The sequence below is a fragment of the Diabrotica virgifera genome, chromosome 6 (assembly GCF_917563875.1).
Source record: "Diabrotica virgifera virgifera chromosome 6, PGI_DIABVI_V3a".
In the NCBI taxonomy this organism is placed as follows: Eukaryota; Metazoa; Arthropoda; class Insecta; order Coleoptera; family Chrysomelidae; genus Diabrotica; species Diabrotica virgifera.
In genome coordinates, this window is record NC_065448.1 from 195,157,159 (window position 1) to 195,229,247 (window position 72,089).

The following is a 72,089-nucleotide window of genomic DNA, read 5'->3' on the forward strand; positions in this document are numbered from 1 at the left end:
ATGCTGTTTCCAGTTAGCATCTCTAGCCTCTCCTACTCAATTCCTATCCTCACCTCCACGAAGTTTGGCTTAGGCTGCACGGGTGAACCCCGGAGAACCTGAGCAACCCTGCTGGAGATTGGGTAACCAACCCCAGTGGAAGGCAGGGTCAGCGCTGACGAGGAAGGGAGAAATGGTCCTCCGAAAAGGGGGTTTTGCTATGGACCAGCAACCCATACAAGGAAAAAGAAAGACTCTACGAATCGAATACTATTGCCTCGGAATAGATATGAAACACGGATTAGACCCAAGCTACGAAATAAGGACATTCTTTTAGGTACATGGAACGTACTAAGCTGGTTCAGGCCCGGAATTGCAACACATGCTATAAAACAGCTTCAAAAATATAAGATGGACGTAACAGCGATCCAGGAAATGAGATGGACAGGATCGGGAAGCCTGCAAATGGAAAATTCCCTGGTTTTCTGGTCAGGAGAAGAGGAAAGGCACGAATTTGGATGTGGGTTTGTAGTTAACGGAAAACTCAAGTCTGCCATAATTGATTTCAAACCAATCAACAAGCGCATGTGTTCTCTAAGGTTTAAAGGAAAATGGTTTAACCTAACCCTCTTCTCAACCCACGCATCAACTGAAGAAGCAAATGAAGACGACAAGGAGGAATTTTATGAAATTCTAGAACAACAGTACAGAATGGCACCCAGACACGACGTCAAAATCATACTGGGTGACTTCAATGCCAAACTAGGTAAAGAGGACCATCTTAGAGCGGTGATCGGTACACATAGCTTACACGATAACACCAATGATAACGGATCAAGATTGGCAGAGTTCGCTGTAGCCAACAATATGGTAGTGAAAACTACACAGTTCCAAAGGAAAAATATACATAAAGTAACCTGGGTGTCAAATGACGGAATCACACGAAACCAGTAGACCACGTGCTCATCTACGGAAGACACTCTAGCAATATCATCGGCGCACACAGTTTAAGGGGAGCAGAAAGTGACTCTGACCACTTCCTGGTCAGAATAAAAATGAAAACAAGGCTAAACACGAGACATCCAAAGCAACGCCAACAAGGAAACAGATGGGACATTTCAAGGCTCGATCTACCTGATAATGAACGCCAATATCAGTCACTGATTCAAAATAAATTGCAGACAATGGAAGAAGAAGAGACATCAACACCAGAATTGACCATAGACCAGAAATTGCAAAATACAACAAACGCCATAGAAAGCGCCGCAGCGGAAACGATAGGGAAACAAAAGAATAACAAGAAGAAAAACCAGTGGTTTGACCAGGAGTGCGAACAAAGCTTACAGCAGAAAGCAATCAAGAGGCTGGAGCTACTAACGCGACCTACAGAAGAGAACAGGGAAGACTACAACAGAGTAAGAACTCAAACGAGAAGACTTTTGAGAAGAAAAAAGAAACTACCTAGAAGCACGAATACAGCAACTCGAGGAGGAACATAGAACCGGTCAGTCTAGACAGTTTTATAGGGACATAAAAACAATGACGGGCAACACGATCAACAGCCCAAGATTTATAAAAGACGATGCAGGACAATTGCTCACTGACGACGAAGAGATAAGCCGCCAATGGATGAAGTATTTTGAGCAACTCTTAAATACAGAAAACCCCACAACGACAGGGCAACAAAGACAGTACCAGTTAGCCGAACCTGAAATACCAGGGCCCACACTAGCTGAAGTAAAGTCCGCAATTTCGTCCCTAAAAAACCATAAAGCCCCAGGCCCAGACGGCATACAGGCAGAACTAATAAAAAAAGGGGGAGACAAACTACATCTTGAGATATATCATCTTATAAGAGAAGTCTGGGAAAGAGAAGAAATACCGAAACACTGGCATGAAAGCCATATAATACCTATTCACAAGAAGGGAGACAAACAAATATGTCGGAACTATAGAGGAATATCGTTAATTAATACAACATACAAGATTATATCCATAATACTGTTTAGAAGATTAACTCCATACGCAGAGGAAATAATAGGCGACTACCAAAGCGGATCCAGACCGGGAAGGTCGACTATAGACCAGATCTTCGTCCTACGCCAGGTGTGGAAAAAAACTGGGAATTCAACCGCGATGTACACAAAATCTTCGTGGACTTCAAACAAGCTTACGATTCTGTTAGCAGAGAAGCATTGTGGGAGACTATGGTAGAAATGGGAGTACCTGGAAAACTGGTACGATTAGCAAAGGTGAGCACGGAGAACGCTTCCGCACGAATCAGAGTTGGCAGCAACACGTCGGAGGAATTCCTCATTGACACCGGACTTAGACAAGGAGATCCTCTCGCCCCCCTGCTGTTTAACTTCGCACTGGAACATGCAGTAAGGAAAGCTCAGCCACAACTGACAAACGGATTTGCCGCCCAAGGATCAAAAATACTATTAGCCTTTGCGGATGACGTGGACACAATTGCACAATCCACCAGAGATGCAAAAGAAGTTTTCACCCTATTCGAGAACGGAGCCAAGGAAGTTGGTCTTAAGGTCAACGAGGACAAGACCAAGTACATGGTGGTTACGAAGAACTTAAGACCAAGGGTTAGACAAAACGTAACAATTAATAAATACAATTTTGAAGTCATCAAAGAATTTAAGTACTTGGGAGCGATCATAACATCTGAAAATAACTATGAAAAGGACGTGGCAGCCAGGATTATTGCAGGAAACAGGGCATATTACTCGTTAAGGACCCTACTTAAATCAAAAATACTCTCAAGACAAGCAAAAATAAGAGTACATAAGACAATAATTCGTCCCACAATAACGTATGGAAGCGAAACCTGGACTCTGAATCAGCGGGAAACAACAAAATTACTGGTACTTGAAAGAAAGATACTGCGGACTATCTATGGGCCTTGCAGAGAAGAGACAACAGGAGAATGGAGAAGAAGACACAATGATGAACTCCAGACAATATACGGAGATGAAAACATAGTACGCTACATTAAATCAAACAGAATACGATGGGCGGGTCACGTACTAAGATCAAGTGACGAAAGACTTCTAAACGCCACATTCTGGGAAAGGCCCGATGGAAAAAGGTCAGTTGGTCGCCCAAGAAAGAGATAGAAGGACGCAGTAGCCAGCGATCTACGCAAAATGGGAGTACAGCAATGGGAAATAGCTGCTCAGGACCGACAACAATGGAGGGAAATAGTAAACGCGGCCAAGACTCACATAGAGTTGTAGAGCCAAATGATGATGATGATGATGATGATATACTTAAAATTCATATTCTATAAGTTAATTATTATATAAATATACCATTTTAAACAACCGTGGTATTATAAAATTTACTTACTTTTTTATACTAGTGTAATTTTTGGAATTATAATTTTAACAGTTAACGCACCTACTAAAAATTCATATTTTATTCTTTCGAAACATGTTGTGTCCTGTATAAGTATAACAAAACCGTGTTATTATAAAAAGTACTTTTTTATTATAGTGTAATTTTTGGAATTTTAAATATTTTATATCGTCAAATTATTTTATATTCTCTCCTATAAATAATAAAAATATTTTATTATAAAAAAGTTATTTTTTATAAAAGTGTAATTATTTATTTTTGCTGAGGTAATTAGAAAAATATACCTATAGTATCTGGGTACCACACGATCAAAAGTTATCTTTCATACAGTATTTGATTTGATTTATGATATACTTATGTTCTGATCTAGTCACTACGTTGCTCAGATTTTCTCCTAGCGTATGATAATTTTATTTTCGCTTCCCCTTTTATAGCGATGTGCGGTGGACCAGTAGAGCCTCCATAGATACTGTTGGTGTGCCCCTTAGACTCCTAGTAATTCCACGACAAACCAGCCTTGGCACCGTCGTTAATTTTAGAATGGCACTTTTTTCTGCAGTTTGAGTCACCATATTCTTAATGTAATTTTTGGCTTTATTACCAAGTTACAAATCATATAACATGTGCCGTTTTAAACCCCACATTTTCCATGAGTGTGATTGGTGACTATTACCAGCCTCTTGGTTATTCGTTTTATTAGTTAATTCCAAGTAAGCCATGAGTCTAATATTTCCCCAAGGTAGTGTACACCTCCTTCTGTAATTTAATGACTTTAGACTTCTTGTAACTTATTTGAACTCTTACGTTTGTAATCCATTATGTAACTCCAATCAGAGCCTGTTGCATTCTAATTATGTTTGTTCAATTTAATTTTCTGTAGACTAAGTTGACCAAGTCATTTAGGACATTATGTTTGTCGTTACTGAGTTTGGCTACCGTTCTATTCATGACCAGATTTGACCAGAGAGGGGGCAAGACTCTTGTTGCTGAAGCCTATTCCTATCTGTGCTGATACTGCATTTCATAGTAACTTTATGTACACTACTCCTCATACAGTCTAGGCATGTGCAGTTTCTTTCGCATATTTGACGTACCATTTTAATAAAAAGGTTATTCCTAACACCATCCTCTAGCTTCCCGTAATGCTTGGATCCTAACTTCTGGCTTCTTCATCTTTTTCTTATAGTGCCGACTCCACTAACGAAGGTTAGCTATAATGCTATACTCATTACAGATTCATCTCTATCTTCTGATTTTTTTAAAATCGTCGGTGTGTTTAACCCGGTCCAGTCGCGAATGTTTTTCAGTCAGGATATTTGTCGTCTACCGACCCCCTTTCCTTAGATTTTACCCTTAATAATCAGCTGTAACAATTCTACTTATCATTTTAAAATATTTTTTTCTTCTACGGCACCACAGCCCAAATTGAACCTTAGCTTCCTTTATTTTTTGCCTCCACCCTTGCTTGTCTGTGGCTGCTCTTCTCCATACACGGACTCCTAAATATGCTTGTGCGTCGCTGTTTACTGTGTCTTCCCAGCGCTTTCTGGGCTTTCCAACCGGTCTCTTTCCCTGCATTCTAGCATTCAGTGCTCTTTTTAATAGCCTATCCTCTCCCATTCTTATCACATGTCCGGCCCATTGCAATCTTTGTATTCTAATGAAGTCTGACAGGGGTGCTTCCTTATAAAGTTGATACAGTTCGTTGTTGTATCGACTTCTGAAGATTCCGTTTTCCCTCACAGGTCCTAGTATTCTCCTCAGTACTTTCCTTTCGAATGTGTCGAGTTTGTTTTTGGATGTTTCTTTTAGGACCCAGGCTTCACTGCCATAGCATGTTATTGGTCGAATTAAAGTTTTATAGATTCTCATCTTTGTATTTTGGTGAACACTTTTAGACCGAAATATATGGTAGGGGGCAAAATAAGCTCTGTTTGCATGCGTTATTCTCTTCCGTATTTCTCTGTCTTCTGATCCGTCAGCATATATTTCTATTCCCAGGTATATAAACTTTCCAACCATTTCAATGTCATCTTCATGTATAATGTTTTGTGGGACTATATTTCTTCTCGTCGGAGTCATTATTTTTGTTTTCTCTGTGTTAATTTCCAGACCTAGCATTTTTGTATGTGTTTTTAACTCTACGTATGTTTCCTGTGCTCCTGTTGATGTTCTACTCATAATATTAATAACATCGGCATAAGCGGCCAGTTGAACCGATCGGTTGGTCAGTAGGTTTCCTCGTCCAGTTTGCATTTGCCTAACCGCATACTCCAGTGCCAGGTTAAATAATGTTGGGGCCAGCCCATCTCCCTGCTTTAGTCCCTGCGAAATTTTGAAAAAGTCTGTCCGGTGGTTTTGTATTCGTACACATGCCTGAGTTCCATCCATTGTAGCTTTAATGAGTCTTATTAGCTTGTGTAGTATTGCCAACTCAGCCAATATATAGTACAGTTTGTTTCTTTTGACTAAGTCGTATGCCTGTTTGAAGTCTATAAACACGTTGTGAACATCAATATCGTGTTCCCATAATTTGCTCAAGATCTGCTTGACTGTAAATATTTGATCCAGTGTCGATCTTCCCCGTCGAAAGCCCGTCTGATACTCTCCAATAATATTTTCTGCTAGTGGTTGGAGCCACTGGTTTATAATATACATGAGGACTTTATATGGTGTACATAGTAGAGAGATTCTACGGTAGCTTTTGCACTGGAGTTTGTCTTCTTTTTTAGAGATCGGGCATACTATACTTTTCTTCCAATCGTCGGGTATTTTCTGTTCTTGCCATATGTCTTTGATTAGCGCGTGGATGTGACTTACTCGGTGGTCGCCACCTACCTTATACAGTTCTGCTGGTATTTCGTCAACTCCCGGAGCTTTATTGTTTTTCTGGGCCTTAATAGCTTCGAGAACTTCCTCTATAGTTGGAGCTTCTACTCCATTACCTACTTCATTATCTTCTACGTAGTTTATACCCATTTCATCTTCCATGTCTACTTGTTTTCCAAGTAGGGTCTGAAAATACTGCTTCCAGGTTTCTGTGACTTTCTGTTGGTCACTGATTATTTGCCCACTTTCATCTTTACATTGACTTGTTTGAGGTTTGTACCCACTGCTTATCTTTTTTAGGTATTCTCAAGCCCCTCTAATTTCGTTGTTTTTGAAAATTTCTTCCATTTTAAATGTGTGCCCTAATTATGCTGTTGTCTCCTTTTAATGGTGGTCAAAAGTTCTCTGTCTCTTCTCATTCTGTGCAACACCATTTCGTTCGTAATATAGGATCGGTCCATGGTATTTTCAAAATTCGCCTAAAGAGCCACATCTCAAACGCTTCCAGCTTTCTCATTAGGTTTACATTAAAGACACTATAAAGAAGAATAGAGTGGATATAACATTTTACCATCCTATATCGGATTTGCAGATTGAGTCTTTGGTTACTCAGAAATTTGCTCATCTTCAAAAAGGCTGCTCTTAATTGCTCTGTTCTTGGTATATTGTTGATAATACTAATAATAAAGGTAATATTCATAATAAATTATGTAATATGAAAGAACTTATTATACATTTAATACTCAAGTATGCAAATAATTTCTTACCTAAAAAAACAAAAATATGGATATTAAAATATTATTTATAAAATTGTATTGTACATCGAACCATCATATACATTGTACAAAGCTATAAAGAAATTAAATGATGGTAACTTGGTATATAATGGTAACCTGCAGGAACGTATATTGACCACAGAGCAATCCATTCTCCGAAGCAAAATTGGGTTAGCTCGGGTGAGGAAATGATGGAAATAGCAGTTAAACCGCTTATTAACATTCACAGGCGTCTAGTTTAAATAACGTGCTATAGTCAGCTCGTAAATCCGCCGTTTCAATCAGTGTAATATGGTGATTAAAAATTGAAAGCAATAATGCAAAACGACCATCCGGAATCCTGTACGATAGCAAGTTAAGTCGCAAAATTTAAAAGTTGATTATGAACAAAATCCACAAGGAAAAGAAAAAGTTTTCCTGTAGTTGGCTGTATACCATCAATCACAAAATTGGAAAGAAATCCTTTGTAAAAGGTATAAAATTTTTTATTAAAAATCCCTTAAAAGGTCTACATCACAACAAAACGTTTTCGATTTTTATAAAAAATCATCATCAGTGTTCGATCTAAAAATAAGTATAACCGATTTAATTAATATAAAGTTAGTATTTAAATTTTGACAAAGGTTAGAGCAAGTTGGTTATACTTACAAACTGGATGCTAGCTGAGCCACAAAAGAAAAATATCTGGGTAAAAACCCTTTACATAAAATATAGATGCCTTAAAAGTGCATACTTCAATAAAAAGGCCTGTGATGGTCACATGGCAAACAGGATAATGCCCTAAGGTAAAATATACAGGTTTCCCAACACGTGGGATCCAAATTGAGTTGATCACATTTCAATGACTTAATGGCAACTGAATGCGAAATGAGTGATGTTTCTGAAAGGTGTCAAAAGACAGATTGACAACGTGACGTGGAATTTACCCTGTATTGCGACAGCCAACTAATTGTTAGTAAAATATTTAATGAAAATTTACATAGTAATAACAAACATCAACAAAGTTGTGGCTATAATTACATTTAAGTAAGTACCTTGAATATGTAAGATGAACGTGGAGTATGAAATGATTTTTATAATGTAAATAGAGAATTAACCAGAATCTATGCAGCCACCTATACATAATTCAAAGGTTGATGAATGCGGTTCCTATTCAAATTGAAGTAAGTCCAACTGTGCTATTGAAAATTTAATTTACTATGAATTAAAAGGAGTGTTTGGTTTAATTGTACTAATGGCAGAGATTATGAACGATTTGACAATGAACCTTTTTTTTAGATTTGCAAGCACGAATGGGCACCAAAAACAAAGATAGAATAATAATAATAATTGTCACTGAAAATGTACAATATTATGGAAAAAGCTTGCAAAGAGTCAGAGAAAAAAAAACAATAGCAAATACAATTTATTGGAATTATACAGGTACCTAAATAATTATTGTGAATATTACAAAATCAATGATAATGTAACAAAATAAAAACAATTTATTATAGTCCAATAAATAAAGCTTAAAATAGGACAGATCCTTGCAATTTTTACAGAATAGAGCGATTGGCATAAAAATTTGGGATTAAGTTCAACTTACCCTCTACTTTAAAATCTATATTGTGCCGACGCGACGGGCTCTTTTGATTTTTTAAGGGTGAGAACTACCCCTTATTGCCAAAATCAATAAAAAAATAAAAAGAGTAATATTTGTTCAAATGAACAAAAAAATCTCCAAGCCACTGCTGGACCTGAAGGTAAGTCCTTTTTGAGTGCTTATCTAAATCAGTTACATCTTCGTATTCGTATGTGTTCTATTGTTCCATGAGTCGAGTATGAATCAAAGTATGTGTGTATATGTACAAGTTTTAAACGTACAGAATACATGAACTAACTAAGTTAGTAAGCTTCTAACTTACATTAGTATGCTTCAAATTGGACTTCTCTATGTTTAAAAATAATATTAGGTGTTTAACCATAACTTTTTTATGTTTTACCTTAGAAAGTTCTGTAAAAAAGAATTTTGTAGGTTTTTACAAACGCTATAAGGCTATTGACATTAAATCCTTTTAAAACTCCCAGTTCCAAAAAGGAAAGCCTTTGAAAGGACTGGTAAAGGTAGTTTTTGCATGCTAGTACAAGTTTTAATACTTCTCACTCAATGTTTGCCTCACAAAAAATTTTCACAAACCAAATTCTTGAAAATTAAAAAAATTCAATTTTATATAAAAACTTTTTTTCGTATCTCTGATGCTAATCTTTCTATTTTGAAGAAAAAGGAATTTTCATCAGACTAGAAAAATTTGTTCTTCGCTTTTAACCCAATTGTTTTTAAACTGATCATTCTAAGCCGGTCACACTTTTACAATATATTATAAATGCTGAAATAAGCAAGAAAGAAGAATTAATAGAGAAAGAAGATGAAGTAATAAAGAAGACTGAATAAGACCAACCATTAATTTTAAATAGGGTGGTAATTAGGGGGTTGTTTCCGCTCACTTTACCGCTGAAAAAGATAGCGACTGACTTTCTTTTCATCAAAAGTCACTCAATTTTTGAGCTAGATACTTTTTTATTTATAAAGTTAAATCTTGTTAAATACATTAAATCAGTTTCTACAAGTCTTCGAAAAATGCATAGTTTTCCCGTCTTTTGACTTTAAAACTCCAAAATTCAGCATTTGACGAATAGGAGCTAACCTATAATAAAGTATAGCTCGGTTATTATTAGTCTGAAAAAAAAAATTAAAACTACCATTTTGTTTATTTTTTCAAATAATGCGTTTTTATTAGAGTCGTTTTGATAAAACGAATAATTTTTGAGTTATATGAAAAAAATTTTTAAGAAACGCTTTTCTTTAGTTACGAGTGACTAAAATTAAACATATAAAAAAAATCAACTAAAAAGCAAAAAATAAAAAATATTGAAAAAATCTAACACATTCGTCAAAGAAAAGCGTGGCGCGTCTTCATCGAATAAACGGTTTTCGCCCCACGCTTTTCTTTAACGAATGTGTTAGATTTTTTCAATTTTTTTTATTTTTTGCTTTTTAGTTGATTTTTTTTTTATATTTTTAATTTTAGTCACTCGTAACTAAAGAAAAGCGTTGCTTAAATTTTTTTTTTATATTTTTTTATTTTTAACTTTTTAGTCTTACACTTTTCAAACATTAAAATATATCGTCATGTTTCTTAAAATATGTATAAAACATATGATGTACTAACAAGAAAAGTAGTCGGAATCGGCAACAAATTTGAAATTTTATTGTTTATTTATGAAGCATAACGTAAACAATTAACGTAAAAAGTGAAATTATGTATAGTTCATATTATTAGCTAAAACACGTAAAAGTTTCAAGTTTTTTCATTGTAAAAAACAAGAGAATTTAAGCATTTTCCATTAAAATCGTTTTTTTTTATTTAAGCAATTAATAAAAATAAAATTTTTTTTATTGATTATTCGTGTATTGTTCCCGCGTGTATTGTTTATTGTTTGTCTGCAAATTTCCATTCATTTGCGTTGGAGAAAAGGCACTCAAATTAACGTCTAAAGATTTGACGCAAACTATTGGACTAAATAAAAGCGTTTAAAAACTGATTCAAAATAGGGATGGGAAAACCTACCGGTTTAAACCTAAAACCGTTTTTTTTTACTTCGCAATAACCGGTTTTACCGGTTGTTTTTTGTCCCGGTAAAAACCGTTTTTTTTCTTTTTAAAGTAAAAACCGGTTATTAGGTTTTTACAGTGATTAGAATTAGGTTAGGTATTATTTCGGATCCCAATCATAATTATTATTCTCAAGTAATTATTCCAAACAATACCATAATTCAAATTTTATTTTATTTTATAAAACACAGAAGCAAACTGAAAGTGCAATCTCACATCAGCCAGAAACAATTATAAAGTTTTATTATAATATTTCCTTGAAAAGGTATTTGTAATCATAATATTTACATAAGAAGTGATCTGTTGAATTAGACGCAAACATCATCTATTTTTCACACTTAACTCTTGGCATTGAAAGTGGTTGAATGACTTTTTCTGATTACCAAAAATAATGCTCTGACTAGGAATATCGAATTACTGATTACGAATACGAATCTCCAAGAATTTCGATAAGTTTTCAAAACGATACACTCATACAGGAAGTATTAAATAAATTAAAATGTACCTATTCTACAAATATACAAACGTGTTAAAAGTAATACAATGTTCCTTCGACAGTATATTACTAATTTTGATATCGAGTCGAATGGAGTATCGCAAACTAAAGTGTATTTATTGTAAATGTAACTTTGTAACTATTGGATTAAAAAAACCGAAAACCGGTTTTTCCAAAAACCGTTTTTTTTTTGACTGGTTATAACCGCCACGTTAAACCGTAAGCAAAAAAAAACCGGTATAACCGAAAACCGGTGTTTTGTCAAAAACCGCCATCCCTAATTCAAAACATTGAATTTTTTCGATATAACTATAACTAACAGATTCGATAGCGAATAAATCGAAGAGTATCAATTTTATCAATAAAATATGTAGAACATTTTTTGCTTAGAATTAATTGCTTTACCAATTTTTGTAGTCAAAATATAATAAAAAAATTTCCAACCCCGAGATGGGGTGGTATATACCCCCCCGCATCATATTATAGATTTTCATCCTTGGACTATTCACTACTTATCCCTCAAATTTTCAAGCAAATCGATGTATTCTGTAAAAATTGCGAGGTGAAAACCTTCGATTCCTGGACTATTGCAAAATTTAAATAAATCGCAAATTGCTTAATACAAAGTTAGAAACTATTAAGTTTCAGTTGCTGCATATGTCACCCAAATATGTATAGATAAAAATATTTGGATTTAGATTTCGTTGCAATCCGTGACTGCACGCCGGGGTTTGTTTTGGTTGGATCAGAGAGAGCATCATATGTGCCTCCTGATGAGAGACTAATAAGTTTCGAAACCGGTAGAGGTGCTTCCTACACTCTCTGATTGGACTAGAATATGATGCGGCTGTATTTTCGTTTTGCAACGAAATTGAAAATTTCTATTCATTTTTGATAGATAAAAATACTTTAGTTTCGTTTAGTTACATAATGTTCATAATAGGTCTGGATCCCGCGTATGAAAAAAAAGTTGACTAAGCAAGCTGAAAATTTGTTAATAGCTTAAGGGTGTTTAGTCGGATAAACTTTGATATATGAGAATACTGGAACAGGGGCAGTTTTAATTGTGGAACAGGTTAAAAATTTGGAACGGTCAGACCACGAAAACGGTACATTTATTTTGTCCTACAGAACAGACTTAAACTCTCCGAACAGAGACTAAACTTCTTCTTCTTCTTCTTCTTCTTCGCGCGACTAGGATTACTCCTGTTTGTCTGCCTCTTATTCCGTTTCAGTTGTTGTTGACTGTACATTGTATTTCCACCTTTTCGGCGGCCTTCCAACGGGTCTTCTACTATACGGCTTGTTGTTTTTACAGATGTCGCTAATCTATCTGGTTCCATTCGATTTACATGTTCGTTCCAGTTTTTCTTTCTTGTTTTTATCCACCTGTTAATATTTTGAATTTTGCAACGTTCTCGTATACTTCTGTTGCTTTGTCTGTCTCTTAATGATATGCCCGCTATTGATCTTAATACTTTCATTTCGATATTGTTGATTTGTTGTTTCGTCTTTCTTGTATCGGTCCTTGTCTCCGCTGCATATATTAGGAGAGGTCTTACTGTTGTCTTGTATACTTTTATTTTGCTTTCCGTGGTCAGATATTTGTTTCTCCATATGGTTTCTCGAAGGCAACCACTTACTCTTGCCGCTTTTGTCGCTTGTGTTGTGGTCTCTGTTCTTATATTCCTGTCACTAGTGATCTCTACTCCTAGGTAATTGAATTTCATTACTTGTTCTACAATTTTGCCGTCTATTTCTAACTTGTATCTACCCGGCTCTTTACTTATCACTATACATTTAGTTTTTTCTACCGATATTCTCATATTAAATTTATTTGCTGTGAGATTGAAAGTGTGGAGCTGCCTTTGTAGGTCATCCTCGTTATCAGCAATTAGTACTGTCGTTTTCTGACTTCGTGAATTATTTGATTCATCATCGTATTGAATAACAATGGGCTGAGCGAGTCTCCTTGGCGGATTCCTCCTTTTAGTTCTATGCGTTCTGTTTCTCCTGTTGACATTATAACTCTGGTCTTGTTGTTCTTGTTAATTTCCTTAATTAGCCTTATTATCTGGTGGTCTATTTGTTCAGCTTGTAATAAATTTAAGATATCATTTCGCCTCACCCTGTCAAAAGCACTTTTTAAATCTACAAAGCATACATGTGCTGGTTTTCCATATTCAATAGACTTTTCTACTATTTGCCTGATAATAAAAATTGCATCTATTGCGCCGCGGTTCTTCCGGAAGCCTTGCTGTTCATCTGCAAAATGCAGATGAACTAAAATGCAGGAGACTAAACTCTCATGCAAAAATCAGACTGCTATTTATCACCAAATAAGCATTTTAATGAGTGGAACATATAGAATATGTCAAATGACAGGAATTATGACAGGTGATAAATAGCAGTCTGATTTTTGCATTAGAGTTTAATCTCTGTTCGGAGAGTTTAAGTCTGTTCTGTCGGACAAAATAAATGTGCCGTTTTCGTGTTCTGACCGTTCCAAATTTTTAACCTGTTCCACAATTAAAACTTCCCCTGTTCCAGTGTTCCCATATATCAAAGTTTGTCCGACTAGGCACCCTTAAGCTATTAACAAATTTTCAGCTTGCTATTAATCAACTTTTTTTTCATACGCGGGATCCAGACCTATAAAGGTACTGTAATTATTTACCTATTCATTAACAAACTCTTCTACTGAATAATATGGTCTTTCAGATAGATAGGCTTTGGTCAATTTACGGAACTTAGGGAAATATGTTGCAGATTTAAGTTGTAAAGGGTAGACAGTAGACGGGATCGGTAAATAGACACGATCTAGTAATAGGCTATTGATTATGTACTATAGAAAGGAACTACAACGTTAACGGGGTTTTATTATTTCATATGGTCAACGAATCTCTATATATGAAAAAACCACGGAGTGCTACCATTTAAAGGGGTGCGTTTTTGAGAAATAGGTGAATTAGTCCCTGGGCACAGGTTACATTAGGGTGAGTTCTATGCACTTTTGGTACAAACACGTCTACATAAAAATTATTCCTGGTTAAATTTCCTATCTAAATATTACTTTTTAAAGTCAAAGATACTTTTTTTTACAAAAATATATTCAAAAGAAAAAGCACAAAGAAACCCAAAAGAAAGAAATTTTGTTTTTTGTCCCATAACTTTTGTCCACGGGGATATAAGTATAGACATTGCTTCACAGAAAAAAAAACTTACATATTTGCTCTTTAAAATGGTGTTTGGTAGAGGTCCTTAGGATTTACAGTTTTCGAAATATGATTTTTCAAATTTCGCCACTCACAGCAATTTTGGGTAATTTTCCTTCTTATTTCGCAAATATTGTACTGTAACTTTTTTCTACGTAACTTTAGGTAGATGCAATGGTACATGTAAGAGGAATAGAAATAAATTACCTTTAAAATGGTCTACTGCATATTGTTGTACGACTTCTTTTAAATAGTCTGTAAGAGGAATAGAAATCAATTACCTTTAAAATGGTCTACTGTATATTGTTGTACGACTTCTTTTAAAGAGTCTATCTTTTTAAAGATCATACTTTTAACGAGTTTTTATATTTTTTACGATTATTTCTTAAATGTCCCATTATAACTTTTTTTCTATATGGTATATATTATATAATAAAAAAGAAAGCTTATTCTGTTTACTTTAAAATGGTGTATTATAAAAAATTCTAGGGTTATTTTTGAATAAGATATGCTTTTTCAAATTGTAATAAGTACTTGCAACGATTTTTGATTTTAGGATTATTTTTTAAATAATTCCTCATTATAACTTTTTTATGTGATTGTGTGTTATGATTGGATCTTATTTTTTATAGGTAATACTTTGGATCCACTTGACTCGGCCGGGTAAACTTCAAAATATGGATTAATTCCAATATTTACTGTCAAAGCTCCTGCACCACAAGTTTTGCTTGAAAAAATAGCATGTAAATGTACCGAAGGATGTACAAAAAACTGCGATTGTCGGAAGATAGGAATTAGTTGTTCAATATTCTGCAAAGGGTGCATGTGCATGGGTACTAATTGTGGGAACTCTGAGATAACTGAGGTGTCAGAGGAAGATATTGAAGCTAATGCTAACGAAGAGATGGACTTGATTTTGAAAATTTTTTAAATGTCAACGTTTAATTAATTTTAGCTAAAATGATATTTTTTAAGACTAATGTTTATGTAATTTTTGTAAAAGAAATAATTTTAAATAATACAGGTAAAAAAGTATCAAAGAATAACTCGGTTTCCATTATGTATTTAAATATAGATGATACACCATTTTAAAGAACAGAAAGTAAGCCCTCTTTGTTGCGCAATATATAGATAGTATATTCATGTACAAGAAAAAAAAAAGTTATAATGAAAAATTTCAAAAATAGTCGTAAAAAATGTAAAAAATAATATTTTTTTTATATTAGATATTATATAATATATAATATATTATATAATATATAATATATTATATAATAATTTTGTTTTATTTTTCTATTATATTATAAAAAAATCGTTAAAAGTATAAAACCTTGAAAAACCATAATCTCTTTAAAAAGGTCGTACAACGTTATACAGTAGACCATTTTAAAGGTAATTGATTTCTATTCCTATTACGTGTACCATAGTATATACCTAAAGTTACGTAGAAAAAAGTTACGGAACAATATTTGCGAAATAACAAGGAAAATTGCCCAAAATTGCTGTGAGTGGCGAACTTTGAAAAATCATATTTCGAAAATTTTAAACCCTAATGACCTATACCAAACATCGTTTTAAAGAGAAAATATGTAAGTTTTTTTCTGTGAAGCAATGTCTATACCTATATCCCCGTGGACAAATGTTATGAGACAAAAAACAAAATTTCTTTCTTTTGGGTTTCTTTGTGCTTTTTCTTTTGAATATATTTTTGTAAAAAAAAGTATCTTTGACTTTAAAAAGTTATATTTAGATAGGAAATTTAACCAGGAACAATTTTTATGTAGACGTATTTGTACCAAAATTGCATAGAACTCACCCTAATGTAACCTGTGCCCAGGGACTAATTCACCCATTTCTCAAAAGCGCACCCCTTCAAATAGTAGCACTCCGCGGTTTTTTCATATATAGATGTCCATTGACCATATCAAATAATAAAACCCCGTTAACGTTGCAGTTCCTTTTAGCTATCTTATTTTGAATATAATCAATAGCCTATAAAGAATTGGAAGATTTATATGGAACCCAATAAACCAAGCCTGACAAAAGCAAAGAAATACAAAAGCACAGAGATGCAACAAAGGCCCGATAACGAAAACAAAACATGAACAAAATACAATCAGCTTGATTAAAACTTGAATTTAGGTTTTGTTTCAGCTTTGTTTCTGTTTTTCAAATATTTCAAATCTCAAATTTTCTTTCTGTTTGTGTTTTGTTTTTGGAGGAAAGCATTTCGCAATAGCAACCCCCACAGCTCTTTAACGGGACCCCTCAGAAGATCGCGACCCATACTTTGGAAAGCACTGGTTTAGACGGTATTATTCTCTTAAGAATATTGAATACGTTTTTACCAAAAAATAGATTTTTATAATTATGGTTAATGTAGAAGATAGTTAAAATTTTTTTTTAAGAAATATACGACTATGCAAAAAATTTCGCATAAAAGTAAAGCATTTAAATAAAATTTAAGCTGCTGCCTCAGCTGGCAGTTTTGAAAAGACGTAATGTCGGCATTACAAAGCTGCCTTAAGCTTTAAAAAACTGAGTTAATTGAATTATTCATTAACATCGACGTCAAAGCGGGTGAATCCAGACATGATTTAAATATTTTACCCTTGAAATATTATACAGTGGTTTATGAGGCAAATGTCTTTAAGTACTATTTTTAAATTGGTCAGGGGGTTTAAATTTTGGATCATATGTAAATGTAAAGAGGAAATAAAATGACAAAGAGGTAATAAGAAAGATTATAAATTTCAAATTAGTATCTTTTGATTCCATTTATTTTTAAATTGAAATTAAGTTTAATTTAACTTTTATATTCACGACCACCAAAAATCTCTAACTTTTAAATTAAATCAGCACTGTTCTGAATATTCCGCAGAAATTCTTGCAATATATGAAGCTTTAGAAAGAGTTAGGTACAGAAATATTGGAATATTGAGTTTTATCCTTCTTACAATCGAAGCAATAATCTGTATAGTAAAACAAGAATAAATAACCGCTAAACGCCGTAAAAATAAGGGGGGCATACAATATTCCAGCTACAAAAGGTCTGATATGAATATTAGGTGGCGCGAAAATGTATTTTCATTTTGATGCAAAACAAAATTCTACTTTTATTTTAAAAGATTTTTTCATAATATTTGCCCAATTTGAAGTAAAACGCGCCACAAAAGAGTAACTTTGATACAGTTTGAATTTTGAAACTCTTTTGTGGCGCGTGTACTTCAAATTTAGCAAATATTTTGAAAAAATCTTTTAAAATAAAACTAGAATTTTGTTTTGCATCAAAATGAAAATGCATTTTCGCGCCACCTAATATTCATATATGATCTTTTGTAGCTGGAATATTGTATGCGCCACTCATTTTTACGGCATTTAGCGGTTTTTATTCTTGTATCAGGAGTTTTTCAAAGTTATTTATAAATTAAATGTATAAAGTTGAATGCAATGTTTCTCGATTACACGTTAAGCTTTATAAATGTTCGCCTTTGTCGCATTATCTGCCAGATGATCTAGTGTCCATCGAATGTACACTAGATTTTTTTCTATTCGAAATAGATTGAAAAAAATATTGGGATGGCCGGTAAATGAACTCGGATTGCCCGTTGCCAGATCAAATTAGCGACGTAACTACTACAACTACATAAACATTTAGGGAATAATCGTTAATTGGATTAAACTTTTGTAGCTTAATAACTTCTAAACGGCTTAACCGATTTTGTTCACTAAACATGAGTTTGAAACGTATTGACAAGTAGTATCTTATGCATCTAAGGTCAAGTATGATAACTGAAGCTATTACAGGAATTATTGAGCTTGAAAAACCGTTTTTCCCATAAGAAATAGATTTGATCATATTTATGAAGCCTATAACTTAAAAATTCGAATTTTCCTGGATATAAGATATACACCGTTAGATTCGTCTAGAGTCCTTCTACAAACGCTCAGTTATTGGCGTAATTCGTAGGTTGAAATTTTGAATAATTGCCGAAAAACCAAAATTTTCAAAGTGTCGTTTTTCAGTTTTTCGGCTATACTGAGCCGTGTGTATGTCTGATCCTGACAGCTTAAACACCATTTAAAAGCTTAACTGAACGCTATTGATTTGGTGTATTTACTGTTCTCGTGTCTCTTCTTGAACCGAAGATATAAACCGCTAAAAAATATGCCGTTTTGTACCTACCAACTCCTATAGCTGGCTTATGGGTAGTCAAAACTCACAAACTACACCGGTTCTGAATCGGCTCTCACCCCCTCTTTAAACACAGAAAAAAAATTCAGATTGGTTTAACTTTTCCACACACATACATACATACATACATACATACAAATGTACGTATCGTATTGTACGTATCCACAAACATTTTCCCTTTTTTAAATAAAAATTGACTCATATTTCTGAGCTCGGTAACTTTTGAAAGGTATAACCGATTTTCAAAATTAGACATGCGTTGGAAAAGTAATGATCGCTTCTATTAGAAGCCGCAAAAGTCGGAGTTAAATTTTCGAAGTTTTTGGGAGTTTTGGCGACGAGAACGAACAAGAGACCCTAAATAGGAAGGGTCGTAAAATCCACACCCTTGGACCAAAATGGATGGTTGATATATGAATGGGTGAGTCTTTTCCTGAACTTTAAGATGGGAATTTGCCCAATTTTCAATTCAGTCAGATTTAGAAAATCGAAAATTTCGTGTATATATAGTGTCGCGTGTAGGGGTGTAGGTGTGCGCCATTGGCGAGAACTACCGTTCTCTGGTAATTCATCCTGTTTTATCTCTTTATGGAAAAAGTTACCCCAATCAGAAAAATCGATTCCGTGTTCGTTAGATGTCTTTTTGACCATGTCAAATGGGGCCATGGCCAAAACTGTTAAAGGGTCACTAGCGATCCAAATCGAAAAAGGAAAAAATTGTTGAAACAAGAAATTTATTAACTGACAAGAAACTTTCTACAGACAGACAAATTCAACCCAGTTAACTTGACCGTTAGGAAAATTAAGGGAGCTTATTGCACATGTTATTACCTATGTCTTTTATTTAGTTTGGGTTTATCTTTTTTATATGTCTTTTAGTTGGTGCATTGGAAGTCCCCTCCACTCAAGGGAAAATGTCTAGATTCGCCACTGATAATGAAGCACCTTTAGAAAACTGAGGAACAACCATAGTAAGTGCTGCTAGAGCCGAACGAGACTTGTCACGTTTTCACGTATGCATCGATGTAGTATTGGTAGGTCCATCAAAATAAGCAGGCTGCGGTAGTTAGCCCACTTAGAGAGAATAAAGGAGATGGAGCCATCCAAACACATTTATAACTAAAGACCGGATGCAGTAAGAAAAATAGGCAGACCCAGAGCATCATTTACGGACCAGGTGGAAGACGAGTTAATGGTGTTAAGAGTACGAAATTGGAAAATCAAGGCGAAGGATAGGAAGGAATGGAAGCTGATTCTAGAGCAGGCCGAGGTCCACCAGGGGTTCTAAGAAAATTATGATGACGAACTATTTAATACAAAGTATTGTGGAGAATATTGCTGTGGGGCTACTTTTAGAACTATAATATTCATATTTTCCCTCGTTATTTACTATGGAATCTATAACGCGAGAATTTTACTGTCATCGTTGCATTTGGTTGTCTTTTTAAAGACAGATCACATGCTATGTTTTTTTGTGATGGATATTCTTGAGTTGAGATTGATTTCATGTAATCGAATGAACTATCTTTTAGTAAAGTCGTCCCAGGAACGCAACTCATAAACATTGGCGATATCATTTTAAAATCTTCTACTTTAAAATGTATAATATACGTCTGAATTGCCAATATAAATGAGTCAGATTAAATAAATTATTAGAAGAATTTTTTTACTTAGCAGCAAAATTTTTGTTTATTTTAGTAGTATTTTATATTCTTACAACGAAACCCGATTTGGGCTTTGAAACGTTAATAAAATAATTTTTTCAATTTAATTCTGGCTTATTTCCCACCTAAATAGTTAATCATAAAAATGCCACAAGGAAATAGCTTCAGAACAACATTCATATCTATAATGATAATAGACTTTACTCTCTGTATTTTTTTAAACAAACAAAAATGAAATATGCTTCGTCATTTCGTCTCTTTATTTAAATAATTAGGTATAATAGTCATACTCATATTATACTCACTTGCAATAGGCAAATACAACGCTACATCTTCAAGAGATACTAGTGTATGCAATGCACCAACCAAAAGACATAAAAAAGATAAACCTAAACTACATAAAAGACATATAGTCCAGTCGGGTTAGACGAATAACAGGCCTAACCTTGCATTAGGAGCTGCCCCAAATTTTATTTTTTTAATCTTTAAGGGGGGTCAATAGTAGTGTAAATATAAAATCTCGACTGAATTCCGCCATTGCGTTAGCCGCCATCTTGATTTTAAACGAGAACCGTTTTTGCTCAATATCTCCGCCATTTTCAACTTTTCGGCAAAAAGTATAACAACCAAAATTGTTATAAATGTAATTTTCTATCATTTATTTTGTTACAATTTTTTCGTGCCATCGATATTTTCCGAGTTATAGCGGAAAATAGTGACAGTTATATATTATATAAATAGAGCATAATTATTGAATTATCTCGTTTATTGTTAGTTTTACGACAAAAATGTTCCCATACAAAAATAGAGATAATCGAATTCTACACAATTTTAGTTTGTTTTACACAAGGTAGTATGTATGCGATAATGGCGCGAGCGTAAGACCTGATTGATTTTGTAGGAATTGTTTTTGTTCAATATCTACGCCATTTTCAACTTAAATTGTTCCAAATATGATTTCTTACAATTTGCGGTTGATATTTTCCGAGTTAAGTGGGAAAATAGTAAAAAGTGGTGGGGGAGCATAATTACTGAATTGAATCTTTTTTTCGAGCTGCCCAAAATTTTATAATTTTATCATTTAGGAGAGATCAATAGTAGTGCAAATTTAAAATCTCGACTGAATTCCGCGGTTGCATTAGCCGCCTTATTGATTTTAAAGGAGAACGGTTGTTGCTTAATATCTCCGCCATTTTCAACTTTTCGACACAAACGGTAGGAACTAAAATTGTTGGAAATGCAATTTCCTACAATTTCTTTTCCACAATTTCTTTATGCGATGAATATTCTCCGAGTTAAGGAGGAAGATAGTGGAAGCGGAGGGGAAGCATAATCATTGAATTGTCTCATTTATTATTAATTTTACGACATAATTGTACATAAACAAAAATAAAGAGAATTATATTTTATACAATTTTGAAACTTCCAATGAAACACCAACCAAACTAACTACATAATAGACATAAATAATAACTTATATGCATAAGTTCACTTAATTTTATTAACTAGCGGGTTTTATTGGTTTAATTTGTCTGTCGATAATTAAGTTTCATGTCAATTAAGTTTCATGTCAGCTAACATATTTTAATATTTCAACAATTTTTTTTAAATTTTGGACCCCGTTGAGGGGAATTTTCCCATTTCCCCCCTCTTAGACCAGCCACTGGTTCTCTCGAGAAATTGTAGTAAATCGTAATTGCAACAATTTCAGTCCTTACACTTTTTGTCGAAAAGTTGAAAATGGGGAAGATATTGAACAAAAACAATTGCTTTAAAATCAATCGGGTCTTACGCTCGCGCCTTTTCCGCATACGTACTACCTTAAATATTGATTTTATCGAAAAAATGAAAGAGATCAAAATTGTACAAAATTTAATTCTCTTCATTTTTGTATGGGTTAAAATTTGTTGTAAAAGTAATAATAAACGAGATAATTCAATAAATCAATAATTATGCTTTAACTGTCACTGTTTTTTTCCCCATAACTCGGAAAATATAGACCGCACGAAAAAAATTATAAAAAACGAAATTATAGAAGATCGTATTTTCAACAATTTCAGTTTGTATATTTTTTGTCGAAAAGTTGAAAATGGCGGAGATATTGAGCAAAAACGGTTCTTTAAAATATATAAAAATATAATAAACGAAATTATAGAAAATCGTATTTTCAACAATTTCAGTTTCTATATTTTTTGTCGAAAAGTTGAAAATGGTGGAGATATTGAGCAAAAACGGTTCTCGTTTAAAATCAAGATGGCGGCTAACGCAACGGTCAAATTCAGTCGAGATTTTAAATTTTTACTACTATTGACCCCCCTAAAGATTAGAAAAATAAAATTTGGGGCAGCTTCTAATGCAAGGTCAAATGGGATCCCGACTGGGCTAATAGGTAAATATGCAATAAGTTTTCTTAATTTTCCTAACTGTCGAATTAATTGGGTTGAATTTGTCTGCCTGTAGTAAGTTTCATGTCAAATGTTGCAACAATTTTTCTTTTATTTTGCACCGTGTTACGGTGGAATTTCCCTAGTCCCCTTCTAGATCCGCTACTGTTCATTAATTTTCTAAAGATAAGGCGGAACTGCAGCTATGCTGGTATTGGATAAGTGTGAAGAATTCATGAAAACATGATAATTCTTATGTCACTCCAGCAGCACATTTTTTATTGCACTTCTTCAGTTTTCTGAAACTTTTCGGAGGTTTTCTGAAGACTAAAATAGGATGCATCTATTTTTGACCACGAATTCATATGCAAGATGCAAATATGCATGAAGAAAATGAGTCTCCCTTCTTTCAATAACAGGCATTTCATTCGCTTGACCGTGAATTAGTGCACTTAACATAAACCGAGTACCTGAATTCAAGAACTTCAGAAGGCTGTAGCTCGAGAATAATTGTTTTTCAGACCTAGGTGCCATATACTTTTTTAATCTACTCACTGAAAACTATCATTGACCGTTTTCTCGTATAAATAATAAAAACGTGGTATTATCAAAAAATAACTATTTTTCAAAATAAAATGTCAATTTTAAAAACAAAAAAAAAATCAACGACAGGAATTAAACCCGGGTCGCCTGAGTGAAAGCTAAGAACCAAGTATTCTAGGCCCTAGGCCATTAACCTTCGGATGACCAAGCGGGGGAAATTGTGACCCCAGCGTATGTTTTTCTTTAATAAATTCAAAAGTATTTTCAATTTTTAACTCATTATTTTTTTATTTGACTTTAATATCATTCTATATATCCTCATATTTTGAAATAAAAAAAATTCCCTATATTTTACGAATAAAAAATATATTCTGAAGTTGATGTTTAGTAAAATAACGTCTATTATGTGTAATTCCAAGTAGTGTTACGCTAATGACGTCGACTTTGCAAAGTAACAAGACACTTACTCAACATACACACTACACTAATGTGACTGGCTGAATGTTGTGACTGGCTGAATGACATAAAGTCTATGCCATAAAAAAAATTAAAAAAATAAAATAAAAAAAAATTTCATTTTTTTGTTAACTGTCATTTTTGACATTTTTGACCTGGGGTCATTTTCCCCCCTTGGTCATCCGTGTAACAAAAAAAGGTTGGTCATCGGAAGGTTAATAGATGTAAGTCAAGGAGATAAAATATTTGACATATAAGTTGTAGCGTTTTTCCATCAAGTTTCATATTTTACCTTTTCTTGCCTAAAATCCCCGGTTTCGGGCCAGCTGACATATTATTTGTTAATAAGCTTTGGAACACCTAACTAAATAAAAAGAAAACAGCCATGCTAAAATTCTCCGGTCAAATTTCACACTACCTCTCGGACTAAAAAGTTTTCTCTCAGTATGTTGATAGTACTTACAGGTTTTCTTTTATTTTATTTCATTAAAAACGAAAAATTTGTTCTCAATTCTGTTGGTAGTCAAATAGATATTTATGTAGTTTATTTTGTACCAAGTAAAGAGTTGTGGGTGTCTGCAGGCGTATCAAATAATTAAGACCCACACAGAAGAATTTTTACTGAAGCAAATAACTCACAAACAAATAATTATTATATTGACTAGTTATCGTATTATGAAATATAATATGTTGCCGTAGGACCTAGAAATGAAAATACTCCTTCGAGATTAATTTAAAATGTAGGTAGGTTATAGGTGCTTTAATTAAATTGACAAATAAACATGTGTTTGCATAAACACGTGTTTATACAAACATTTTGAAATAAACATGTTTTAGACATCTATGATGTCTAAAATAACAAGAAAAATTTTTACAATGTTTTAACTAATCATACTGCCTTAACCGTCGAAAAGTATCACCTGACATTATCAACAGAGAAAACCCAATCGATGGTAATGTCCAAGAACCCAATTAGATGTAAATTAGTAGTGGATGACCATAATATAATCGAACATATTATAATGGATTGTACCGGGTGTCCCAATAAGAATGGCTCTCGGCCATATCTCAGTAACCGTTTATAGTAGAGCTTTGGGGAAAAAAATTATAACAAAAGTTGCCTCGAGAAAAGCCTGAAAATTATTTTCATAATTGTGAATCCACCGCTAGAGGGCGTAACTAAATATAATAAATTAATATTTAAAGGTAAAATATCATAAGGCATTAATTTATTTTAAAGTTTTTACAACTTGTGATATTTAAAGAAACATTGCTCGGGATGAAGTCCTACATTACATTGAATGCACCGATATTAGGTGCACTTGCCACATTTGCCACACCTTCATTATTTTTCAATTTTATCCACCAAATGACCCATATTATCCAAGCGAATTTCCTCACCAACATGTTTTGAGGAGTTTTGACGTACACCAGGTGGCGTTGGAATATATGATCTTAAGCTGTCAGCAGGGCCTCCACAATTCTCTGGGAAAATTCTAATAAATAAATTGCCTTATTTTGCCATATGTTCAGTATTGCCCCATCCAAACAAAATCTGAATGTCGCCCAATATATTTTTTATATTGAATGCAAATACTATACAAAGCTCTTAACTTATCGAATAAATCTACACCACCCATTCCCTTGTTATATATTTGCCAGGGCCGCCGCTACAATGTGTGCAAAGTGTGCATCGCACACGGGTGGCCAACAATAGGGGCGGCCAAAAGCAGGCCACTGATGATAACACTTTTTTTTTAAACGAAAATAAATTCAAATAATTAAATAGTACCTAATGATTCAGATAATTCTAATTCTAAACTCTAATACTGAAAACAATAATTATTATTACCTGTTAATACTAAAATGCGTTTCATTTATCATTTATAGTGCTTTTTTTCGCGAATCTAAATATGTTTCTATTATATTAGATTGTAGCCCAAATATAACGCAAGTAGAACAAATAACAATTATTGTAATAAGATGTGTTTAACTTCAACGCCAGTTCGGATATTTAAATACTTCTTAGACTTTTCGCCTGTAACTGACGTAACTGGACAAGGTCTCTTTGAATTTATAGAGAATAAACTTGAAGGATTAAATATAAATATGGATAAGTTGCGTGAACAGCATTACGATAATGGAGCCAATATGCGTGGTAGACACACTGGATTGCAGAAAAAAATCTAGAGAAATATTCTCGAGCATTCTTTATTCCCTGTTCTGCACATATTATTATGTAGTTTAAATCTGGTGGTGAATGATGCAATAAACATAAGTTTTAAGTTGGTGGAATTTTTTAATACTGTAGGTACAGGAACAATATGTAGTTTTTTCTTCTTCGAATATTAGATGGAACATTTTTTTAAAGCACCTTCCAAAGTTGACATTAAAAGCATTGTCGGACGTCGGGCACGTGATGGGAGAGTCGGATCGATGTAATCGCACCATTAAAAATACAGATAAGTAAAATATATGATGCTTTTGAAGAATTCTTCTTCTTTATGTACCATGTCCTTTCAGAACGTTGGTTACCATCATAGCTATCTTAATTTTATTCACTGCCACCCTAAATAGCATGCTTGTATCAACACCACACCAATCTCGCAAGATCTTCAACCATGAGGTTCTTCTTCGTCCTGGACTGCGTTTGCCTGCTATTATTCCTTGCATGATATTTTGTAGCAACCTATATTTGGGATCTCTCATTACATGTCCGAAATACTCCAGCTTTCTCTGCTTGATTCTTTTTATGATCTCAGTAATCTTGCTGAGACGTTCTAGTATTGTGGAGTTTCGAATCTTCTCCACCCAGGAAACTTTTAAAATTCTTCTATAGCACCACATTTCGAAAGCCTCAAGGCGATTTAGATCGATTTTATTCACAGTCCAGGACTCGACACCATAAAGTAAGACCGAGAACACGTAGCAGCGATGTAGGCGGATCCTATGCCAATGAAAAATGATAACTAAAGGGATATGAATTTTGAAATTCTAATTCATGTGTTCTGTGGTAGTGGGGTAAGATATTTTAAATAAAATAAACGAGATTAGCAAAATTCTTCAATGTCCAAAATTTGACATAAAATCTTCACTTGATGCACTGGATAATTTAAAATAATATTTCAAACCTAAACGTTCTGACGATCATTTCAAAATTTTGTAATCGAATTCCTGAGAGATATCTACAAAAGCTGACAATACAGAAGATTTTCCTATTTCCTCTACCGAAAGAATTAAAAGAGAAGTGCATTTTGAGTATGAATGAACTGATGAACCTATTTTATCTCTAGAATTCTCATTTGAAATAAATTTTTATTTGAAGATTTTGGATGTTGCTATAACAGCATTTGAAGATGGTTCCAATTACTTTAACGGCACACAGACATTTTTAGTGTAATATATGGCATAAGCAAATTTAAAAACAAAGATGAACTTAAAAACCAATTGTCAGAAAGTGTATAAAGCCCTTACAGACATAAACAGCTCAGAGACTGAAACATTAGTGCAATCCTACGAGAATAATCTTATATTAACATTTCCAAACTTAACTATAATCGTACGTATATTCCTAACTCTACCCGTACTGTACTTTTTTAATAGCTACAGGTGAGCGGTCGTTTTCAAAACTTAAAATTATTAAAAACTATTCGCGATCCTCAATAAAGCAAGATAGACGTTCTGCTTTAGCAATCTTATCTACCGAATATGAAGTGTGTGCGACATTAGATATTAAAGACAAAGACATTGTCAAAATGTTTCCCGAAGTGAAAACCCGAAAAGTTCGTTTTTAGTTTTTTTATGTGTTCGTGTTATATTATTCAAGGTTTACTTTAATAAAATGGAAGTTTATATTAGGATGTACATATAATGGGCGTTGGATCATATAATAATTATGGATATTAATCTATAACTGTTCAAGTGTTTATCTATTTACAAATTATTATTGTAATGCATCTTCTGCGCATTTCTTTAAATTCTAGTATGTACATACTTCTAAAGTGTTGTAAGAGGGGCGGCAAATATTAAGTTGCACACGGGTGGCCAACACCTTAGCGGCGGCCCTAATATTTGCACAACGTTTGGTTGAGGAACCACCATCTGTTTCTGGACCATTGCATCGGTTACAGCCTCCTATAGTAAATATATATTTCTGAAATTGAAATATTAGTTGCCATAGTAACTTTATTATTACTTATCATTCCAGCGAATAAAAGTGAGCTATTGTTTTTCGGTATGTAGAGCATGAAAAGTTCCACGAATTTTTTATCTCTTTGAGTGGGGTTCTTCCAATCCTGTCTTATCTAATTTTGCCGGTACAGTGAATCTCTTGATCCCTCAAACTTGTCAGTAAAAGTAAAGATGTAAAAAAATTAAAAAAATATCTATGTAGATAACAGATTCCTGTGGTATAATAAAAAGCCTACACAGCTTTTCTGAGACGAAACTTCCTAACGAGTTACCCTGTAGTTTATCTCCACTTTGAGTATAGGGATGCAATTGTGCAAGGTAACCTTTACTGGTTGCAATACACCGGAGTTTATATCCATAATGGATGGGTTTTCCCCGAGTAGACCGCTGAGTTAGATTAAGTCCATAATACGGCTCCATCGTTTCTTCTACTGAACAACTTCCAGTCACTACTGGAGGTAATAACGGAAACTTTAATTTAGATTTCCGTTGTTTGGACAATGCAAAGTGAGTTGAACTTCATTACACTGGTAAATTTTGTGTTCCAAAGTATCGTCATCTATTAAACTCATTTCTACATTAAATTCTACATTAAACTACAATTTCAACAATTCAACACATCCTTGGGATTGTTAGGATCATACTTTTTCGTCATTTTTTTCTAAAATCGAAACAATGTTGATTAGTTACCATGAGTGCCCAGCGTATTATACAGAGAGAGTCTGTAAAGTGGAATAAATTCAATATCTCAAATAATAATTGTTTTTTTGGAAAATGCTCAGACCCGTCGATTAGTATTTCAAATTGTCCTTTTTGACATTCAATAATAATGTATACAGGGTGTCCCAATTTAGAGATATGACGTCATCGTCGATTTTCTTAAATGGCAACACTGTCATTTTGATAGCTAATTTGATAGAGTTTGTAAAGTTATACATAACTGCAAAATATCAAATTTTTATTCTCTACCATTTACAAGATAATAGAAAATAGCAAAGTTATATCTGTAATTTGGAATATATTCAATAATTAAAATACTATCTGTTTTTTTGAAAAATGCTCAGACCCGTCGATTAGTATATCAAATTGTCCTTTTTGACATATAATAATAATGTATACAGGGTGTCCCAATTTAGAGATATGACGTCATCGTTGATTTTCTTAAATGGCAACACTGTCATTTTGATAGCTATTTTGATAGGGTGTGTAAAGTTATACACAACTGCAAAATTTCAAATTTTTATTCCCTACCATTTACAAGATAATAAAAAATAACAAAGTTATGAAAAACAAGTAGGTAATCAAATAATAATTGAATTTAATTATTTCAATAAATTAAGCAAAAACTCATAATGTTGCCCTCAATTATTGTCAAATTGTCAATGGGCAACGTTATGAGCATTTGCTTAATTGAAATAAATAAATTCAATTATTATTTGATTACTTCTTGTTCTTCATAACTTTGATATTTTTTATTATTTTGTAAATGGTAGGGAATAAAATTTTGAAATTTTTCAGATGTGTATAACTTTACACACGCTATCAAAATAGCTATCAAAATGATAGTGTTGCCATTTAAGAAAATCAACGATGACGTCATATCTCTAAATTGGGACACCCTGTATACATTATTATTATATGTCAAAAATGACAATTTGATATACTAATCGACGGGTCTGAGCATTTTTCAAAAAAAAACAGTTAGTATTTTAATTATTGAATATATTCCAAATTACAGATATAACTTTGTTATTTTCTATTATCTTGTAAATGGTAGAGAATAAAAATTTGATATTTTGCAGTTATGTATAACTTTACAAACCCTATCAAATTAGCTATCAAAATGACAGTGTTGCCATTTAAGAAAATCGACGATGACGTCATATCTCTAAATTGGGACACCCTGTATACATTTTTATTGAATGTCAAAAAGGACAATTTGAAATACTAATCGACGGGTCTGAGCATTTTCCAAAAAAACAATTAGTATTTGAGATATTGAATTTATTCCACTTTACAGACTCTCTCTGTATATCATACGCAAAAATCAATAACCTTCAAAATACTCACCGGTATAAATTTCAACAATATTTATATCACTATTCGATATTTAGAAGCCTTATTAGTTGAGTACTACAAAAGTTTTCTCAAAATAAGTCGAAAAAGTCCTAAAAACTCATTTGGCATGCAACTGGTGCACTATAATGTAACCTATAGTCCATTCTTTCACGGTTTTTGATCTAAATTTTAAAGAACCGCTTGGATTGACATGAAATTTGGCATACACATAGCCAACATGTCAAAGAAAAAAAGTGATATTGTGCCGATGTGTGCTTTTGCTTTGGGGGTGACTTTCACCTCCTCTTGGGGGTGAAAAAATATATGTCCAAAATAAGTCCGGAAATGGATAAACTGACTAATTTTAAGTAACTTTTGTTCTATAGAGCTTTTTCGCCAAGTCAACAATTTTCGAGTTATTTGCGAGTGAATATGTTCATTTTTCAACAAAATAACCACATTTTTAGACAGTTTTTCGCAAATAACTCAAAAAGTAAGTATTTCGTCGAAAAAAACGTTCTTAGTAAAAATATAGCCTATAAAAAAGTAAAAAAAATGGTGTACGCGTTAGGTCTCTGGATCTCGTAGAACCAGAGTTATAGCCAATGAAAAGTAGATTCATATTCACCAAATTTCAAATAGAATATTTCGACGTGAAATATCCAAAAAATTAAGCACTTTTTGGGGAAAACCCATTATAACTTTTTTAAAGTGTTTAAAAAAAGCTTTTTTTCTGTTTTTATAAAAAGTTCTAGCATTAAATTTAAGCAAGTTACGCTCAAAATAAAGTTGGTCCCTTTTTGTTTTGGCAAAAAAAAATCGGGAAAACCACCCCCTAATTAGCAACTTAAATGAAATTAATCGTTACCGCTCCACAAATTATTTTACTTATGTTGTGTTTATAAATATGATCTGTAAGTTTCATCGGTTCAAAGTGCTTATTTTTGAAACAATTTGGCTTCAAAGAAAAATTTTAAAAAATTTAAATTTTGAAAAATATGCTTTTTTTTCAAAATAACTTAAAAATTGTTAGAGATACCAAAAATCTCGAACAACAGAAAAAAGTCAGATTTGCTTTTCTGAATATCATGCATTTTTTTGTTTTTCTGTTAGACAAAAATTGATTAAGAATTGGTGTTTCTAAATTTGCATACATTCGTGATCAGTGACTCGTTCAACCCCTTTTAACTACAGCCGTTTCAATAATAAGGACTTTGAACCGATGAAACTTACAGATCATATAAACAATATATACACGAGTCAAGAAACTTGTGAAGTCGTAACGATTAAGTTCATTTAAGATACTAATTAGGGGGTGATTTTCTCGATTTTTTTACCAAAACCAAAAGGGATTAACTTTATTTTGAGCGTAAATTAATTAATTCTGATGCTAGAAATTTATTTGTAAAACAAAAATAAAGCTTTTTTTAAACACTTTAAATAAGTTTTAATAAGTTTTCCCCGAAATGTGCCTCATTTTTGGTTATTTCACGTTAAAGTATTCCATTTGAAATTTGACGAATATGAACCTATTTTTCATTCGCTATAACTCTGCTTCTACTAGGTATAGAGACGTGATATATACACCATTTTTTTAAATTTTTTACATGCTATATTTTTGATAAGAATATTTTTTCGACAAAATACTTACTATTTGAGTTATTTGCGAAAAACCGTCTAAAAGCGTGGTTATTTTGTTGAAAAAATGAACATATTCACTGCCAAATAACTCGAAAAGTATCGACTTAGTGAAAAAACTCTATAGAACAAAAGTTACTTAAAATTAGCCAGTTTATCCATTTCCTGACTTTCTTTGGACGAATATTTTTTCACCCCCAAGAGGGGGTGAAATCCACCCCCAGGGCAAAAGCACATATCGGCACAATATCACTTTTTTTCTTTGACTTGTTAGCTATGTGTATGCCAAATTTCATGTCAATCCAAGCGGTTCTTTAAAATTTAGACGTTTTGCAATATTTTACCGTTAAAGAACGGACTACTAAAAAAGCTTAAAACAAATCTAATCACGCTTTACTGCCAAACAATAATACATTTTTAATAATACGATAAACAGTTACCTTCTAACATCTACTCTGTGCCATATTAGGACAACAACTATTGTTTACTTTTTTTTCTGATAATTAGATGGCGAAATATGTAGCAGTGTCTTAATTACGTATTACATAAAAGACGGTGGGCATTAATGGGTTAACTGGAATATTGTATTATACATATCTAAATTTATTTTTTTTGGAGTTTTGTCAATTTATTTCTAAATCTTAATTATTTTTAAATTTAATGAAAAATTGGCTGCGGTGGGAGAGTAGACAGCTAATATAAATCGATATTTTAATTAGTGATGTTGTACCATTCTTCTTTTTGGTGTCGGCGCACTTGCGAACGGAGCATTTCCGGACAAGTCAAATTTGGGGACACTTGCGGACAAGCCGAAATATGAGAGATGCTGAAGTAAATAAATTGTTAGGAAATCGAGGCATTTCCGTATAATGTTTTCGGCTGCAATAATCAATCAATATCAATAAAAAAAGTAAAGAAATCGTGAAAATAAACTTCCCTTCACATTTTATCCAAGGCTTAGGACTGGCAATCTATAAAATAAGTTTTTTTATATTATGGTACAAAGAAACTAACTCTATATATTGGCGTGTTTCCGCCATGTAGGTATTATTCCCTTTGGGTCTTTGTCGACGAAAAATCCATTCGATCAAATTTTCGTCGACGAATTGTACATTCGATGAATTGTGCATTCGACCAACTGTTTGTTGACCAAATGTTGTCGACTAATTTTCCGTCAACGAAGTGTTCTCGACCAACTTTCCGAAACCGTTTTTTTCCACCTACCTCTAAAAGTATACTTTTCCTGACCTGATTGTAAGGAGCAAAGTCGTACTTTTCCTCCCTAGGGAGGGAAAGTACTTTTCCTTCCTAGGGAGGAAAAGTAAAAGTGACGTCATGGTATGTCATTGATTAAATAACTTATTGACGTCCTATACCTACAATGTTCTATTATCTATTACGTAAATATCCATAGGTACATTTTAACGTTTATTTATAGAGCACCCTGTATTTTGCCGAATGGTAAAAACAGTAAATTGTTATTTTGATTTAAAAATTTTTACATTAATAATTTGACTTTTGAAAGTTGACAGTTATACTGTACCTACTTATATCTGTACCTGTACCTACTTAGTCCTGTCGCCAGGGGGGGTACAACGGCCTCGTTAATTCAGATGGACTTACCCAAGTTTTTTTTATGTATTTTGACCCGTAGAACACGAATTTTTTGGGTAACAGTTGATCCGGATGTCGATAAGATTGTTATAGACCAAGAACTTGAGGAATCAAATAACAGCGATTTTTGGCAAAACAAAACAATATTTTGTATTTTTTGGGTCATTTTAAGCAAAAAATATTTCTACAAGTTTTTTAGTAGGATGCACAGTTTTCGAGATAAACGCGGTTGAACTTTCAAAAAATCGAAAAACTGCAATTTTTAAACCCGAATAACTTTTGATTAAAAAGTAAAACAGCAATTCTGCTTAGCGCCTTTGAAAGTTCAAGTCAAATTATGTCGGTTTTGATTATTTGCATTGCTAAAAATTTATTGTGTTACTGTTAAACAAAGCTACAAACAACTAGTGCGTGAGTGATGTTTCTATGATTTCTCATTTAAAATCGAACGAGTAGGTAGAATAGGTACTAGTGCAATCAAGACTATTTCTACGTTACATGCGTTAAAACGCATGTAAAAGCACGGGAAACCCTACGTGTTTATAGCTTTGTTAAACAATAAAAAAATAAATTTTTACCAATGCAAATAATCAAAACCGATATAATTTGACTTAAACTTTCAAATGCGGTAAGCAGACTTGCTATTTTATTTTTTAATCAAAAGTTATTCGGGTTCAAAAATTGCAATTTTTCGATTTTTTTAAAGTTCAACCGCGTTTATCTCGAAAACTGTGCATCCTACGAAAAAACTTGTAGAAATATTTTTTACTTAAAATGGCCCAAAAAATACAAAATATTGTTTTGTTTTGCCAAAAATCGCTGTTATTTGATTCCTCAAGTTCTTGGTCTATAACAATCTTATCGACATCCGGATCAACTGTTACCCAAAAAATTCGTGTTCTACGGGTCAAAATACATAAAAAAAACTTGAGTAAGTCCATCTGAATTAACGAGGCCGTTGTACCCCCCCTGGCGACAGGACTAACTGTACCTAGTGTATAAATTTTGTCAGTTAGTTACATAAATAAATTATTTAAAAATGAAAAAATATTTGATATTTGAGGAAGGTGGAAAAATCATATGTATAACATAGGAGTAAAGTGCCATTTCCTCGAATGATTAAACTTCATTCTCGGGACTAAAAGTAGCACTTTCCTCCCTTGTTATACAAAGTTATTATTTTGTTATTTGTAAAAGTAACCGGTCCAAAGTAACCTGACTTGTCATAACGAGGTATTTCCATCTCGGCTCACTATAATCATTTGCTCTTTTATAATACCCCAGGTACATTTTAAACATTCCCCAATTCGGCTCGAAGATACACAAGTAGGTATTAGCTTAGACAAGGAAAAAAGAGAGGACGGGTAACACCCATTTAACACACACGTTCCAAAAGTGAAGCCAGTTTTTGGTTTGTTTGTCACCAGAAACATGGCGGTCACATTTGTTAAAAAAAATGTCACAAGGTTAAAATTTCATAAAAAATAAAGTAAATCATCATCTAAAATTCGTAATAAAAACATATGTATGTATTGAAACATATGTACGTAATATGAGCAACTTAATAAAACATTTACCGTACACAAATTCTTCATTTTAAATACATTTCATGTTTTTATTTTAAATACTCAATGCATAACAATACCCCAAAGATACGTCGATGATCAAAATCTCTGCTGTCGGTTTGGCTTCACTTTTGGTCATAGGATTACTCGTCCTCTCTCTTTCCTTATCTAAGGGTATTAGTACCCAATTAGTATGTGTTAGCGCAACACTTTGCCGCTAAATATTTAAAATTAAAAGCTTCAAAAACACGCAGCTGGCATAAGCGCTAGAGGTACGACCGGGGAGACATTCGAAAACCGGCGAAGAATCAACATCTAAGCACCGTCCGCGTGTAACAAAAATTCTCGTCTAAAATCAATCATCGGCGTGATACACGAATCTTAAGTTGCTGGTTTGATGCATTTAAGAGTGCAGCTCTGGGACCCCACATTAGAAGAAAACAACGACACTAAAGGTTAGTACCCAAAGTTTTTATATCAGTTGTGTGTTTGGCTGAACATCATTTATCTTTTTATCTATCGATATCAAATTTGGATGTTAGTGCATGGAAGTACCAATAGCAGACCTAAATTACAGTCCACAAAATAAACCCACCACGTGCGTTAACAGTATGTATAATAATAATTTTATCTTGGAATTATAGAAAATTTCTTATTTAAGATAAGCACCCTACCCTCAATACCTCTTCTTTCAACATTGTACAGAAATTTTGGGTTCTTTGCGAATTTAAGAAACAGTTTCTCTTGGTTGGAAATGTTGACCGTGGAATCGATTTCGCTACTGAAACATAGGCTACGTATAATTATATACAGCACCTAAACTGTTCGGCTGGACAACTGTTATTCTATAAATGTATTTTTTTTCCATTGAGATGTAAAATTATTTGATAGTAACCATTAACATCCCATGAGCCGAGCTGGTATATTTTATATCGGGCAATTTTAATCTTTGTGCCGACTTGGGACATTTTTAAAAGACCTACCTGTTTTTCGAGCTGAGATAGGCACTGCTTGTCATAACGGTAACTCAAATTTTAACTACATTAAGGCGGCGCCAGACATGCGGTATTTGGCAAATACTGACCAAGTGCTCGCTATTTGCCTATTAGTGTGGAGGGGTTGCTTGCTATTTGGCAATGACCAATTTTAGTGCTTGTCGAATATTTGTCGTGTTCCCGTACGTTGTTGGTCTTTTCAACACTTCAAAGTAATAAACAAATATTCGCCGTTTGAATATTTGTATTGTCATTTACATATTCGTGCAAGCATAAGCAAGTTTTTAAACGTTGGGTTAAAGTTTATATCTAATTTAATTTATTTAATCGTTTATTAAAGTACTTTACTTATTGCTACAGAATGTAGAAAATACTGAAAATAGTAAATATAGAGTAGACCAATGAAAGTATTTTAATATTTTTGGATGTATATGAAAATGAACCTATAATATAGAATGCGAATCTTTTATATCATAAAAATCGAAATGATGTTTACGATGCATGAAAACGAATACACGTTAAGATCGGTGATAAATACACGATAAGCGAGTTAAAAAAGAAAAAGGAATCACTAATCGCATCATTTAGAGCCAGTTCGCAAAAAGCAAAACAAAGCTTAAAAAGTGGTTTGATTAAGTGACACCATCCATCATCTTCTCATTCTTGGCTTTTTTTCTGTTATTTAATAATAAACTTCGACCAGACTTAATGACAAAAGCGGCCAACGCCCGGTTTCATTATCAACTTTAAGCGAACATTAACTAAAGTTCACTTTAAAGTTGACATTTACTTACCCATATGAATTGCATTGATAAAGGTACCAACTTAAAACTGAAAGTCCACTTTAACTGATTATGAAACCAAGCGTAAATTTATAAAAAGCTCTGTATCACTAACCGTTATATATCTACCTTTTTTGTTCGTTTAAAATATAATATTTGTTGTTCCCACAGTGATTCGATACACCAAAAATCTCGAATATGTGGTGCAAGTTGCTTGCCGTTTAACGGACACTTTCATGAGCACTCAAATATTTGATATTTAGCAAGCACTTGTTCAGTATTTGCCAAATACCGCATGTCTGGTGCCGCCTTTAGACCGTTCCTTTGCTAAGAGGCACAACGCACAACCTCGATTTTCGTTTCAAACGAGCCAGTGTAGCCTATATCACCTACACTCCAAAGTATTACAGTTGAAAACAAATAAACATACCTATTGTAATACAACAAGTGAACACCATGAGCAGGTTTAGCAAATATTTAGACGAAGATATCAATAAGGCGATTAAAGAAGTAAGATCATAATAACAGTTTTGTTCATGAAATAGTCTTACCGCATTACACCCGATATCTTAAAATTGCCGATTTGTATTTTTCTCGTGACAATTTGACATCATATCCCTCCTCTTCTGGGGGTCGGGAAATTAAAAAAATCGGTAACTTTAGAGTTCAATAGGGGAGTGCATATAGATTTTCACATCGGAAAAAATCAAACAAGATATAACTTTTTGTATTTTCATTAAGGTGATACAGTAGCGATCAACAGGTAGCAAAAACGCGTTCCAAGATTGCGGCTGTAATTTTGAATATTTTTTCGAGATATTAGGCACACGTATTCGTAATATAATAGAGAATGTAGGTACAGAGTCCAATTTGAAAAATATATTAATATGTGGAAATTACTCTGTAATTAAATACAATATTAAAAAAACGAGCATATACCGCCATTAAGAAAAACGGAAAAATACACTTTCTTTAAATAAACTTTTTTATCCGATGCCTAGATTTTGTGTCATTTTGGAACTACCAAAATTTTTTATTTCATTAGTAGTTCCAAAATGACACAAAATCTAGGCATCGGATAAAAAAGTTTATTTGAAAAAAGTGTATTTTTTCTTCTTCTTAATGGCGGTACAGGCTCGTTTTTTTAATATTGTATTTAATTACAGACTAATTTCCACATATTAATATATTTTCCAAATTGGGCTCTGTACCGCCATTCTTTATTATATTACGAATATGTGTGCCAAATATCTCAAAGAAATATTCAAAATTACAGCCGCAATCTTAGAACGCGTTTTCGCTACCTGTTGATCGCTACTGTTTCCTCTTAAAAATGTTTAATAAACAACACATCAAAAAGTTCTACTCGAGAAGTGGGTGCTTCATTTTTTATTAAACAAATGAACTACAAAATTGGATGTTTTTTTAAATAACTCCGAAAATATAAATTTTAGAAAATACTGACTAGACCATTGAAAAATTCAGAAAAATTTACAAAAAAACCTTATACAAAGACTTTTCTAAAATTAAACCTGTATCTTCTATAATTTTTTATTTATAACGCTAAAGTCACCCTTCTCACAAACATTGGCGCACTGTAAACTAGCGTACGGCTAAGTGCACGGTTGAGTTATTTTAATGTAATTCTTTAACCAATGGATCAAATGAAATTTAACAAATTGAATATAAAAGAAGAATAATTAAGCTATCTTATGGTTATAATAAAAAGACATAAAATGTATGGGCATAAGTACGGTGTAGGCGGAAAGTGAGCCCTACATGAATTTTGTTTAAAAATGATTTAAAAATGTGTAACTAATATCAATTTTCTTACAAAACTCTCAATTTCGCACAACTTATCTTTCAAGCATCTTACTGAATGATGTTTCTTTCAAAAAAAATCTCAAAAATTTAATTTACATGATATGACGTCTCAAAGAATGTAATTTTTGGAATCTTCGTTGTTTTATAGAATTACCACCAATTTAAGACGGTATTACTCAAGTTTGAACAGATCTATTACAGTTTTATAAGTGCTTTTTTAAAGCTTAGGATGTAGTCTTTAAAATGCACTGAATTATTTTACTCTAGAAATGAAATAAAATATTTTTTTTTGGAGAAAATTAAGAAAGATAACAAAAATGTAATACAAAAACCGAAAATTACTAGCTAAAAAAATGTTTATACAAAGTGATCAAAACTTTCTTCTGTAAAACATTTTTCTAAAATACATTTAATGATAAGCTTCAACAATAATAAATGTTTAGCAAAAAAAAATGTTTAGCTCTTATACAGTATGTCTGCCTAATTTGGAACCTATTGATCACTTTTTTATGATCAGTTTTACGAAAAAAAGTTATTCTTTATAAGATACTCTGCATCGTATATAATCTAAGACGCAATCATCAAACATCAAATTTAATTAATTTTATACGAGGTATGTCAAATAAAATGAATTTCACTCATGAGTAAAGTACCTTTATATTTCACAATATCGAAAATTGTTATTAAGAAAAGTTTGGAATTAAAAAATTTGTTTTAGTGTTTAATTACATCCTTCTAATTAATATATTGTGAATAATAAAGGCACTTAACTCTTAACAAAAATTCATATTTTTTACATACCTCTTATAAAATTAAAAAAGTAGATTTTAGACCAGGGAGGGCATTTTATGAAGAATAACTTTTTTTCTATTAGCATTTAATATTAGTATTTAGTATTAGCATGTAGTTTTTTTTTGTCGAGTTAATTATTTGTAAATTAATTTAAGTTGGTTAGGGCCATGAATGAGGAGTATACCTACTGGTCAATTAAATGTTTCCACTTCTACATATGTATGTATGTATGTGCGTGCATAAGTATTATATGTGCGCACATGTACCTAATGTATTATGTAATGCAATGTATTATATTTGGAATATTGTAGCAAACAGTAATTTATTATCTATCGTGGCTGAATGGATCAAGTAATCCAAAGCCAATAAGGAAGAAAAAAAAAAACTTTTTTTCGTAAAAGTGATAATAAAATAGTTATCTTAATTGTAATAAAACGATGATGAGTATCCGTAATTTGAGAAAAAATTTTTTTTAGATTAGATTGGTGTAATTTTATATTTAAACATAGTTTTTAATTTCAAACAACTTTTCATAAGGCCATTTTTTGATATTCTGGAATAAAAAGGTACTATATTCTTTAACGAAATTCATATTTTTGACATAACTCGTATAAAATTGATAAAATTTGATATCTGATGGTTGAGTTTTAGATTTTTGACTATCCAGAGCATTTTATAAAGAATAACTTTTTTTCGTAAAATTGATAATAAAAAGTTTTCCATATGTGGTTTGTAGCTACGCAGACATACTGTATAAGAACTTCTGTATAAGAATTTTCAAATTGCAATGTCATATTCGGATTCAGCATAATCAAAAACAAAATGGAAACATATTTAATCAAAGTAAAATGATGAATTGAGCGATATTTTTAAAATTATTTATACAAAACAATTGTTATTGTTTATACAATTAATAAACAATAAGCGACCAAATCTGCGAGTAGAACTTTTTACTTTAACATGTATATAAACTAAAAAAAAGTCTTAAAAAAATATAAGCTTGTTTAAATTTTTCCGAAACAATGCATAATTTTGTTCTAATTGCACTTCCCTACAAATACATTTTTATTTTAATCTTTGTCATTTTAGAAACGGCAAGACATAATATTAAATTTTTAATCCCAATATTAGCAACAAGAGCCACTTACTTTAATACGTTTTATATTATATCTGCATATATCTATTTTTTTGATAAAAAATTCTTTGTACCAATTTTTCTTCTACATATAAAACATATTGTTTCTTCAATACAAGATGTTTACAAACCCAAACTAATAAATATTCAATGAGAGCTCTCACATAAATAAATTTTATGAATTTTTCAAAATAACAAAAGGTAAACTGAACAAGCAATATATCTTAACTTTACGACAAGAATGCTTCAAGTTGTTACAACTTATAGGCCTGGATCTCGCGTACCAAAAAAAGTTTATTAATAGCAAGCTGAAAATTTGTTAATAGCGTAACGGTGTCTAGTCGGACAAACTTTGATGGACGGGAACACTGGAAGAGGGGAAGTTTTAATTGTGGAAGAGGTTACAAGTTTCGAACGTCAGACTACGAAAACGTCCCATGTATTTTGTCGGAGAGAACTTCAAATTTATTTGTTATCCTTTCATTAAACTTTCATGCGAAAATCGGACTGCTACTTATCAACAACATAATTCCTGTCATTTGATTTATGGACGGATCGGACTTATTAAAATGCCCAACATATCTGTCGGACAAATATTTTTCATATATCGTTTATTTGGAAGAAGAGGGTTACATATCAAATTGTTAAAGTTTTTTTTATTGCATCAATACCTTCCAAATAATGACTTCTACACTAGTCGCCGAGAGATGACAGATCTAACTCTTTTGGTCTTTCCCCTAACGTTCTCTACAGAACGTTATTCGGTTTAGAGAACACAGTTATATCTTGGAATATAATAGACAAAAATAAGTTAATTTAATTAAAAGGATGATTTATTTTTGGGATATAGAGTTATAATTATAAATAAATAAAGATATAACCATTGTTCTTAAAAATTATAACACTTAAAGTGAACCGTTTGTTCTGATAGGATACTTTCTTAGTTGTAACTTTTTTTGGATAATTCATCACAAAAAAGAAGCAATATAATGTGCGTAAAAAGTATTTTTGTGAAATGTAACCTTATTCTTCAAAGTTATTTTGTTTTATGTGAATTATACTTTTTTTGCATTGCAAAGATTTAGAAAAAAGTGGGAATATCTGAATCTAGAAAAAAAGGACTGTTGTCTTTAATAGAGAAAAGCAATGTTTTCCTGAATACTATTTAAGTTTTCACAAAACTTTGTAAAGAAAAATTATTCTTAATTAAAATCTTATTATTATTGCTTTATGTTTCATTATGTGCTGTAGAATGGATACGAACTACTTAATAAGTTTTTTTAAATGTTTCATTAATAATTTTTATTAATAAAATTCTTAAAAAATGTAACCTTATGAGCAAACATAGGGTATTAAAAAGATAATATTTCTTTATTCAAGGATATATCTAAGTTTTTTTCTAAACCTGATTAGGCTATTGATTATGTTCAAAATAAGAGAGCTAAAAGGAACTACAACGTTAACGGTATTTTATTATCTCATATGGTCAACGGACCTCTAAATTTGAAAAAACCGCGGAGTGCTACCATATAAATGGGTGCGTTTTTGAGAAAGGGGTGAATTAGTCCCTAGGCTCAGGGTGAATTAGGGTGAGTTCTATGCACATTTGGTACAAACACGTCTACAAAAAAATTTTTCCAGGTTAAATTTACTATCGAAATATCGCATTTTAAAGTCAAAATTATTTTTTTTACAAAAATATTTCAAAAGAAAAGCAAGAAAAAACACGAAAGAAAACAATTTTGTTTTTTGTCCATAACTTTTTTTCACAGGGCATAGGCATTGCTTCAGTAAAAAATAACTTCCATCCCTTCTCTTTAAAATGAAGTTTGGTAAAAGTCTCTAATATTTATAGTTTCGGAAATAGGATTTTTCAAAGTTCGCGCGCACAGCATTTTTGGGCTATTTTCCCTATTATTTCGCAAACATTGTTCTGTAACTATTTTCTACGCATTTCTACGTATATGCAATGGTACATTTAGTAGAAAGAGAAGTCAATTACCTTTAAAATGGTCCATTGTATAAGATTATATGGCTCTTTTTAAGCAAGTTATGCTTTTTCAAGGTTTTATACTTTTAATGATTTTTGTTATTTTTAATGATTTTTTTTTTAAATTTCTCATTATAACTTTTTTTTCTTGTGCATTTAGGTATACCTATACATTGTGGAATAAAAATATTCTTATTTTCTTTACTTTAAAATGGTATACCTACTGCAAAAAATTCTAGGATTATTTTTAAACAAGATATCCGTTGGATATCCAAGGGTATCAATAATTTGAGAAAAATTATATATATTTTTTTTAATTTTATCAATTAGAAGAATGTAATTGCATAGTATTATAACACAATTTTTAATTCCAAATAACTTTTCTTAATAACATTTTCGATATTGTGAAATATAAAGGTACTTTACTCTTGAGCGAAATTCATATTTTTTAACATACCTCGTACACTATTGAAAAAATTTTATATCTAATGATTGCATCGTGGGTTGTAGACTATGCAGAGCATTTTATAAAGAATATTTATTTTTCATAAAGCTAATAATAAAAAAAGTTTTCCATATGGTTCCAACTTAGTGGGACGTATTGCATGAGTATATGTCACATTTTGAAAAAACATTTATATTGTTTAAAAATAGTCCTAGATTTTTTTCAATACACCATTTTAAAGTAAATAAAATAAGCTTTCTTTTTTATTGTACACTGTATATACCTAAATATGCAATAAAAAAAGTTATAATGAGAAATTTAAAATAATCGTAAAATATATATAAAAATCATTAAAAGCATAAAATTTTGAACAACCATATCTTGCTTAAAATAGTCATACAGCCTTCTACAATAGACCATTTTAAAGATAATTGACTTTTCTTCCTAATAAATGTAACATTGTGTATAGCTACGTAGGAAAAGTTACAGAACAATTTTTGACAAGTAACAAGGAAAATTGGCAATCGCTGTGAGTGGCAAACTTTGAAAAATCATATTTTGAAAAGAGTAAATCGTAGAGATTTCTACCAAATATCATTTAAAAGAAGAAGGATGGACGTTTATTTTCTTTGAAGTAATGCCTCTACCTATATCCCCGTGGAAAAAAGTTACACAAAAAAATTGCTATCTTTCGTGTTTTTTCTTGATTTTCTTTTAAATATCGTTTTGTAAAAAAATATTTTTGACTTAAAGATGTGATCTTTCGATAGTAAATTTATCCTGGAACAATTTTCCTGTTGACGTGTTTGTACCAAAAGTGCATAGAACTCACCCTAATTCGCCCTGTGCCTAGGGGCTAATTCACCCCTTTCTCAAAAACGCACCCCTTTAAATTGTAGCACTCCGCGGTTTTTTCATATTTAGAGGTCCATTGACTATATAAAACAATAAAACCGCGTTAACGTTGTAGTTCCTTTTTAAAATACATAATCAATAGCCTAGATATATTAAAAAAGAAGATTCTTTAGATTAAAAAGAAGAGCGATAAAAAGATCAGAAATCTATCGCACTCAATCATTAAATACTATAATAATATCAATAAACACTGCACAAAATAAATGAAATAAATTAATATGAATCTTAAAACCTTTCTACTGAAAAAGTGACAATTCTTAGTTATAACCCTCTTCTTCAAAATGAACGATGAATTGGGATACACAGCATCTCAGTAAACATCATATTAAAAATAAACCTTTTAATAATTAAATGCCCGTGTTAATGTTTGTTTTTAATAAATACGATTAACCTAGTTTTTGCATCGATGCATGCTAGTATTTGATACAAGGTCGAGTTGCAATAATATTCAGTGGGTGTTTATTAACAGTCAGCACTTTTGAATCACTTTCACCTTGGCTTACCAAAACAGTAAATAAACAACAATCGACCTTTAATTATACTTTTACGGGAACAGATAAATCAATTGGTAGTTGAGATTCCAGCGGGTAACATGGAATTCAAGTAAATACTATACCACCAGTTACTTTCTGTGATATACTTAACGTGTAAATAAATGTATTAACTACGAACGATATTTACTACATCAACCCTCATAGTCGGGGTAACCACCCCTAAGTATCCAGGGTGGCTCAGAAGTCAGGAGCCACCATATGGCGATCCAAGACCAGGGAAGAAAGACTGGAAAGACGTCACAGGACTGGTAGACGAGAAGAGTATGGAGAAAAACGTTAATGTTCTGGCACCTCGACCACCCTAGAACAGTGTGGTATATAGGAAAACGATGGAGACGTCAGACCCGAGACGGAGCTGAGGTATGGAAAATGGAATGATATGGAAAATGGAACTTGGTATGGAGATGGAACATCGTGGGACAATGGACAATGCCATGGAACGTGCAGCGAGGACTTTTTGGTGATACGAACACAGACGTTTAAAGTGGTAAGTCCATATTAGCTATTTTTATGGTATTTCCTTATTCGTATAAAGTATAAAATATAAAGTAATATTAACGTAATTATAATTTAAGATGCACATTACCTTTTAAGTTTTACCTATTTTTACTTAATTATTCTATTTTAATTTCCTGATAATACCAATATTTACCAATATATACAGAATTTTTTTTACCCTGATATTAGTTATTATAGGACGCAATGATACAATTTTTATATGATTTTTTTATATATTTACCAACATATATTTTATCTTTGCTGATTTTTATCCATTTATTATTTGACTTCTGATTTTTATTACATTTTTATTGGTCTACTGCTTTTTAGTGGTGATTTATATTGAGTGATATACTGATTTTTATGGCAATTTACTATATTTTTACTATTTTTGACATAATATTTTATATACATATATATTTACTATACATCGTAAGACTGTCAAATTTATGCGTTCGTTACGGGTACAGGAATAAGGAAAATGAATATTACAGGAATAAATGAATTATGAATAAATGAGTAGCAACAAAGTTACTTGGGAAGACTTCATCAAAATAGTTGAGGAGATTACGCAAGAAGTAACAAGACAAAGTAGAAGGGTCTTGAAGAAGAAAGTACCTAAATCTAAGGATATACAAGAAGAAGTAACGACACAGTTAATTAAATTGTATAACAAATTCACACATCTAACGAAGAAAAATTGGGAAGCGCTATCGGACAAACAAAGAGAAGCGTGCAACAAATATTTCGGAAAAATAAGAGACAAAGTTATACGCTCATTTCAAGCTGTAAACTTAAGGACAGTAGTTTCAAGTTCAATACACCAACCAATCGACAAGGAAATAGAGGAAGAACAAAGCGACGAAGAAGTAGAAGAGGAAAAAAGTGACGAGGAGATAGAGGAAAAAATTGACGAGGAAATAAAAGAGGGAAAAAGCGACATAAAACAAGAGATAAAAATATTAAACATGGCTCTGACAATCAACGAATTTTTGAATATTGCAAGCAAGGTATTGCCCAACGAGTTTGATGGAAGCGCAGGGAAATTACAACCATTTTTAGACGCATTAGAGTTACTTGGAAAAATAGCAGAAGGACATGAAGAAACAGCAATAACACTATTAAAAACAAGATTGACTAATAAGGCTAGAAACCTGATAACTACAGAGGATACGATCCCACTTATAGCAGCGGCACTGAAGAAGGAATTAAGAGGCGACAATCCGAAAACGATAATAGACAAGTTAGCAAAGAAAAGGCAAGGAAACAAATATGCAGCAGTGTACGCATCCGAAGTAGAGGAATTAGCGGAACAGTTGAAGGTAGCATACATAGCGGAAGGAATGCCATTGGAGCTAGCGAAAAAATACACAACGGAAACAGTTGTAGCAACAATGAAGCGAAACGTTAATACGGATAGAGCAAAGTTAATACTGGAGGCAGGTAATTTCACAACACCGCAGGAAGTAGTATCTAAATTTTTATCGATTGATACGACAGAGGAGAACACACAGGGAAGAGTGTTCAATTATAGGACGAATTATGAAAATAGGAGAGGACAACAGCAATACCGAAGAGGATACCATAACAAATACGACAGAGGAAGAAGAAATAACTTCGGAAAACGGAACGAATGAGAAGAAACAGGAAACCAACGGAATTATTCCAACAGAGGATATAGACAATTCAACAACCAAACGTACAGAGGGAATCAGAGAGGAGGACGAAACAGAAACGTAAGGCTACTTGAGTTAGAAGACAGCCAAGAGGAACCAGAAAACCAGCAGTTGGGGTTTTGAATGAACGAAACAAGGAAAGTACACAGTCAGAAGTAGAATATAATATTTACAACTTCGATTTAAACCTAACGAATTTTGTACGAATGAAAACAGGAATCCTAAAAAACACAAATACCTTTATCATAGACACAGGAGCTGATATTTCAATACTGAAATGTTCACAAGATTTTATGAAGGAACATGTGAAACCAAACACAAAAGCGAAAATAAAAGGAGTAATTAAAGGAGAATTACAAAAAATGGGAGAAGTTGAAACAACGCTAGAAGTAAAAGGATACCGATTTGAGCATATCTTTCAATTAGTGGAACCTAGCTTTCCTATTCCAACCGACGGAATCATTGGGAGAGACTTTATTTCAAACTTTCAATGCATACTACACTACGCTAACCTTAAAATGCACATTAAAGAGGACAACGATTGTTACATTAGTACAAACATTTTGGATAATATAGATAATGACACGATAATAATACCGCCTAGATGTGAAATTTACAGAGTCGTAAAAATTTTTCAAACGCTGAAGAACGACAGGATAGTGGAACAACAAGAAATACAACCAGAAATATTCATAGCGAGAGCAATTATTTCAAGTAATAATCCGTACATCAAAATTTTGAACACAACCTACGAAACAGTAAAAGTAGAGACAAACGCAATCAAAACATTAGACATTAAATTATTCAACATATATAGACTGATCAACGACAGCAAGGATAGGAAAAAGGAATTACGGGAATCATTGAAGTTAGACATTCCAGAATACATACGCGATAAGTTAGTATCTTTATGTGAAGATTATTCAGATATATTCGCCCTAAGGCATGACATGCTAACGTGTAACAACTTCTACGAACAGAAACTGAGAGTTAAAGACCAAACTCCGGTATATATTAAAAACTATAGGACACCTCACGGACAAACAGAGGAATTAAACCGTCAAGTACAAAAACTGAGAGACCAAGGAATAATAGAACCGTCCACATCAGAATACAACAGCCCAGTAATGCTAGTACCGAAAAAGGCGATAGATGGAAATAAAGCATGGAGGTTATGCATAGATTTTAGACAACTGAACAAGAAAATAGTCACAGACAAATTTCCTTTACCAAGAATAGACTCGATATTAGATCAACTAGGAAGAGCAAAATGGTTTTCAGTTATAGACTTAATGTCAGGTTTTCACCAGATACCATTAGAAAAATCATCGAGAAAATACACATCGTTTAGCACAGAAAATGGAGCATTTCAATTTACCAGATTACCTTTTGGATTAAATGTAAGCCCAAATAGCTTTTCAAGGATGATGACAATAGCATTTTCGGGATTAACACCAGATAAATAATTTCTTTACATGGACGATATAGTGGTGATAGGAATATCCGAAAAACATCACCTAGACAACCTGAAAAAGACATTCGAGACATGTCGAAAATTCAATTTGAAACAACCCAGGAAAATGTCAATTTTTTAGAAGAGAAGTAACATATTTAGGATATGATCTTTCGCAGGAAGGAGTATCACCGGACAAAGCGAAATATGCAACGATTGAACAATACCCGACACCTAAGACAGCGGAAGAAACAAAAAGATTCGTAGCATTTTGTAACTATTATAGACGTTTTATTCAAAATTTTGCTGAAATATGCAGACCACTCAACAGATTATCAAGAAAAGGAGTAGAATTTTTTTGGTCAGAAGAATGTGAGAAGGCATTCAATAAGCTTAAATCATCTCTGATGAAGCCACCGATCCTAAAATATCCGAATTTCAATAAACAATTCATCCTAACAACAGACGCATCCAACGAGAGTTGTTCAGCAATTTTAAGTCAAGATTATAACGGAATAGACCTACCAATAGCATACGAATCAAGAAGTTTTAATAAAGGAGAATGTAATAAACCTATAATCGTTAAGGAATTACTAGCGATTCATTGGGGAATCAATCATTTCAAATGTTATTTATATGGAGCACCAACATTTTTAGTAAAAACGGATCATAAACCACTAACACATTTATTTGCAATGGAAGAACCAACTTCGAAACTTACAAGAATCAGATTAGATTTAGAGGAATACGATTTCGAAATAGAATACATAACAGGGAAAAATAACTATGCAGATAGTCTTTCAAGAATAACATTACATCAACTAAAGAACCTATACATAGACAATACCCATATATTAGCTATAACACGAGCTCAAGCAAGAGAAAATAAGAAGGAAGCAAGGCAAACGAAGGCAGAAAGTGAACTCGCGCCACAGCCAGAAGCCCACAAACAGACAGTAAGAAAGGTACTAAATAATTTAGAGGCGCATAGACTACCAATTTTGTCTTTTGGAGCAGAACTAATCTCACCAAGGCTGAGCATTAGGGTCAAAAACAAAATAAAGTGCAGCAAGAGCATAGCCACAGAATTCAATCATTTCGATTTAAACCAAATGTTGGCACAGCTTGATAAGATGGCGGTAGAGAATGCAGTACGTAAACTAAAAATATACGTAAACGATATTATTTTTAAAGTGTGCACAATGGAGGAATTTATTAAACAAGGAAACGAAATATTAAACAATGTTGAAATATACATATGTGAAGTACCAGAAACAATAGAAGATGACAAAGAAAAACACAGGCTAATAGAAGAATATCACAATCATCCGAAGTTTGGAGGACACGTAGGAGATAACAGACTAATAAACAAGCTAAAAGCAAGATTTAGATGGAAAGATTTGGAAAAAGACGTAAGAAAATACATTAAACAATGTCATAAATGTCAAATTAACAAACCGAAAAAAAACACATGTCGAAGAATTCGTGATATCGGACACTTCTTCCAAACCATGGGACATAGTATACATAGATACAGTAGGTCCATTCACTAAAAGTAACGAAGGTAATAGATACTGTATAACAATGTTATGTGAACTTACTAAATACGCGGTCAGCATACCCGTGTGCAATAAAGAAGCAGATACAATAGCCCGAGGAATTTTTGATCATTTCATACCAACATACGGACTCATGAAGAAAATAAGAACAGACCAAGGCACGGAATATAAAACTGAAGTAATGCAGGAATTAACAAAGCTATTAAAAATAGAGCACAACTTCTCAACGGCATACCATCCACAGTCCATTGGAAGTTGCGAAAAACTGCACAGAACATTAAACGAATACGTAAGTGCATTCATAGACGAAGACAGAGAAAATTGGGATGTGCGTTGCAGGATGTTCACATAATGCTACAATACAACCCCTAACGCGTATCATGGTTACACACCGTTTGAACTGTTATATGGCAGGAAGGTTAACCTACCAGAAAACCTTACACAGGAGATTCAACCATGTTACAATATAGATGCTTACTACAATGAGTTACGTTACAAACTACAAAGCGCACACGAGACAGCTAGAACCTTCTTACTAAAGCACAAAAAAGAGCGACAAGAAAAGAATAAGCTCAAAGCAACACCACAACACTTTAAAATAGGAGACCTAGTCCTGGTAAAAAGGGAAGAGAATGGTAAGTTTGATAGTCTTTATGTAGGCCCTTTCACAATAACAGAGGTAAATAATGTTAATTGTAAGATCAGATCGGAAAACAATAAAATCAAGGAAATACATAAGAATAAATTATATGCTTACAATCCGAGAACACCGTGAGTGACAAGTGAAACGGGAACAGTGTAAATAACGAACATTTTCACTTTTATTTTTTGTATTTAATTAGTATTTATAGGAAAAATGTATATATTGTACTTCGTAAAACGCAGCAAGCAATTAGTGGTACTATTAGAAAATTTTCTTTATTTTCCGTAGTCAGCAAATTTTCGGGGGAAGGGGAAGATGAATTGGGATACACAGCATCTCAGTAAACATCATATTAAAAATAAACCTTTTAATAATTAAATGCCCGTGGTAATGTTTGTTTTTAATAAATACGATTAACCTAGTTTTTGCATCGATGAGTGCTAGTATTTGATACAAGGTCGAGTTGCAATAATATTCAGTGGGTGTTTATTAACAGTCAGCACTTTTGAATCACTTTCACCTTGGCTTACCAAAACAGTAAATAAACAACAATCGACCTTTAATTATACTTTTACGGGAACCGATAAATCAATTGGTAGTTGAGATTCCAGCGGGTAACATGGAATTCAAGTAAATACTATACCAACAGTTACTTTCTGTGATATACTTAACGTGTAAATAAATGTATTAACTACGAACGGTATTTACTACATCAACCCTCATAGTCGGGGTAACCACCCCTAAGTATCCAGGGTGGCTCAGAAGTCAGGAGCCACCATAACGATATTACTATAAAGTTTGCTATTCATTAAACTTAAAAACAAGCTGCTAGTTTTCACATTCATAAACTGGTCAGGATGACAAAAGTTCCACAATTAAAATCATGTTCCACAATTATAACTTCCCCTGGTCCAGTGTTTCCATACATCAAAGTTTGCCCGACTAGACACAGTTAAGCTAGTAACAAATTTTCAGCTTGCTATTAATCAACTTTTTTAGTACGCGGGATCCAGGCCTGTTATACCCTGTAAATTTCCTGTAATACCCTGTCAGGAAAATTGATCGGGAATTTAAGGGGATGGTCTTTATAAACACATTAGACTTTTAACCGAATTAGTATCGCCCTAAAAGGAATATGAGGGGTAGCTGATGGAAAATCAATGAAGACTTACAGCTGATTTTGCTTTGTTTTTTATAAAAATTCTTAAAAAGTAAAAAAAAATGGTTTTTCTACGGATGCTATACAATATGCAACTTCTCTCACTACTTACATACATTCAAAACTGAACAACGAGGACCTCCTACGGTTCTCCATACTATGATCGCCGTTTCCATGATAACATGCACAATAAATGTTGTTCTGAAGCTATTTTCTTGTGGCATTTTTATAATCAAGTATATTCAAATGGGAAATAAGCCACAATTTTACCTAAAAATGATTTTATTAACGTTTCGACGCCCAAGTCGGGTGTCGTTGTCAAAATACAAACTAATACTAAATAAACAAAAATGTTGTTGCTTAATAAAAAATTCTTCTAATAATTTATTAATAACGCAACTCATCAATATTGGCAATATCATTTTAAAGTCGTTTACTTTAAAATGTATAATACGTGTCTGAATTGCCGATACAAATGAGTCAGATTAAATAAATTATTAGAAGAATTTTTTATTAAGCAACAACATTTTTGTTTATTTAGTATTAGTTTGTATTTTGACAACGACACCCGACTTGGGCGTCGAAACGTTAATAAAATCATTTTTAGGTAAAATTGTGGCTTATTTCCCATTTGAATATACTTGATTAATGCACAATAAAAACACAATTAATATTGTCAAACAGATGTGTCAATGCAAAACTTATAGACGGAGAGGCAGCGCTGAAAAATCTCTTTGAATTTACTAAAGCTAGATTTTTCATAGTTGATTACTGTGAGTGTGTAGAGAAACATACTGCGGTCGGTCAAGCGAAACGTAGAACAGGGGTTACCGAGAGGGTATCAAAGTTGCTTTCATACGAAGGTAATTATTTCCATTTACTAAGGCTGAAAATCAGTACACACATTCTAAATTAAAAATAAATAAAAGTTATTATAGTCGGTCAGCTGTATAACGGGACAGAGCCGGTCGGTCGGCCCCAATAATCGAATGAAATGAAGCATTTTGGCTCGCAATTTTCTCGTCCAGCATGGATTTATTTGAAATTTTCACACGAGGTAGGGAATAGTCCAAGGATCGTTTTCTATATCATGCCGCTATCATACGCTAAAACCTTGGGGATGGTTGCCGCCCCATCTTGGAGGTGGGAATTTTTTATTACATTTTAACCATGTAATTCGATGGAAAAAGTGTTTCTAAGAAAAACATGTTTTTTACGTTCTCTTCGTAAAACTAACATTTTTCAAGTTATTCGCGCTTGAAAATAACAGTTTTTAACGAAAAAATCGACTTTTTTAGAGGATTTTTTGAGAATACCTCGAAAAATATTCTATATATTTTTGGCGATAAAAAGTTTCTTCAAAAATGATTTTGTAGGATTTTTAAAGAGCTATAAGACTGTGTAAATTAAATTTCGTAAGATCCCTTAGTTTTTAATTGGGGCGGGTTTAAAGGGCTCGAATAAGGGGGTGTTTGCTGGTAAATAGAGGTTTTAAACAGCTATATCTGGCTAACTATTTACTCTACTGAAAATCTATGCAAAGGGTAATTTTAGTCATTAAAAATGCTACAATTTAGTAGTTTATACTTTTTTTCGTATCTTCAGTATTTTCGGAGATATTTTGAAGTAAAAGATGAAAAATACCAAATTGCAAAAAATCAATTTTTCTTTAAACTCCAATTTTTCCAAAATTATTCATTTAAATAGGTCAAACTCCTTGAGTGTATTGATAATATAAATATAAAAGGAACTACAGAAAGGTGAAGACCAATTTTGAATTAGGAAGGTAGTTAGATTGTTTTCACTGATTTTTTCGTAGAGAAAAGGAGGTACCGATATTTTTTTTTTGATTATAAGCCGCTTAATTTTCATGCTAGAAACTTTTTATTATTGTTTTTTGAAAGGTTTAATTGTATGCTTGAAAAAATATTATTTAAGTTTTCCTCCAAAAAATGCAAATTTTTCCCATTATTTGAATTTCAAATATGATATTTCAAATTATGCATTTGACGAAAAAAGCTAACCTTTAACATACCGTATCTCGGTTTGTATTGGTCTTATATATATATATATATATATATATATTTATATATATATATATATATATATATATATATATATATATATATATATATATATTTATTTTTAGCATCTTATGACGTCCCCCCATGTTAAACCGTAGTCTCTCGTGGCTTCCAGGTCTTCGTGAACTCCGATATACGGTTGCCACGAGGACTTTCCCTAAAATGTATCGCAAATGAAAGGTACCACTTCCTACAATGCTTACACAAAATATTGGCCGGACGTCCTCAGTCACGTTATCTGTATAATAATATACACATTACTTGGAGCAATTGCCGTCAGGCGCGCCATGTTCGCTTGCTGTATATCTAAAATCACTTTAACGGTTTTGATGGCATCCAAATATATATTTATTCAGTTTGCGGTTGTAGTGGTCTCCGTATATTTGAGTTTATGTCCTCATGGCTTCCACTGCGCTGTTGTCACCTCAAATGTTGGAATTTAGACTTCGGATATTTTTATAATTGATTATTGTAGTATGTTGAAAAAAATATTGTTGTGATATATTAATGATATTTTTTTGTATAATTAACAATGTATTTTTTTTCACTGCAAAAATAAAAAATTAAAAAGTATGTTCATTAAAATTGATGAATTTATCATAACCAGTTGCCGAATCTGCTGGTCTAATTGCTCAATTGTAACATAATATAGAAGTGTTAAAATTGAATTCTTAATTTTTTATTACAAAACTTTTACCTCGACAGCGTAGGGTACAAGAGGACGGCTTAAGTAAAGTAAGTACAAAATTTTTAATAATATAATTTGTTCAACTAATAGGTGCAAAGGTGTCTGGAAAATAATAAAAATGTTTAAAACATTGCTTACTTATTTCATACACTCAATGTATTTTTTTATGTAAGGATATAGAAAATAATATTTTGAAAAATATTTAAAATATAGTAGTAAGTCTTAAATTTCACATTACATAAAGTAGTTAAGTCTGCTAGTCTACAAAATTAAAAACAAATAGAATACATACTTAAAAAAAAATTAAAGCACTCATGCCATACCAAACGAACTACATTCTTACATATTTAAAAAAAAATCTTTAATTTTGCCCAACCCGACTAAACTATCGGCAGGTAAAAAGTCTGCAGTATGCGGGGGCCCTACTGTTGAAATAGATTAGAAAATTAAAATAAACTTATCTACCATTATGAAATTCTAATTTGACACAAAAAACTGTATCCTGGATTAAGAACAAGTGTGTAGAATACTCTCGTGAATTAAGAAGCGTTTCTACTGTAGGGTGACCATATCATAAATTTGAAAAAAACGGGACACATCCAAGCAGCAGTAGCGCACCTATAATTTTTCTCTGGGGGGGAAGGGGGTTGGCTTGGGCGTCGAAATTTTTTTCTATATTTTGTGAAAGACAAGTTACATTTTCCTGCTATTATTTATATATTTTTCATATGCCCTGGGGGAAAGGGAGTTTAACTCCCAAACCCCCCCCCCTGGGTGCGCTACTGCCAAGAAGGGTTTGGAGCGATAATACACAAACAGGGATTGAAACACCGTGTTTTAGCTAATTTGGAACCTATAAATCCTTTTCAATTTTAAATGTGTAATTTACGTACGATCAAGACTGCGAAACGCAGAAAACTAAAAAACTACGCTAGAATGACGTGGATAAACAACCAATCCGTCAAAACAAAACAGGGAAGAATAAAAAATAGCGAGAAACACAGCAAACTCAACAAATAAAAAGAAGAAAAATGACGGGTTTCGCTGGAGGACATTAAAAAAGACAGAAAACCATCAAATATAACAATTTTACAAAAAAGTCAGATAAAAAATACGTCCAGCATTAAAACAAGAGTACTAAAAAACAAAAAAAAAGAGGAACCCTGTTTGAAGACAAACAGATCAGCAGAATATGAGAAGAATATTACGAAAAAATGCTATTCGGTATGAAGGAAACAGATGAAGAAGAACAAGATAACAACGAAGAAGAAATTTTCACAGAAGAAAACGTACAAAAACAAATATTAAAAACATAGAAAACGGAAAAGCAGCAGAAGAAAATGAAATAACAGTGGAAAAAAATACAGAGGAAGAGAATTACATAAGGAAATAAACCAGCTAATACAACAAAAAATATGAACAAAACAGACTACCAGCCGATTGGAACGCAGATATTATAGTAGGTACCTATATACAGTAAAACCCCGCAAATCCTAACTAATAATTGAAAGTTTACTTTGTCGTTGATTTTGAGTCGCTGTGCCTTTCTCTCTCCCTCTTCCACCCATCTCAGATTGATGTCACTGATGCAGGGCCAGTGTCATCATTTGTGCTTAGTCGTTAACTCCATGGCTTGATTTCTAATTTGAATAAGCTCCATTTTTCCCCGTTCCCCTATACAAGATGGATCAGAAAACTAAGAAGAAAGTGTAATTACAGAATGGATTGAAGCTGACGACAAAGGGAGCGAAGAATTTACGGATGAATACATTGTAGACTTGGTTCAACCTCAAGGCAACCCTAATGACTAATGAAGATGAAGAAAGCGAGGAAGAAGTTTCCCTGTCATATTGAGTGTCACACGCAGATGCCACTAAAGCTCTGGGTGTGGCTCTACGTTACGTGGAGCATAACTCTGCTGCATTACCAGTAGATGTAATGTTTATGTGTAAATAGAATTAGAATTAAACAATGGTTTCGAATTCACCTGTATAAGTTGCAAGTTGGGAGAGTCAGGTAGTAAGAAAGTTACGAATTGACCGGTGTACATTTTGATTTGAAAAAGTTTGTCATTAAGAGTTACGAGTTGGCGCGTGTCCATTGGAAGAAGGAGAATGTCACGGTTAAAGAATTTAAGGGACTGGTTTAGATGCAGTTCTATAGAACTCTTTAGAGCAGAGGTGGATAGATTAAAGATAGTGATGATGATATCCAACCTCCGATTAGGAGAAGGCACTTGAAGAAGAAGAAGATATTAGATTTTACTGATTATGCCGCCCCCTTGTGATGCCGCCTGATGCGGCTGCCTCACCGCATCATAGAACGGCACGGCCCTGAAAATTACAGTCTTTTCGTTTAAGTCGCTACAGGTAAAAATAAGTAATTAAATATCTTATATCAGATAGAGTATTCATTTTTAGTAGATGAACAAAGGTTTAAAAGGAAGGTTCGGAAGTTGCAAAAATAAACTTTTGCAAAAATAAACTTAAGACTGATATTACATGAAAAATTGGGTCAAACAGTCCATGTTCAGTCCAGATATAACAAAAAATTTCAAGGTGATTCGTCAATTAGTTTACATTTTATTCAATTTGTTTAATAAAAAATCCTTTTCTTTGCAATGATAAAGCATGCTTTTCTTCATAAAATAATAATGATACAGCAATTTTGTGGAAACTACATGAAAGAAGAATACTTATGTTTTCAAAGTTTTTAAAAAAATAATAAAAACTCATTTTTATCATTCCGAAAATATTTTAGTAAAGTAGAGTCATTTTTGGCTTATAAACAATTTGAATAACTTTGTTAGTATTGACTGCAAACTAAATTAATAATCGACTAAGGGATGGAAAAAACCTACCGGTTATAACCTAAACCCAGTTTTTTTAATTCGAAACAACCGGTTTTACCGGTTGTTTTTTTGTCCCGGTTATAACCGGTTTTTTTCTTTTTAAAGTAATAACCATTGAAAAACCGAATAAGTTGCCTGTGGAAAAAAATTAATTTAGAGAAAAATGAAGAAATTTCTATATATTTTCGATCTTAATCATATAATATTATAAATAATAAATGTGAAGTAATTAACCCAAACAACCATAATTCAACTTTTATTTACTAATAGAGAACTGGACGAAAGTGTCACATCAGCTTTTATGAAACAATTTTGAGAATAGTTATTTAGATTAATAAATGTTTCAAAGACTGGTGAAATGGTGCGTGTGATGATAATATTTACATAAAAGTAGGTGATCTGCTTGAAATCGATATTCCAACCATCATCAGCTAAAAAATTGTTTATACTTGAGTACTTGAGACTTGAGACTCTTGTATAATGTGAATACCGAAATACGATTAGGAATCTCAATTATGTAATTTTTAAACAATAAATAATTCTTACGAAATATATGGTAGGTATTATACAAACGTATTAAAAAAATATTACCTACTGAAATTTTTTGATGGCAATAGAGAAGTAAATACTGAATTGGTTTATCGAATTAATTTTGTAAAATACCTATAAGTCATTTGGACATTTTTTAAAACTTGATAGATCCAAGGGACATTTTGATAGATCGATAGGATCATCACTTTTGGGAATATCCCAATTATTGACAACGCAATATACGCCGACGCCGTCTACAACGAGCGACGAATCAGAGATTGGGGTACTCCGGCCCATTTTTAGGGTAACTTGAAAGCGCCTGGGAAAATTTTTATAGGTTGAATTGGTTGGGGAATTTTTCGGGAGGAAAATTGAGCAAACTAAAGTGCAATATAAATGTAACATTATAACTTATTGAGTTTATTTATTTTATTTTAAAAAAACCGGTATAACCAAAAACCGGTTTTTGGTTCAACAAGCGCCATCCCTAGATTTTAGGATTTAAAAAGCTGGTACTTTTACATTATTATTATATTATCGGTTTATAACGTTCTTCGTCTTCCGATACCCGTTCGCCATTCCTCTCTGTCCGTACATTGATCTACTTGCAGACCTCTTTCATCCATGGCTTTGTTTATTCCTGCCTGCCAACTTTTCCTCGGTTTACCTCATCTTCTTCTATCTTGCAGTTTCCATTTTTGCCCTTGTTTTGGGATTCTGTCTTCATGCATTCTTTATACGTGACCAAACCATCGTAGTTGTATTTCGTTGGTTTCGTCATTTATTGTATGTGTGACCTTCATTATTTCTCGTATCCGTTCATTGGTGACATGTTCTCTTCTTGATCTTCCTGCAGCCCTTCTCCAGAAATCCATTTCGGTGACCTCTAACATTCGTTTTGATTTTTCCTTCATATGCCATACTTCGCAGCTGTATGTTATAATGCTTTTCACTACGGCGTTATAGATCTTTTTGTTGTTTTGGTTGTTTACCTGCTTGTCCCAGAGTACTGAGTTTAGGAGCCTAATTGCTTTCCTGCCCTGAGTGTTTCGTTCTTTAACGGCTCCGTCTAGTGTTCCATCATTCGTGATTTTCATATTCATACCCAGGTATTTATATTCGTTACATTTACTGATTGTTTCTCCTCCTTCTATAGTCGAGGAAATGAAGCATTTTGACTCGCAATTTTTTCGTCCAGCATGGATTTACTTGAAATTTTCACAGAAGGTAGGGCGTAGGGAATAGGCCAAGGATCATTTTCTATATCATGCCGCTGTACGCTAAAAGCTTGGGGTGGATGCCACCCCATCTCGGGGACGGGAAATTTTTATTGCATTTTAACCATGTAAATCGATGTAAAAAGTAATTCTAAGAAAGAAATGTTTTTTACATTTTCTTCGTAAAACTAATATTTTTCGAGTTATTCGCGCTTGAAAGTAACAGTTTTTCGACGAAAAAATCGACTTTTTTAGAGGGTTTTTTGAGAATACCTCGAAAAATATGCATTTTATCAAAAAATACTGTAGATATGAAAAATTTATCTTTTAGTAACACAAATTACCCCTGTAGTTATCATATTGTTTTCGATGTGTACTTTTACATGAATGTTAAAAAAACTTTTACCTTGATTAATTACGGTCAAAGTTAGGCACTTTTTTGTATTTAATTCACAGCTAGTTTCTTTATAACAATTAAGAAACCTAACTAGCGCTATTTTAAAGTTCAAGGTATGTATATAGTTTATGTGTAAAAGTTTGAGTAAACTTGAACAGAGTTGTTAATATATCTTTAAAAATGACGTCCTAACGAAATCGACTCGTGGTCTGTGGAGCGGAATTATTAAAATCCGTGCACTCAAAAAATGAAATTAACTTTTCAAAGATATGTTGCGCTTAATATCTCCGGAGTTTGTTGATGGACTTTGATCATTATTTTTTTAATTTATATATACCTGTAGTTTTGTAGAGTATGTTATGTACACATATACCCACCTAACAATACAAAATGTTATGTATATGTTACAGTTCAAGTTGATTCTCAGTTAGAGTTGACTTGACTCCAACTAGTTGGAGTCAACTCCAACTGAAACGAGCAGTAAAAGTTGATTTTAAAAATTTAAATCAACTTTTACTAGTTGGAGTTGACTCTTCCTGGATCGATTCAGTAAATGTTGATTAAAAGTGCATTTTTGATGAGTGTGCGTTTCTTTGTTTTGACCGTTTCAACTACTTATTAGTATAGCCTGTAACGTCGCCCCCGTTAGGTAAATTATTTTGATTCGATATTTTGCACAAACTTACTCAAAAAAATACATCCGTATAACAATCCTTATAACAAATACACAGGGTGTCACGCGGTACCGCAGTCGAAAAATTGTTTAACCAATTTTTGTTAACCAAATTCACAAAAATAATTTTTATCTACTCTATCTCATATTATGTAAAGCAGCGGTTCTCAATCTGTGGTACATGTACCACTGGTGGGACATATCATTATTTGCCGTCCTGCCAAAGACAAACCATTTTATTTCCAATAATGACACGAGCCGTCTCACCGTGCCTCGGAGAGCACGTTAAGCCGTCGGTCCCCCTGGGCTAGTGTACATCGACACTAGTTACTTGAAACAGGGTTAAAGATGTAATTGGCGCCGGAACTCTCCGAAAGGCAAAAATGCCATACGATATTATATATTATGAAAGTCAGAAACTAAAAAAATCAAAAATTAAAGCTACCTCTATAAGATCCTGAAGAAATTTTTGTCATTATTTCATTAATAAGATATTATTTTTAATTATCAACAATGAGCGCTAAGCGGGTATTGAGGCGGCCGTCAATGTGAGTGCGAGTGAGATTCCCCATTGGACGGGCGGAATGGTGCATCTCTTTATCTCTCACCATTGACGGCCGCCTAATACGCACTTAGCGCTCATTGTTAATAATTAAAGATAAAGCTTAGTAATAAAATACAGTCCTCTCTCTCTCTATAACGATATGCAAGGGACCGGGAATTTTCATCGTTATAAGGAGAGATCGTTATATAGAGAGAAAGAGAAAAAAATCGTTATTGTAATTGTTTAGGCAATACGTAAAGTATCCTTAACAATAGTAACCTATACTTATTGTACGGTTATAGAGTATATTCCCATAGGTAAGCTGGTTAAGAGTAGATAACGATTTTTCATATGTAATTTAAAGTATTATCTGCATAAATGGCACAAAGAATATTTGCTACGAGAGGTATATGGTTCAAAATGCATACAGTATCACGACTAATAAGTTACGTTCACATACATGTAGAGTACTTACAGTTTTATTCCTTGATGACGTGTCACATCAGAGCTCTGATTGAATTCCATAATCCATTTGGTTCATTTGTAAGGCACTCACTAATACGCTAAATAAATCATCGTCGATAATACTGAGCAGATTGAATTATCTGAGCGGTATAAAACGATAGCAAAAAAAGCCGGTAAAATGCGGCCTTTTTACGAATAGCGGGAGCGTCGATAGATTAGAGATGATTCTCGTTAGGAAGCTTTTGACGATCTGCCCCGGCGAGGGGTTCAAATGCGAGTCTCAACAATAACCTGGAGTTTCCAGAAAGGTTACATAAATACTACTTGAATTTTAAGTAATCAGTAGTACAGGGGCGTAACTAATTATTTTAGTGAGCCGTGTATAATATATTTATTGTACATATTGCCGGGGGCGACAGGCGAGAGAGATGGCCTATATCACCTCGAAGAGAGGGGATTGGCAAAGATGTGCACAACGATAAGAAATGTTTGAAGAAATTAGAGTTTATATACACAAGGGGTAACAACGATAAAATGGAGGAAAACGATAAGTTTTCCCCCTAGGGATAGATTTTAATCTTCCAGGGGAATCACAGCGATTTTCGTAATACCACGAAGAAAATCACCGTGAGTAGTGTGAATCTTGACAGTACGAACTAGACCATCCTTACCAGGCAATACATCTATTACCCTGGCAGTTGGCCATAAGAGTGGAGGAGTACCATCCTCCTTCAACAGAACCAAATCCCCGATCTTGACAGGGTCAGTAGGGTCGGTCCATTTATTTCTTTGCTGCAGGAGGCAAAGATAGTCTTTTTTCCACAATTTCCAAAATTGCTGTTGAATTTTACTAATACGCTGAAAAAGATTCAACCTATTTTCAGGTATCTCTGAAACACTTGGTTCAGGGGGCGCGGTTAAACTTCTTTGAACTAAGAAGTGAGCTGGAGATAGGAAAGCGAAGTCATTGGCGTCAGACGACATCCTAGTGATGGGTCTCGAATTTAGAATAGCCTCGATTTGGCATAATACTGTGTTAAACACTTCAAAGGTGAAGTGGGAATTTCCTATAATTCGATAGAGGTGATACTTCACACTCTTTATTCCTACCTCATGGAGGCCGAATTGATGGGGGTTGCGGGGAACACCCATCTTGAAAGTTATGGAGTTTTGAGTACAGAATTCCTTAATCTGTTCCGAATTATTTTGATTTAAGAAAAAATCATAGAATTCGCGCATTTCATTTTTTGCCCCATGGAAATTTGTGGCATTGTCGCTCCAAATAATACTGGGCGTGGATCTTCTGGCAATAAACCTTTTCAGAGTAAGAATATAGGCTTCTGCGCTTAATCCTGTGACGAGTTCGATATGAACACATTTAGTGCTCATGCAAATGAAATAGGCTACGTATGCTTTGTAAAGCGGTGCCTTCCTCAAATGTGAGGACTTAATTAAGAAGAACCCCCCATAGTCCACTGAGACGACTTGGAAGGGTCTAGTGGGGAGTACACGATCGGGATGCATATCTGCCATCTGTTGAACAGAATTGGGTGTCATGAATCGGAAACAGTTTACACACTTACGAATTAAGCGTTTAATCTGTCTTAATCCGTCAATTGGCCAGTACTTCATTTTGACATACGAAAGTACTGTTTGCGCGCCTGAATGTAATAATTTATGATGAGCTTGAGTCAAGATTAGTTCTACAACTCGACATTTAGAAGGAAGTAGAATGGGGTGTTTTTGATTATACGATATGGGGGCGTGTCGGAGACGTCCTCCCACACGAATCAGCCCATCATTATGTTGTAGGAAGGGGTTGAGTTTACGAATGGCTTTATTGGTCACGAGTTTAGCATTTTTCAATTCAAGAATCTCTTTTTTAAAGTAGATACTTTGGATATACCTGATGATCGCGTGATCAGCGATCTCCATTTCGGGTGGCGTCAATATATCCGTATCTCGTGGAGAGTTATTTATTTTCTTTTTAATATTACTGATGAATCTAAAAAGATAAGCGACAATTCTTTGAATTTTACGAAAAGAAGAAGATTTAGCGAATAGATTTTCAAAGGTGTCGTTGAGTTCGTGATTTGTTGCTATGTTTGAGACAACTAACTTCCTTAATTCAGGAAGATCATCCTGAAAATGAGGAATTTGATGAAGAGAAAAATCGATGGGATTGTCTCTAATAAAGCTAGGTCCGCATAACCAGTCTTCGGTGGTCTGGGGATTATCAAAGACATTTATCCCTCTGGAAGCGGGGTCAGCGATGTTTTCGTGACTTCTGACGAAATGGAAATCACAAGGAAAAGTTTCCAACAAGGAATTGACCTTTTGAATTCTGTTTTGTACAAAAATGTTCCAAATGTGTTTTTTAGAAAGTATCCAAGACAAGGCAATTGTAGAGTCAGCAAAGAGATGAGATGAAGATATACTCAAATTTTTCTTGAAGATGTGAAAAAGTCTATGAGCCAGAGTGACTCCCAACACTATTCCACAAAGTTCCAATTTGGGGATGGTGAGTTTATTTTTTAGCGGAGAAATTTTGTTTTTAGAAGCGATAAGCCGCGACGATACAGAAAAGTCTGAGTATGTCGCTTTGAGATACACACAAGTGCTGTATATTTTTTCCGATGCGTCGGTGAAAATAATTAATTGAACATCAACAACTTTCTTTTGTAAAAGTAAGCATCGAGGTACCTTGACCTCTTCTATAGTTTTGAATGTCGATAAGAGGTTTTGCCAATTTTTCATAATGATGGGTGAGTCAATGGGTTGATCCCAGTCCAATTTCTGGGACCATATTTCCTGTATCAAGAGCTTAGCGTTCACAAGGACAGGGGATAACCATCCTAGCGGGTCATACAAAGTAGCAATGTAGGAGAGAATAGTACGTTTAGTAACAACATTAGCCAATTTGAAGATAGGAGTTTTAAACGAAAAGTGGTCGCGTTCTGAATCCCAGAATATGCCTAAGACTTTATCAGATCCCGTGAAGTTAAGACTGACTTCAGAGACGGGATTTAAATTGTGTTGAGACAGAAATTCTGAAGAACTGCAGTTCCACTTGTGGAGGAGGAAACCATGGGTTTCTAGCAAAGAAGTTAATTGTTCGAAAAGACAACTTAATTCATGAAGACTGTCAGCACCGCTGATCAGGTCATCCATATAGATAGATTCTTGCAGAACACTAGTAGCAAGTTCGTGGGTATGTTTGTTGTTGTCAGCGATGTGCTTGATAACTCTTTGAGCGATAAATGGGCTACTTGGGAGCCCGAAGGGTAATCTTTGAAATTGATAGCACCGTAAAGGCTGCTGAATATTGTCCCTAAAGAGAAAATTTAACAGAAATGTTTCAGTGGGACAAATGGCGATTTGTAGGAACATAGCCTTGATGTCGCCTACTAGTGCGAATTTAAACTGACGAAACTTAGCGAGAATGTCAAAAAGTTCATGTTGGACGACATAACCTTTGTCTATGACGTCACTGAGGGAGATTCCCGTAGACGATTTATTGTTTGGATCGAAAACTATACGAGTGGAAGTAGTAGAGTTGGATTTGAAAACGGGAAAGTGAGGGAGAAAGTAATTAGGTTTACCTGAGTCATTTAGCATTTTTAACGGCACTTGAATTATTTGTCCGTTATTGAGATATTCCGATATAATGTCCTGATATTTTTCCAATAAATCAGGGTTGAGTTGAAAACGTTTCTCGAGACTGAGAAAACGTCTTTTTGCCGAGAGAAACGAATTTCCCATGTCTATATCTTCGATAGGGAGTTTGAGATTGAGTGTGGACTCATATCGTCCATTGGGGAGAACATTAACATGTTTTACAAAATTAATTTCAGCGGGGTGATCATTAATGAGATCGGTGTTCTGAGGAGCGGCTTCTTCCAGCTCCCAGAATTTTTGTAAATGATCGGATAGTTCCTCGTTGGACACTACCGGCTCATTTACGGCGGAAGGAGTGTTATGAGAACAACAAGTAACGAGAGAGTTTGAATAAAATTCCAAAGCCTTTTTAGTATTTTTCGACTTAAGAGCAAAGTCTGGAACTGACCCTGATATCGTGTACCCGAGTAGAGTGCGTTGAAGAACGGGAAGACCTTTTCCCAAACGAATTATTTCAGGTTGAATGATATCGTTATACAGGTCTGCACCGAGCAGGATACCAATTGGGGATGTTACATGGAACATCGGATCACCTAATGGTATCTCTGAGGGTATGTTTAGTTTGCTCGCCGAAATAGAAATTTGAGGAAGCGGATTTGTTATCTTTGGGAGTACAGAGCACGAGATGTCAAAAGGAACGTCGTTAGCGACAGCGAAAATTGTTGTATCTACAATAGATTGAGACGAGGATGAGGTGGAGTTAATTCCATTGATCCGTAATTTTCCATCTCTAGTGGTGAGTGACAGTTCCTTTACGAGGTCAGCACTAATAAATGAAACCTGTGAGGCCGAGTCTAAGAGTGCCTTTGCGAAGACCCTCTTGCCGCTAGGAGCGACAAGATAGACCTGGAGTGTGCTTAATAACACCAAATGATTATCAAGCGAGGCTGCAGATAGAGCCATTGAATGTGGAGTCGAATTTTGAAGATTAACTTCCGTTTCAGGAGCTCTAACATGTGAGGGCCCCTGTTGTGAATTACCCTGTGTATGGGAGTTATTTGAGATAGCGGTTTTATTATGATTATTTGAGTTGTGTTGGCCAACAGCCGCGGAAGGGTTACTATGACCCGTTTTGTCGAAATGGAGCAACGTGTGATGACGAGATTTACAAACTATGCAAGAGAATTTGGATTTACACTGATCGAGCATGTGAGACCCAAGACAATTAATACAAAATTTATTTTGTTTGACAAAACTAAAACGTTCTTTAGAATTCAACTGCTTGAACTGAGGACAAGAGTAGATCGAGTGAGAGTCGTTGCAATAGGAACATTTCTTAGGACCTAAGCGAGGCGAAAGGTTACTGGTAGAAGTGTCTGAGGCTAGGTGTAAAGAGTGTCTGGAAGTAGTAGTCGATTTTGGTTTTGATTGAGATTGAATATTCTCAAGATGAACAACGCGTGTCTCGATTTCCCCTAGAAAATGGACAAAATCAGGGGTAGCTTGGCTACCACCGGATTGGAACTCAAGAGCCCTAATGGTAGGTGCGTCGAGTTTCTGAGTAGCGATATGTATGAGAAGTAAATGCAAGAGATCTGAAGGGGGCCTATTCAAGTTCAATAGGGCCTTGAAATTATTTGACATGACCGTATGAAAATTTCTTAATTGTGAGTGATTTGCGTTTCCAGAAATAGGAGGCGCATCAAGAATTTGAGAGATGAGAGTTTTGATAAGCGATTTAGAGTTGGCGTACCTTTGTGTCAGGTTATCCCGGGCTATTTTGTAATTGTCACCTGTGAGTGGGATATGCTCGAGAAGCGTCAAAGGCTCGGAAGTTAGAAAACTTTTGAGGTAAATGAGTTTTTCCAGATCACTTAATGTAGTATCAGATCCTATTATTGTATCAAAGGTCTCAATGAATGAATTGTATTCAGTAACTAAGCCACTAAATGGTTTTAACTGAATACGAGGGAGGTTTACTGTTCGTTGCCTAGCCATAGACTGTGAGGTTAGAGAAGAATTAGGGTCAAATTGGAGGGAGGGGGTAGCAGTCACATTAGAACTTTCAATGACCTCTAACCTTTCTTCCAATAGAGAAATTGTATCCAAATATTTATCAAAAACCACAGAGGAATCAGTAGAGGGGGTAGGTTCCTCGGGGATCGTCTCCAGCACATTTTGAGCATCGCGGAAAAGTCCGTAAGAATGTTTGAGTTGTGAAATTATTTCACGAATTTTATATTTGTTTAGAGAATTAAGAGTTGTGGGAACCGAATCAGCCAACTTGGTTATATCAAGTTTTGCGGTGAGCCTCTGTCGGTTATATTTTGATCGGTCAGCCATGTTGCGAGAATGTGAGATTAGATAGATTATTTGCAAATGTCTAAACCTATAAATCGATGCGAAAATGAGAGAATATGTACAATATATTATATATTACACGTTTAATAGTGTGAGATTGGCTTAATAGTATCACCCTGTATGAGCGCAGATTAGTATATGAAATGCAAAACTATAAAATTTCAAAATATATGCAATTTTCCAAAATGGGTATTTTTCAGCAAGTGTGAGACACCCTTAACAAGTATTTAAATTAATTAAATTGAAGGAAAAAACAATTATTTATTTTCTATAGTTTTCTAGAAGTGTAAAATGAGCTTAAGCGAAGCTAAATGTAGCAAAAACTTACAATTTATGCAAGAAAACAAAATTATTTTTAATAATTTTTGTAACCTGTGAACCAGGCTTAATCGGATTCAAAATTATAAATTTAATTTAAATCAAAAGGTTGAACAAACAATGTTAAAATTATAACACCCGTACTATCAGCCAAGAAATGAGTACACTTTTTGTATACTATAAACAGAAAAATATATTTACGAAAATAAAATAATGTAATATATGCAAATATTTTTTCATACAAACAAAACGACTCCTTTATTTGAACAAAGCAAGTAGTTTCTGAAATTGCACGTGTAGACCGGGCTTAACAACCTACCAGCTATTGTAGAGACGTGCTGGGTTAAATACTGAGAATTTGAGTGCAGAAAGAGAGGAATATTTTATTTTTGTGCCGGGGCGGCGTGGCTTGGAAATTTCCAAATGCAACAGAAAGACACTATAAATGAAAAACCGTTATTCTCAGAATAGAGATTATCAAAATATGCAAATACGAAGGACCTTGAGGATTTAATTAATAAATAATTAATATGATACGGCTCGATGGAACAGAAATGTTTAGGCAATACGTAAAGTATCCTTAACAATAGTAACCTATACTTATTGTACGGTTATAGAGTATATTCCCATAGGTAAGCTGGTTAAGAGTAGATAACGATTTTTCATATGTAATTTAAAGTATTATCTGCATAAATGGCACAAAGAATATTTGCTACGAGAGGTATATGGTTCAAAATGCATACAGTATCACGACTAATAAGTTACGTTCACATACATGTAGAGTACTTACAGTTTTATTCCTTGATGACGTGTCACATCAGAGCTCTGATTGAATTCCATAATCCATTTGGTTCATTTGTAAGGCACTCACTAATACGCTAAATAAATCATCGTCGATAATACTGAGCAGATTGAATTATCTGAGCGGTATAAAACGATAGCAAAAAAAGCCGGTAAAATGCGGCCTTTTTACGAATAGCGGGAGCGTCGATAGATTAGAGATGATTCTCGTTAGGAAGCTTTTGACGATCTGCCCCGGCGAGGGGTTCAAATGCGAGTCTCAACAATAACCTGGAGTTTCCAGAAAGGTTACATAAATACTACTTGAATTTTAAGTAATCAGTAGTACAGGGGCGTAACTAATTATTTTAGTGAGCCGTGTATAATATATTTATTGTACAGTAATAGTAATCGTACTGTACTAAATAACTTGTGTTAATTTTCTCTATTGCCCGAGATATCGATAACTTTTCTTTAACCGAGAGTACTCTACGCTTTTTCGAAAACATCTTGACTGTTCACAGGCCGAGATACAACCGAAATTGAAACTTAGAAGTCGTCAATAGTCAATAGAGGACAACATCTGTGTGAAAACAGTTAAGGCACACCGCCCGAACGATAAAAGCGTGTACTCAACTTTCTGCATATCGGATTGAAATTTGAACCACCAAATTTTTGCTAAATTAGAGCCAAAAAATGAATCACTCACTAATCACTTTTTATCAAGTTACACCTACGCAAGAGCTTTTTCAGTTATTCCCTGTGTTTCAATTAACTGGTATCTTTAATTGGTAAAATTCTCACGGTTTATTTATCTTAGTTATTGCCAAACGCAAATGGTTATCAGTTGTTTCTTGAAAAGTGAGGTCATCGAATATTGAAAAGTTATCGTTATAAAGAGAGAACGATATCGGTATAGAGAAAGAATTAATACATTGTCCTTATGACGAACCAAACAATGTTTAGTATTTTGATCGTTATAGAGGAATTATCGTTATATAGGGAATCACTATAAAGAGAGACTACTGTAGTGACAAAAATTTTCTGCGTTATAAGAGAGACTACTGTAGTGACAAAAATTTCTGCTGGATCTTGTAGAGGAGGCTATAAACTCTGATTTGGTCACTTTCTGACTTTCATAATAATGGATTTTAACCGAGTTAATAAGCCTTGAAAATGGCTATTTTCGCATTTTTCAAATTTTAAATCGCGTATAACTCGACAACAATCAATTTTAGAGAAAAATCACAAAATACCTTTTTTTGCTCAGACTAACCCAAATGATCTAAAAAAAAATTGTTCGAAGTGAAAAAATTATTTTTGTGAATTTATCTAAAAAAATTGTTTAAACAATTTATCGATCAAGGTACTGCCTGGCACCCAGTAGATTTGTTATAAGGACCTCTTTTTGAGTAAGTTTGTGCAAAAAATTCGAATCGCAGTAATTTACCTATCGGGGGCGACGATACAGCCTAGACTAATTTGAACATATTCAGTAACACTTAATTTCTAGAATCGGCTGTTTGTGTGAATCAGAATCAACTTTTACTAAATGGCATTGGGAAGAGTATACTTTTCCTAGTTGGAGTCTACTTTTACTAGTAAATGTTGAATATAAATCTTCATTTTATATTTATAATCAACTTTTACTGAAACCAGCCGTTAGAGTCGACTCCAACTAGTTGGAGTCAACTCCAACTGGATAATCAACTTGAACTGTAACATATACATATACAAGTATATGTATACATATTTATATAATTTCATAAAAATCGTTCAAGCGGTATCGGAGGATTATGGCAACTAACATTACGACAGGAGAATTTTATAGATGTAAATAAATAGATAACTATTAAAAAATAGGGGTTGGTGGTAGAAAGGTGAAAATTAAGGGTTGTATATATTTTTAATGGTACATAATATAAAATGAAGGTAGACAATTTTCTCCAAAACAATAAAAAAGTGGCAGGAGGCAACCCCCCTTATAACGTATGGGTGTAAATAATAGATTACCACCTATTTTCAGTCCTACAGAATATACGTGTAAAATTTCATAAAAATCGGTCAAGCCGTTTCGGAGGAATATGATAACTAACACTGTTACAGGAGAATTTTATGTACCTACATAGAAGTAACTGTGAATTAAATAAGTAATAAAAGTGGCTAACTTTGCTCGTAATTAACCTAGGCAAAAAGTTTTTTTTTGAAAATTCGTGTAAAAATATCAGCTTTTCAAATCCCAACGCAGATTTAGTCAATATGTTAATATGGTTATTAAAATTGTTTAGAAGCCAAAAATGATTCTACTTTCGTAAAATGTTTTCAAAATGCTAAAAATGACTTCTTATTGATTTTTTAAATAAGTTAAAAATATAAGTATTCTTCTTTCCTGTGGTTTCCACAGAATTGCTGTATTATTATAATTTTCTGAACAATAACATTGCAAAAAAAGCTCTTTGTGATAAACAAATCGAATAAAATTTAAACTAATTGACAAATCGTCTTCAAATTTATTGTGCATTATGGACTGTTTGACTCAACATTTCATGCAATATCAAAGTCTTAATTTCATTTTTATAACAATTTTTTTATAAGTTATAACAATTTTTTTATTTTCGAAATTTAGTTTTATTTTGCAATTTCCGAAGTAACAAATAATCGGATCAAAATTTAAAAAAATTTAAACCTTTGCTTATCTACTAAAAGGTGAATAATCTAAATAAGATATTTAATTACCTTATTTTTACCTGTAGCGATTTAAACGAAAAACTGTCATATTTGACCCTTATTTGTTAATTACTAAAATTCTCGTCCGAACTGTGACGGGCATTGTTGTATTTATAATGTAATAGGTATAACTCCAAAAAACCCATTTGCAACCTGGCTGGTCAAGTGTCCCGACAAAAACCTTATTTTTCTGGACTATTGCAACTAAGAGAAGAAAGAAAGAAACTTAAAAAAAAATGTTACAAAAAGAAGCAACCGAAGAAGGAAAAAGCAGTAGAAAGGAAATACAAAGAAAAAATATAGCGGTTAAAAAGCAAGCCAGGAAAGACAAAAGATACTATGTATATGATATGGTAAAAATGTCAGAAAAAGCTGCGCAAGAAAACGACCTGAAGATACAGTACAATATCATCCGAAATTTGACAAGGAAAACACTAAACAGTAATAAACAAATCAAAGATAAACAAGGAAATATAATTAAATCAGAACATAAAATAATACAAAGATGAAAACAACACTGCGAGGAAATATACTCCAAACACCAGATATAGACGAAGATAACGTAATACAGGAAATAAACATTAGAACAATTGAAATTACGAAAGAAGAAATACAAAACACACTGAATCAACTAAAAAAATGGCAAAGCCGCTGAAAGCGACAACCTACCGATAAATTTAATAAAGGCGGGCGCAAACAAATTAGTAGAAATGTTACACAAACTCAAGATATGGGCCGACCAGGAGCTCCCACAGAATTGGAACGAGGGTGTAACCATAAAGACACCAAAAAAGGGCGATTTAAATAAATGCAAGAATTGGCGAGCAATAACACTGCTAAGTGCCACATTCAAAATAATGTCAAATATCATATTGAATAGACTGAAGCCAGAAATAGACAAGAAACTAAGACTAAGAAGCAACCAAGAAGGCTTTCGCGCAAAACGCTCCACTATCGACCACATTTGTACTCTATCAGCACCTCTGTATCTTGTACCTGTACCGCTCTATCTCCTGTACTCTATAATTATCTTGGAACAAGCTAGTGAATGGCAAAAAAATATAAACATAATGTTTACTTTGACTTTGACTTTGAAAAGGCCTTCGATAGTATAAACAGAGAACATTCGATAGTATAAACAGGTATTAGATTGAAATTGCATGACTAGTTGGAGGATTTGTAGTTCCCAGATGACATTTTTCCCCTAACCGAACATAGCAGCCATAAGCAAAAGAAGCTTGCAAAATACTCCAGGGTAATGGGCCTGAAGATAAAGACAAAAAAAAACAAAACTTAAAAAACAGCAACCAAGAAACTAAAATTAAAATACAAGGAAGACAAATACAGGAGGTAGATAACTTTACATATTATCTGGGATCAACCATGGAAAAAAAGGCGCTAGTAGATCAGATGTAGAAAAAAGGATAGTAAAGGCACAATATGCACTCATTATATATTCATAATGCATTAAGGAAAATCTTGAACACACGCGATATATCAGAATTAACCAAAATCAAAATATTTACAGGAAGAGACAGGAAGAAACAACTAGCAAATAATTAAAAACCTTTATAAATAAATCGTTGAGGAAAATCCTAAAAACATACTGGCCAGATAAAATAAAAAACATAGATCTACGGAGAAGAACAAAACAAGAGAAAATAACAGTCACGATTAAAAATAGGAAATGGAAATGAATTACACGGACTCTGAGGAAGGATCGAAATAATATAACCAAACAAGCACTCGAATACCAACCAGACGAAAGAAGAAGAAGAGGAAGACCTG